Genomic DNA, 72,089 nt, shown 5'->3' on the forward strand with positions numbered 1-72,089 from the left:
TGTATCACCAGATAATTTAATGACTGGAAATGATTTTTGTAAACTTCATTGAACATTTGCATGGACACGTGATACGCTAAAATGGGATCTGTTTCCATATATATTTTTTCAAAGGAAATGTTCTCCATTAGGCTCTTGAAATTCATTTTATTAGTAATATTACAATTTCTATAGTAATGTGATTTCTTATTCGGCATATAACAGTTTTCCAATTCCACAATTCCTCAGATTTGCTGTGGTGACCCTGAGTGAAAACCAAAGGAGCAGTCAGAGTAAAATGATCTGAAATATCCGTAAACAATATTTCAGATTCCATAATTTAAATTATTAAATAAAATATTATCTATTAATGTAGCAGAATGTTCTGTAACTCTTGTCGGTTTGGTAATTAAGGGAAAGAAGTGTCCCCACCAAATGCAGGAAGATTATTTAAGAAATCATTCGTTGTACAATGTGTTTCCTTATTGAACAAATATATTAAAGTCGCCAAGAATTTAACAGATTTTATTTTCTCTGTTAATGAGTTCCAGAATATTTGAAAACACTGGTTGAAGTTCACAACACCTGTATTTGGTGGCCTATAAATACAACCAATGATAAGACTTTTGTTCTACTATCAGACAATATTTCTATGAAAATTGGTTCTAAATCCAATCCAATCCAATCCACTTTATTAATAAAGCACATTTAAACAGACTCGAGTCTCCAAAGTGCTGCACAGCAAAAGCATAGACAGGCAAATAGTAATAATAATAACAACAGTAAAATAGATAAGATAAAATAATACATAAATAACTAAAACCATGATAAAACAATAAATTTCAATAAAATAAAAATAAATAAGACACAAGGACCGTACAACTCATGCGGCTGAATGCAAATGTGTGAATGACAGACCTAATAAGGACTTTTGAGATCATTGCTGTGGTTGAGCTTTGAATTTGATGCAAATTTTATATGCTCCATATATGTACTGCGCTGGACTGTTATATTTTAAAATGTTCAATAAAAAGAAGGTTTAAAAAAATACATGAGCAGGGATGGGGTATCATTGAAATTTTAGATTAGACTTACCTTTACAATGCTGTGTCGTCATAAGACGCAAGCTCAGTGGTAAATTTAGTTGCACTGGATCATGCTGTAGACTGTTGTGGTCTTTGTCACACCAATAAAATTACTGATGCTCCTGATATGAGTAAATATGTAGTGATTTTGATTGTATCCCCTGCAGTGTGTTCTGATTATGATGGAAATACAGTAATGATTTGATGGTTATTAAATGAACAATTTATTGAAGTGAAATTATTTGGACATTGTTATGGTATGTATTGCAGTTTATAGTGGAGCTCTGAGATAACTGTAAATTTTTTGTAGATCCATCAACAGCCATGTATGATACAGTTAAACATGATAAGTTTTTATTATTTGTTTGCAGAGATATTACAGATAAGGGGATTCATGTGGGATCAAAATCTGGTGTTTGCATATCTAACTGGGAAGACTGGAATAGATATTATGTTAACTGATTTTATTGTATTGGTGGTGTCAGTGATCATTTGCTATTTTTTGTTGTTTTTCAGTTTAGTTGATGAATATGATCATGATTGTACTTTATGTGGGTGATGACGGGGGTGCCTATTCCACATCTCAGGAGGAATTTAATCTATTGCAGCTGCTTTGATACATATTATATTGATATTATAGATGTTTTACTTCATAATATAATATATATATGTATATATATATATATATAATATATATATATATATATATGTATATATATATATGTATATATATATATATTAATATATATAAATATGTGTTGCCCGTTTGTGTTTGTTGATGGACCATGGATCGCAGTGGGATTTCAGTACGCATGTGGTAAGAAAAAATTTCTGGTGTATGATTGCATTTGGAAACAAACTGACTCGTGTTCTGGGATCTTGTGAGATGATCTATAGTGTTTTCCTGTACAGGTGATGATGACATAAATAATTAAATATCACTAACTATATGGCTGAAATCCATATTAGAGATCATTGGCAGTTTTTACATATAATATATATATATATATATATAATATATATATATAATATATATACGAGGGCTGTCAATAAAGTTACGGTCCTTTTTATTTTTTTCAAAAACTATATGGATTTCATTATGTTTTTACGTCAGACATGCTTGAACCCTCGTGCGCATGCGTGAGTTTTTCCACGCCTGTCGGTGACGTCATTCGCCTGTGAGCACTCCTTGTGGGAGGAGTCGTCCAGCCCCTCGTCGGAATTCCTTTGTCTGAGAAGTTGCTGAGAGACTGGCGCGTTGTTTGATCAAAATTTTTTCTAAACCTGTGAGACACATCGAAGTGGACACGGTTCGAAAAATTAAGCTGGTTTTCAGTGAAAATTTTAACAGCTGATGAGAGATTTTGAGGCGATTCTGTCGCTTTAAGGACTTCCCACGGTGCGAGACGTCGCTCAGCGCTCTCAGGCAGCGTCATCAGCCTGTTCAAGCTTAAAACCTCCACATTTCAGGCTCTATTGATCCAGGACGTCGTGAGAGAACAGAGAAGTTTCAGAAGAAGTCGGTTTCAGCATTTTATCCGGATATTCCACTGTTAAAGGAGTTTTTTTAATGAAAGACGTGCGGACGGATCCGCGCGTCGGGACGCAGCCGACGCGGTGCGGCGGCACAGGAAAAACACCTCCGTGTTGATAACCATTTGTAAAATCCAGGCGGCTTTTGATGGCTTTCAGTGGAGTGAGTATATGAGAAATTGTTTAACAGGCAGGACATGTTCCAACTTGTCCTTAAGGCTTTCAACAGAGGTGTTTTTCCTGTGGCGGAGCGTCGCGTGCGGCTGCGTCCCGACGCGCGGACCCTTCCGTCGCACCGTCTTTCATTAAAAAAATCTCCTTTAACAGTGGAATATCCGGATAAATGCTGAAACCGACTCTTCTGAAACTTCTCTGTTCTCTCACGACGTCCTGGATCAATAGAGCCTGAATGTGGAGGTTTTCAGCTTGAACAGGCTGATGACAGCTGCCTGAGAGCGCTGCAGCGACGTCTCGCACCGTGAAAAGTCCTTAAGCGACAGAATCACCTCAAAATCTCTCGTCAGCCGTTAAATTTTCACTGAAAACCAGCTTAATTTTTCGAACCGTGTCCACTTCGATGTGTCTCACAGGTTTAGAAAAAAATTTTGATCAAACAACGCGCCAGTCTCTCAACAACTTCTCAGACAAAGGAATTCCGACGAGGGGCTGGACGTACTCCTCCCACAAGGCGTGCTCACAGGCGAATGACGTCACCGACAGGCGGGGAAAAACTCACGCATGCGCACGAGGGTTCACGCATGTCTGACGTAAAACATATGAATGAAATCCATATAGTTTTTGAAAAAAATAAAAAGGACCGTAACTTTATTGACAGCCCTCGTATATATATAGTTGTGCTCAAAAGTTTCCATCCCCCTGTTCTTCACACTGTGTGTTGCCCCCTTTAACATCACTGACAGCTTGGAGTCTTTTGTGGTGGTTGTGGTCGAGGCTCTCTGATGATGAAGCTGCCACTGATTATGTTTTGGACTTTATTTACATTAATTACAAAGAAATACAAACAGTATGGCACTTTATGGTAAATCTGTATGGAGTAGACAGTTCTCAAAAACTGTGCAAGAAGGAGAAGAGTGAGGAAAGCCACCAAGACACCCAGACAACCTAGGAGAACTTATAGGCTTATGTGGCTGTGATTGGAGAAAATGTGCACAGTGCAAGCTTTGCATTTTGTATCACTACACTTAGCTTCATAGTGGAGTAGAGCACAGAAGGATTTTCTTTCACCAAAACAGATCAGATCCAGCCTTGCATCTCAGATGTACCTTCTGGCAATTTGTAGCTAAACGTTCAGATCTCCTTTTTAAGAAAATCCTCCTCTATACCACTTCATCATGAAGATGGAGAACCGCTGATTACAAAATTATACTATCTGTGGGTATAGCATGTTAGGGTGCATTTCACAGGATGGTCCATCTTTGAAATTTTCTGGTTTATTTTCTTTAAAATGGTAGTTCTAGCTTCATTTTTGGGCTATCACAACAGTCTATGTTGTGATTCTTTTCAGGGCCTCTATTTAAACTGGGTGGGAGGAAATCTAAGATAGAGACAGACGACGGAAGCTAAAGAGGGAACAGAGCACCTTAGCTTATGATAAGCATGAGACAGAATGTCCGGCCAAGGCTAGAGTGAAGAAAGCATGACCCAGAACTGGTACAGTCAAACATGAAGTATCACAGAATGGGAAAGTCAGAGTAAAAGCCCTGAGAGGGTTACAGGACACGGGGATAAGGACAGAGGATGGTATAATGGCTGTTAGTCCCCCTCAATCTATGACTCTTTCTTGAAGCTTCAACAGTGTTTGGAGGTCACTTTATTGATTATGCTAAAGAATTGAAATCAGGCTCTCAGTTTAAGTTAAGTTCTGTCCATACAGACTCTGTTCTGTATGTGGGCATAAACTTAATAATGAAAACACAATTACTTTCTAAACAATACTGACATGATATGCATCTTGTTTTTATGGCTTTTGTTACAGTTTGGTGGGTTTAAGACACATAGTGACAGATGCACATTTCTGTAGGTGGACTTTTTGTAAGATTTTGTAATAAAATAGCTATGCCAATTTTTTTGTGCACTCGAGTACAAACATAATTTTCACTCATTTGTTAACACTTAATTTTGTGACTTTGACATAAATAGTGTAAAGATTTTGGGATATGGAGATATTTTGCAGAAAAGTAGAAATGTAAAAAAAAACAGAATTTCACATTTACACTGTATTTTAATGTGTACTTTCTTGGTTTTAGCCTGACTGAAACAGATATTAACTTGGATCATACTGTTTTTGAATAGGTGTTTTTCAAATCAGTTTTATTTATATAGCGCCAAATCACAACAAACAGTTGCCCCAAGGTGCTTTATATTGTAAGGCAAGGCCATACAATAATTACGTAAAAACCCCAACGGTCAAAACGACCCCCTGTGAGCAAGCACTTGGCAACAGTGGGAAGGAAAAACTCCCTTTTAACAGGAAGAAACCTCCAGCAGAACCAGGCTCAGGGAGGGGCAGTCTTCTGCTGGGACTGGTTGGGGCTGAGGGAGAGAACCAGGAAAAAGACATGCTGTGGAGGGGAGCAGAGATCAATCACTAATGATTAAATGCAGAGTGGTGCATACAGAGCAAAAAGAGAAAGAAACACTCAGTGCATCATGGGAACCCCCCAGCAGTCTAAGTCTATAGCAGCATAACTAAGGGATGGTTCAGGGTCACCTGATCCAGCCCTAACTATAAGCTTTAGCAAAAAGGAAAGTTTTAAGCCTAATCTTAAAAGTAGAGAGGGTGTCTGTCTCCCTGATCTGAATTGGGAGTGGTTCCACAGGAGAGGAGCCTGAAAGCTGAAGGCTCTGCCTCCCATTCTACTCTTACAAACCCTAGGAACTACAAGTAAACCTGCAGTCTGAGAGCGAAGCGCTCTATTGGGGTGATATGGTACTATGAGGTCCCTAGATAAGATGGGACCTGATTATTCAAACCTTATAAGTAAGAAGAAGAATTTTAAATTCTATTCTAGAATTAACAGGAAGCCAATGAAGAGAGGCCAATATGGGTGAGATATGCTGTCTCCTTCTAGTCCCCGTCCGTACTCTAGCTGGCAGCATTTTGAATTAACTGAAGGCTTTTCAGGGAACTTTTAGGACAACCTGATAATAATGAATTACAATAGTCCAGCCTAGAGGAAATAAATGCATGAATTAGTTCACTCTGAGACAAGACCTTTCTAATTTTAGAGATATTGCGTAAATGCAAAAAAGCAGTCCTACATATTTGTTTTAATATGTGCTTTGAATGGACATATCCTGATCAAAAATGACTCCAAGATTTCTCACAGTATTACTAGAGGTCAGGGTAATGCCATCCAGAGTAAGGATCTGGTTAGACACCATGTTTCTAAGATTTGTGGGGCCAAGTACAATAACTTCAGTTTTATCTGAGTTTAAAAGCAGGAAATTAGAGGTCATCCATGTCTTTATGTCTGTAAGACAATCCTGCAGTTTAGCTAATTGGTGTGTGTCCTCTGAATTCATGGATAGATAAAGCTGGGTATCATCTGCGTAACAATGAAAATTTAAGCAATGCCGTCTAATAATACTGCCTAAGGGAAGCATGTATAAAGTGAATAAAATTGGTCCTAGCACAGAACCTTGTGGAACTCCATAATTAACCTTAGTCTGTGAAGAAGATTCCCCATTTACATGAACAAATGTAATCTATTACACAAATATGATTCAAACCACCGCAGCGCAGTGCCTTTAATACCTATGGCATGCTCTAATCTCTGTAATAAAATTTTATGGTCAACAGTATCAAAAGCAGCACTGAGGTCTAACAGAACAAGCACAGAGATGAGTCCACTGTCTGAGGCCATAAGAAGATCATTTGTAACCTTCACTAATGCTGTTTCTGTACTATGATGAATTCTAAAACCGGACTGAAACTCTTCAAATAGACCATTCCTCTGCAGATGATCAGTTAGCTGTTTTACAACTGCCCTTTCAAGAATTTTTGAGAGAAAGGAAGGTTGGAGATTGGTCTATAATTAGCTAAGCTAGCTGGGTCAAGTGATGGCTTTTTAAGTAATGGTTTAATTACTGCCACCTTAAAAGCCTGTGGTACATAGCCAACTATAAAGATAGATTGATCATATTTAAGATCGAAGCATTAAATAACGGTAGGGCTTCCTTGAGCAGCCTGGTAGGAATGGGGTCTAATAGACATGTTGATGGTTTGGATGAAGTAACTAATGAAACTAACTCAGACAGAACAATCTGAGAGAAAGAGTCTAACCAAATACCGGCATCACTGAAAGCAGCCAAAGATAACGATACGTCTTTGGATGGTTATGAGTAATTTTTTCTCTAATAGTTAAAATTTTATTAGCAAAGAAAGTCATGAAGTCATTACTAGTTAAAGTTAAAGGAATACTCAGCTCAATAGAGCTCTGACTCTTGTCAGCCTGGCTACAGTGCTGAAAAGAAACCTGGGGTTGTTCTTATTTTCTTCAATTAGTGATGAGTAGTAAGATGTCTTAGCTTTACGGAGGGCTTTTTTATAGAGCGACAGACTCTTTTTTCCAGGCTAAGTGAAGATCTTCTCTAAATTAGTGAGACGCCATTTCCTCTCCAACTTACGGGTTATCTGCTTTAAGCTACGAGTTTGGTGAGTTATACCACGGAGTCAGGCACTTCTGATTTAAGGCTCTCTTTTTTCAGATGGCATTGGAGAACATAACAAGAAGGAATCATATCCTTAAACCTAGTTACAGTGCTTTCTGAAAGACTTCTACTGTAATGAAACTTATTCCCCACTGCTGGGTAGTCCATCAAAGTAAATGTAAGTGTTATTAAGAAATGATCAGACAAAAGGGGTTTTCAGGGAATACTGTTAAGTCTTCAATTTCCATACCATAAGTCAGAACAAGATCTAAGGTATGATTAAAGTGGTGGGTGGACCTCATTTACATTTTGAGCAAAGCCAATTGAGTCTAATAATAGATTAAATGCAGTGTTGAGGCTGTCATTCTCAGCATCTGTGTGGATGTTAAAATCGCCCACTATAATTATCTTATCTGAGCTAAGCACTAAGTCAGACAAAAGGTCTGAAAATTCACAGAGAAACTCACAGTAACGACCAGGTGGACGATAGATACAAATAAAACTGGTTTTTGGGACTTCCAATTTGGATGGACAGACTAAGAGTCAAGCTTTCAATGAATTAAAGCTCTGTCTGGGTTTTTGATTAATTAATAAGCTGGAGTGGAAGATTGCTGCTAATCCTCCGCCTTGGCCCGTGCTACAAGCATTCTGACAGTTAGTGTGACTCGGGGGTGTTGACTCATTTAAACTACATATTCATCCTGCTGTAACCAGGTTCTGTAAGGCAGAATAAATCAATATGTTGATCAATTATTATATCATTTACTAACAGGGACTTAGAAGAGAGAGACCTAATGTTTAATAAACCACATTTAACTGTTTTAGTCTGTGGTGCAGTTGAAGGTGCTGTATTATTTTTTCTTTTTGAATTTTATGCTTAAATAGATTTTTGCTGGTTATTGGTGGTCTGGGAGCAGGCACCGTCTCTACGGGGATGGGGTAATGAGGGGATGGCAGGGGGAGAGAAGCTGCAGAGAGGTGTGTAAGACTACAACTCTGCTTCCTGGTCCCAACCCTGGATAGTCACGGTTTGGAGGGTTTAATAAAATTGGCCAGATTTCTAGAAATGAGAGCTGCTCCATCCAAAGTGTGATGGATGCCGTCTCTCCTAACAAGACCAGGTTTTCCCCAGAAGCTTTGCCAATTATCTATGAAGCCCACCTCATTTTTCGGACACCACTCAGACAGGCCAGCAATTCAAGGAGAACATGCGGCCTAAACATGTCACTCCCGGTCCGATTGGGGAGGGGCCCAGAGAAACTACAGAGTCCGACATGTTTTTGCAAAGTTACACACTGATTCAATGTTAATTTTAGTGACCTCCGACTGGCGTAACGGGTGTCATTACTGCCGACGTGAATTACAATCTTACCAAATTTACGCTTAGCCTTAGCCAGCAGTTTCAAATTTCCTTCGATGTCGCCTGCTCTGGCCCCGGAAGACAATTGACCTATGGTTGCTGGTGTCGCTAACTTCACATTTCTCAAACAGAGTCGCCAATAACCAGAGTTTGTTCCTCGGCGGGTGTGTCGCCGAGTGGGGAAAAAACGGTTAGAAATGTGAACGGGTTGGTGGTGTACAGGGCTTCTGTTTAGGACTACATTCCTCCTCACAGTCACCAGTCGGCCTGATTTCCCGGCTGCTCGGGATCTGCTGGAGGGGAACTACCGGCGGCTAAGCTACCTTGGTCCGCACTGACTACAGGGGCCTGGCTAGCTGTAGGATTTTCCAAGGTGCGGAGCCGAGTCTCCAATTCGCCCAGCCTGGCCTCCAAAGCTACGAATAAGCTACACTTATTACAAGTACCATTACTGGTAAAGGAGGCCGATGAACAACTAAACATTTCACACCCAGAGCAGAAAAGTGCAGGAGAGACAGGAGAAGCCGCCATGCTAAACCGGCTAAGAGCTAGTAGCTGCGCTAAGCTAGCGGATTCCTAAAAACACACAAAGTGAATATCAAGTAGAATATGATGATCCACGGTATCAAATGCATCTAACAGCACCAGAACCATAGTGGTGTCTGAATCCATTGCAAGCAGAAGATCATTCACCACTTAGTGAGAGCCGTCTCTGTGGAATGATATTTTCTAAAAGCAGACTGCAGTGGCTCAAAGAGATTATTCTCAGTAAGATAGTCTACGAGCTGCCGTGACACCACTTTTTCCAGAATTTTAGAGCAAAATGATAGATTTGATATTGGTCAATAGTTTTTCAATACACTAGGGTCAAGATTAGGTTTCTTAAGTAATGGTTTAATCACTGCAGATTTGAAACATTTAGGAACAGATCCAGAAGTTAAAGAAAGATTAATAATTTCCAGCACAGTCGGCCCAAGAGTGGACCACAGGTCCTTAAACAGTTTTATTGGTATAGGATCAAATAAACAGGTTGTGCTTTTTGTTGACATTACAAGTTTTGTCAGCACACCCATTTCAATTTTCAATTTCAATTTTTTCAATCTCAACTTATTTCATTAATATTGCACCAAATCACAACAAAGTTGCCTCAGGGCACTTCACACAAATAAGGTCTAACCTTAACAACCCCCAGAGCAAGAACACAGGTGACAGTGGTAAGAAAAAACCCCCTCTGATGATTTGAGGAAGAAACCTCAAGCAGACCAGACTCAAAGGGGTGACCCTCTGCTTGGGCCATGATACAGACACAATTGACAATACAGGAAATTATAGGAGATTCTGGGAGTCCATGCTGGTGCACAATATGGGAGGCCTGCAGAAGAAAAACACCCACTTCCACCTCTGGATGGAGCTGCACCTCAAACAGAGAGAAAACAGAATCAGGCAGCAGAAGACAAGAAATACAGTATAATTTGTCAGCGTTAAACAACAAGAAAAACAGAGAAATACTAAGGTGATCACCAGCCACTAAAAGACCCAGACTTTAGGTAAAGTTGAGGCCGTGGCATGCTCCGTTTACTAATAAAATGAATTAAAAGAGTAAAAAGCGTAGTAACATACTGTACCAGTATGCTAGCCATATGAAAGGGAAAATAAGTGCATCTTAAGTCTGGACTTGAAAGTCTCCACAAAATCTGACTGTTTTATTGATGCAGGGAGATCATTCCACAGAACAGGGGCACGATAAGAGAAAGCTCTGTGACCCACAGACTCCTTATTCACCCTAGGGACACCAGTGAGATAATATTAAATTCTGTAAATCTAGGTAATACTCAGTAGTGGCGCCCACCTCAATAAAACCTCATCTTCCTGCTGCCTGTGTTACATTTTTAGAGTTATCGTAAAACAATGGCGACTACTGTCAGGAAAATAGGATTCTTCACTTTCATATTTCCAAAAATAGACCTGAATCGTGTGTTAAAGGCGTCATATGTCAGCGTTCACCTCGTTGTGTTCAAAGAGAATCGTTTGTGTTTGTGTTGTGGAAAAATAGCGCTAAGAAATTGATAAGCTGTGTGTCGTTGCATGGAGGTTTTTGTACTGATGACACATAGCATCAGACTCCGCTAACCCTTCCTGCTTTTGAAAAAACAAGCAAACACATCTCTTCAATTTATTTTATTTTTTTTGAGCCGTTAAAGAGATAACTAATGAAATGGCAATTCTCATGTAAAGAAGTTCTCATTGATTTTTAAATGGCTCCTGCGTCATTTTTTCTTTTTTTGGCAAAATATCAGTGTTGTGGCTTTATTTATGATTTTATTTATTGTATGCCTTCCTGGACAAAAGATCATTTATAAGACCTTAGTTTTCATGCACATATGGAACAGAGAAGAACTTTTAATACAAGATTACAGTAGGGCTAGACCCTGTAGACGGCAATCAATACGGCTACAGAAAGCAATGCTAACCCCAACCATATATTATTAGTATAATATTATGGATTCAGTGCTGATGAGAGCACTGCCCATTATATATATGCAGTCATTAAAAAATACTTAAATAACCGTATCTTGTATCAATTAGTTTTGGTCCAGCATAAGGGCCCCTTCACACAGAGAACCATGAGACTTTGTTTGGAAAAACGGCCAGATCAAGGCATTTTTTGATTGATTGAATTGCACATGTACGGAAATCAGTGCAAATCACAGCGGAACAGCTCGTATGAGCGAACCACGAAAACACTGAGCCGACGGGCAGGCGTTAACAAACCTGCTGCGACAGTTATATGCGCGTGACTGTGTCATGCACGAGGGTGCACGAAACCGTCGCTGCGGGAACACAGTGTGAGGGGTTGGTAAGGTTAGAGTTTACTTGTGTGAAGCGCCTTGAGGCAATTTTGTTGTGATTTGGCGCTATATAAATGAAAATAAATTGAAATTGAAATAGCAGGGTATAGTGGCTGGGTTAAGGCATGCTGGGATATGTTTAACCTAATGTCTTCTATTTTCTTCTCAAAGTATTCCAATAAATCTTCTGCTGTAAAAGGAGAGCGACTTACAGGTGGTTGTCCATAAATAAGTGTTGCCACTGCATCAAACAGGAATTTTGAATTTTGCTTGTTTTGTTGATCAAATCAGATTCTAATCCAGTTACATACAAATCTGATTGTTAATCGTGTGAGATTTCAGACCATAAAATATGCTGTGGATGGTGGAAAAATATATGATCATTTCACATTTAATGTATCAGTCCGCGTCCTGACTGCGCACGCTGTACCACAGATGTACAGTGAGGAAAATACGTATTTGAACACCCTGTGATTCTGCAAGTTCTCCCACTTAGAAATCATGGAGGGGTCTGAAATTTTCATCTTAGGTGTATGTCCACTGTGAGAGACATAATCTAAAAAAAAAATCCAGAAATCACAATGTATGATTGTTTTAATAATTTATTTGTATGTTACTGCTGCAAATAAGTATTTGAACACCTGTGAAAATCAATGTAATATTTGGTACAGTAGCCTTTGTTTACAATTACAGAGGTCAAATGTTTCCTGTAGTTTTTCACCAGGTTTGCACACACTGCAGCAGGGATTTTGGTCCACTCCTCCATACAGATCTTCTCTAGATCAGCCAGGTTACTGGGCTGTCACTGAGAAACATGGAGTTTGAGTTCCCTCCAAAGATTTTCTATTGGGTTTAGGTCTGCAGACTGGCCAGGCCACTCCAGGACTTTGATATGCTTCTTACGGAGCCCCTCCTTGGTTATCCTGGCTGTGTGCTTTGGGTCACTGTCATGTTGGAAGACCCATCCACGACCCATCTTCAATACTCTGAGGAAATCAAATCAAATCAATTTTATTTATATAGCGCCAAATCACAACAAACAGCTGCCCCAAGGCGCTTTATATTGTAAGGCAAAAGCCATACACTAATTACAGAAAAACCCCAACGGTCAAAACGACCCCCTGTGAGCAAGCACTTGGCGACAGTGGGAAGGAAAATCTCCCTTTTAACAGGGAAGGAGGTTGTTCCCCATAATCTCGCAATGCATGGCCCCGGTCATCCTCTCCTTAATACAGTGCAGTCGTCCTGTCCCATGTGCATAAAAACACCCCCAAAGCATGATGCTTCCACCCCATGCTTCACAGTAGGGACGGTGTTTTTTACTCAGCATTGTTCTTCCTCCAAACACGGCGAGTGGAATTAAGACCAAATTGTTCTATTTTGGTCTCATCTGACCACAACTTTCTCCCTGACTCCTCTGGATCATCCAGATGGTCCTGGGCAAACTTTAGACGGGCCTGGATGTGTGCTGATTTAAGCAGGGGAACCTTCCGTGCCATGCATGATTTTAACCCCTGACGTCTTAAGGCTTGGTTACACATAGACGGTTTTGTCGGCGAGTAGTACGTAGACCGAAGTTCGCAGTAGTTCCGGCTGTTTCGCGGTGGAAAGGGGCGGAGCGTGCGCAGCGGGGCTCCTCCTCACTCTTTCCCCAAAAAACTCTGTCATAATTGTGTTTAGAAGCCAGTCACCATTTACTTATTAGACATCTGTGTAGTTAATTAATAAAATATTCTCTACAGACGATTCGCTCGCGCGCACGTAAAAAAGAGAGAAAGAAATAAAGAAACTCCGCTCCCTGCTGCTGCTGTTTGCAGCAGGGCTCCTCCTCGCTCTCTCCCCAAAAAAACTCTGTCATAATTGTGTTTAGAAGCCAGTCACCATTTACTTTATTATACAGCTGTGCAGCTAATAAGCAAAATAATCTCCAGGACGATTCGCGTGCGCATGCACGTAAAATAAAAAGAACCTCCGCTCCACGCTGCTGTGGTGCTGCTGCTCGCTCCAAAAACTCTGTCATGATTGTAAATAAAGGACAAAAGAGACATAAGTCCTGCTCACAGGCTGCTACCAGATACAGGACATGTTCACATCTTCAAACTCCAGACATCTCCACCTCACTACATATTCAGTCCCTGATTGGTCATCGTGACGAGAACTGCGGCACTACAGGAAGCGGCAGGATGAAACGGCGATTAAAAAGTATCAAATGCCGTTGTTCGCGTTGTCGTCACGGGAGGTCTCTGGGAGTGCTCCCGGAATTATTCGATATGTTGAATAATTTCTTCGACGATTCCCGGTAAAGCCGGAACTAAGCCACGCCCCCTAGTGCCGGCGTAACAACGGCGTGTGATCCTTAAGACGGCCAAAAACTCTTCCGGGACGCTTCCAGGAGCTCTTACCATCTGTGTGTAAACGGGCTTTAGTGTATTACCCACAGTAACCTTGGAAACAGTGGTGCCAGCTCTCTTCAGGTCACTGACCAGCAACTCCTGTGCAGTTCTAGGCTGATCCTCACCTTTCTTAGGAACATTGATACACCACGAGGTGGGATCTTGCATGGAGCCCCAGTCTGAGGGAGATTGACAGTCATGTTTAGCTTCTTCCATTTTCTAATAATTGCTCCAACAGTTGATCTTCTTTCACCAAGCTGCTTGGCAGTTGCCCCGTAGCCCTTTCCAGCCTTGTGGAGGTCTACAATTTTGTCTCTGGTGTCTTTGGACAGCTCTTTGGTCTTAGATATTTTAGTAGTTGGAGTCTTACCGATTGTGTGGGGTGGACAGGTGTCTTTATGCAGCTAACGACCTCAAATCGGTGCTTCTAATTTGGAATAATAAGTGGAGTGGAGGTGGACTTTTTAGAGGTGGACTAACAGGTCTTTGAGGGCCAGAATTTTTGCTGACTGGCAGGTGTTGAAATACTTTATTTGCAGCAGTAACATACAAATAAATATTAAAAAAATCATACATTGTGATTTCTGGATTAGTATTATTATTTTTTTTTTAGATTATTTCTCTCACAGTGGACATGCACCTAAGATGAAAATTTCAGACTCCTCCATGATTTCTAAGTGGGAGAACTTGCAAAATCGCAGGGTGTTCAAATACTTTTTTCCTCACTGTATATAGTTACATAGTGTCACCTGAGAGTGACAGAAATTAGTGTAGGGAGGACAATGTGGATTTAATGGATTTAACTGGATTGATTTTACTGTGGATTTAACTCAATGCACAATGAGAGAAATCTGTGGATTCTGCTCACAGAATTTCCAGTTTGGCATGAAGACGCTGTTACAATGGGAAGCTTTGACGAACCAACCACACCCTCTCACAATGATTCGCTGACCGAATTACTTACAGAACAATAAACCCTACATGTGGAATTGGATTAGAATGGAAACAACCCCCTTGTGTCTGATGATTTGCGTACATTAATGCTGGATTACAGTCACAAACAGTCATTTTAAAACTCAATTTGTGACCATAAAATCCAGCATTAACATCCGCAAATCATCAGACACAACAGGGTTATTCCCTAAGTAATGGGTCCGCTTTGTAGCCAGTAGTGCATGCTTATTATACAATTACAGACTTTTGATTTCGGTGTGAACCCCATCCTGACCACGTCTGCATAATCATGGGTACACCTCATCAAAAGTCTATAACTGCTTTATTATACGGTAAACAAGAAAACTGGGAGTTTGTCAAACATACTAAAACTGAAAAATCAATCTCAAGCTTCAACTCTTTATTATTCCTGTCATACTGCACCAACTGACATCCCATCGATCGACTGGAGAAGTCTGTTAAGTCCGTGACGAAGGGTCATCAGAATTGTTTTCTTATAAAGTTTGCCTTTCGCCTGTCTAGCTTCCGCGTAAAATTGGCCGAGTACTCCGTCAAGCATCCATCTGTCATAAGTTTCAAAGTTGCGCGCATGTCCCTTTTCAGTGACGTACTTGTGAAACAGGTTGGCTGCGTTGTATTGCGTTATCTGATTGGTCGTTATCGATAGAAGGCGTCGCTCGATTAGCTAGTGCTACGCTGCACGCGAGGTATACTCATTTCGCACTGCGGTCTATTTGGCTCCACCAGCAGTCACCTTGGCATGTGGTACAGCTCAGAAAGTGGTGAATGGGCCAATCAGAAGTTGGCAAAATCCCATACCATATAATAAAGTCTAGAAAACCATTGTGCCACTTCTAGTTTTTGAACTAAACCATTTTTTTTTTTTGCTAGACCTCTTGCCTTATGCTTGAGAGCAAGTAAGTAATCACTGAACCAAGGTGACTGTGCCCCGAGGCAGATGGTTTTAAAATAGGTGGAGCGATCATGCCAAATGTGGTTGTGAGTGCTGAGTTTAAGCTGTCCACAAGAGTGTCGACTGAATGGTCATTTTCCAAAAGTGACGCTAAGATATCAGACAGTCTGGCTCCAAGTTCAGTTGTAGTTGAAGAGTCAATGTGTTGCAACTGTAGCGCATGCACGTGCACAAAAACAAGGACGGATTCAAACATAATTCACCAAGTCAAACATTGTTCAGAAGGAAATGCAGCCACTTACAATAACACTGAGTTTCCTGCCTTACACAGGGACATGTGTCACACCTCTGTTGATCAAACCCGTTCATACGTTCATGTCCTCTATGGTTACACCTCCTGTTGAGTACAAGCCGGGTGAACAGTATTTCCGATGTGAGCCTGAAAGCTGATTTTGCTGTTTTTTTACTTTTCTGTGAATAAAGCACACGCCATGCATGTTTGAATGGAGAACTCATCTCCTTTTCTTGCTTCCAACTCAGTTTCTACACTGGTCACCTCTACGTCTGTTTGTATGCAGTGTCACTGAAGTTCCCAGAGTTGTGGGAGTCGTCCTTTGCTGCCTGGTTTGCCCAAACTGAGGCGCAGTTCAGCGCGGATGATAGAAAATATTATTCCGTTGTCTCAGCCCACAGCGGCTCCACGCCAATGAAGCTGGACACACTCCTGCAAAGCCCCCCCCCCCCTCGCTGAGAACAAGCACACAGCCCTCAAGGATCACCTCCTCAAAACTTTTGAACTGTCCGATGCTGAAAGGGCCAGCAGGCTTTGTCCCTGCACGAGCTGAGGGACAGCAAACACATCGAGCTCATGGACAGAATGCTGCAGCTCCTGGGAGGACACCGGCCAGGGTTTTCTCACCCACCTATTCCTTCATCAACTCCCTCCCCAGGTGCATGCAGCACTGGCCAACACCACAATCACAGACTGCTGTGAGCTGGTGGCTGACAAATTCTTCTTGGCCGGCCAGCACCACGGCATGACGGCAGCCACACTCGCCCCAGCACATGCAGCTGCAGCGGCCCCACAACACACACCAGCACTGCCCATAGAGGAAGCAGCACTCAATGCAGATGCACCTCTCCCACCCCAACAGTGCTCAGAAACTGGATTTTGTTTTCTACCATGCAACGTTCGGAGCCAAAGATGCTACCATTCACAATGCACCTTCAAGCAGGAGGGAAACGACAGGGCCAGCGCTCGGTCATAGCCCTGAGTGCTGGCCACACCGACAGGCTGCTGTTCATCCAGTATGCCATCTCCAGCCAACAGTTCCTGTGTGACACTGGCACGCAACGGAGCATCCTGCCCGTGTCCAACTCAACATCTTGGCAGACAGAGTGGGCCTGCCACTCTCAGCCGCCAACAGCACTTCCATATGCACATATGGCACCCGGCACGTTGACTTCTGTTTTGGAGGAGAGACTTTTTACTGGGACTTTCTCACAGCTAAGGCCACCATCCCTCTCCTGGGTCCGGACTTTCTCTGCACATACAGACTGCTGGTGAACGTCAGAAATCGACGTCTGATCAAAGCCACCGCCTTTTCCTCTTACAGCTGCCCCATCGGCAGTGTGGGCTCCATCAGGTTGTCCAGTGTATGGTCGCAGGCCGGCGTTTTCCACCTCCTGCACGGCGAATTCCTCGTACTCACGCAACCCAGCTTGTCCACCCTTGCTGCCAAGCATGGAGTGGCACACCACATCACCACCACAGGCCCGCCGGAGTACGCCCGTGCAAGACGCCTCGACTCAGCCAAATTCAGCATCGCCAATCCGGAGTTCCACAGCATAGAATGCCTCGGCATCATCCGCCACTCTGACAGCCTGTGGGTGTCGCTCCTCCACATGGCGTCCAAGCCTGGCAGCAGGTGGCACCCATGCGGTGATTACTGCCACCTGAACAATGCTGTGAAACCAGATCACTACCCTATGTCCCCCATCCAGGACTTTCAGCACATGCGGCAGGCACGGTCATCTTCTCCAGGGTGGATCTCGTCCACAGAGACTACCAGGTGCTAGTCCACCCATTAGACATACCCAAAATGGTGGTGATCACACCATTCAGACTGTTTGAGTTCCTGAGAATGCCTTTCGGACTAAGAAATTGCTGCCCAGTCTTTCCAGCACCTCATGGACATTGTGCTACGTGACCTGTCATTCCTGTTTGTCTGTCTGGATGGCATCCTGGTGGTCAGTTCCTCCCAAACAGAGCACTTGTCCCACCTGTGAAAACTTTTCGACCGCCTCAGCCGGCACGGTCTGATAATTAATCCCGCAAAGGGACAGTTTGGACTCACCACATTGACTTTCTGGGGCACAGAGTTATGAAAGACAGCGTTGTGCACCTTTCGTCTAAGGTGGAGGCGGTGCTGAACATCTCGCGACCACCCACGGTGCAAGCCCTGCAAGAGTTCTTGGGAAGGGTAAACTTTTACCACCGCTTCATCCCCAAAGCTGCTGCAGTCATGCATCCCTTATACGAGGCTCCAAAGGGGAAAGCTCCCAAACACACAACATGGCATCAGAGACATGGCATTCTCTGATGCCAAACAGCCCTGGCTTCTGCGATGATGCTGGCACACCCATCACCTGACGCCCCCATATCCATCACCGTGGACGGATCAGCCTAGGTGGTACACGAACAGTGGGTAAATGGGTCGAGGCAGCTACTCGCTTTTTCTTCAGTTACGCCCAAACAAGCGCAAATACAGCACCTCTGACCGGGAGCTGCTCACCCTGCACCTCACAATCTGACACTTCTGTACGTCGCCGGAAAGACGAACTCCGTCATGGACTGCCTCTCCTGAGCTCCCATGCACGCCATTCACCTCAACCTGGACTACATCCGCATGGCTGCAGATCAAACTGCCGACCCGGAGCTACAAGCACTCAGATCAGCGACTACTAAATTACAGCTCACAGATATCACATACAGTGAGGGTGGCCACAGCCAGTTATCCCAACCACATGGAAGCGGCGCATCTTTGACGCTGTGGACAGCCTTTTCCACCCCGGAAGGAAAACATCACAACTGCTGCTGGCAGCAAAGTTTGTCTGGCTTGGGCTCAAAAAGGACATCAGGATCTGGGCGACCTTTTGTGGTGCCTGCCATCGCTCCAACATTCACAGGCACAGACCCACTTTCCGGTAACAGAACGGCGGTTCGACCATGTTAATGCAGAGCTTAGGAGAGGTGATGGTCTAGTGGTTAAGTGTGGGGCTTGAGACCAGAGGATCTTCGGTTCAATTCCCAGTCTGACTGGAAAAATCACTAAGGGCACTTGGACAAGGTCCTTAATCCCCTAGTTGCTCCTGGTGTGTAGTGAGTACCTTGTACGGCAGCACCCTCACATCGGGGTGAATGTGAGTGTGTGATGCAGATGGAAAAGCACTATATAAATGCAGTCCATTTACCTCATGGGACCCTTTCCACCCTCCTTAGGATTTACACACATCCTCACCATGGTGAACAGGACCACCCGGTGGCCGGAGGCGGTACCGCTGATGTCCGCATCAACGGCCCTCTCTTCAGACAGAGGTTCAAAGTTCATGTCAGAGCTATGGAATGCGATCGCTGACAGCTGAGGGGTGAAGCTCCACTGGTCTGCAGCGTATCACCCCCAGGAATGTGCAAGAAGGAATGTGCAAGTGCTTCCATTGTTCCATGAAAGCCATTCTCCTTGTGGGATTAACAGACAGTGGATGGCTCGACAGGCTTCCATTGGTCATGGTGGTCCTGTGGACCACCTCCAAGGAGAACCTCCAGTCCTCCTCGGCAGAGATGGTTTGTGGTCAACCATTACGGGTCCACGGCCCCCTGGTCAGCGACCTGCCACAAAAGTGACCTTCGGGACAAACTTCAACTTTTTGCACCAGTGCCAGCTACACAGCACGGCACTCTGTTTTCCTACATGCCCCCATTCCTGAAATCAGCGGATTATGTTTTTATTCGTTAGGAGGCGCACAGAGGACCACTACAGCCCCCTTACAATGGCCCCTTTTGTGCCCTGAAAACAGGGTGACAAACCTTCGTGGTCGACAGGAGTAAATTTTTTTGTTAAAATTCACAGCAGTTGCACTTAAAAACTAACATAATTGTTAGACAGTAACAACACAATAAGAGAACAACTACAACCTTGTATTAATTAGAAGAGCATTGTTCAAGCCAGGAGTCTGTCTGGGAGAAAGTTGCCAGGTCAGTGTTTTCAATTTTCCTGGGAGTAGTTGACCTGGCCTGATGTGGTCTGGGCATTTACCTGGGTTTTTCTGGCAGTAACTGACCTGGTCTGATGTGGTCTGGTTGTTTAACTGGGTTTTCCTGACAGTAGTGGATCTGCTCTCGTGTGGTCCGTGTCATGATTGGGTCTGTGTGGTTTATTGTGTGGTCCTTTGTCTTGGATATGCTGTTTTTTTCACTGGGGTTTGGTGGTGGTACCGCTCCTGTCTTGTGTTATGTGTTTAGTTTTGGGTGTGCCCCTCCTGCCCTCATTTCCTACTTGCCACGCGTCATTCTGGATCTTTCCTCACACACATGCGGTGCATTTTCTCCTAATTTCATCCCCTTTATTAGTCACACCTTCACTCACTTGTGAGATTGTTGAGCCTTGTGCCACTTTCAAGTGTTTGTCCTCAGTCCTGTTTTTTGCTTAACCATGTATCAACCTGTCTGCCTGTTTTTCTGGATTTTGTCTCTGCCTCATGCTTCAGCTACTGTTGCTTATTTTGGAATGCATTTTTGTGTACCGACCCATGCCTGAATTAAACTCTGTTAAGCTGAATCTCAAATCCAGCATTTGTGTCCAACCTTCTGGTTATGTTAGACCTGACAGATGGAGTGTTTTCCTGTGAGTATTTGATCTGGTCTGATGTGATCTGAGTGTTTACCTGGCAGTATTTGACCTGGTCTGATGTGGTCTAAGTGTTTACCTGGGTTTTCCTGGCAGTAGAAGACCTGGTCTGATGTGATCTGAGTGCTTACCTGGTGTTTTTGAGTTGTGTTTTTTTGCAGTTCATCATATCGTCCCTGAGTCTGTCTTGCCAATTCGTCCTCCCTGGTGGACAGAGACGCTCACACTGAGTGACTGATCATAAACTCAAGCTGCCACATTTAATGCACTTTATGTCCTGCTGATGACAAGTTTCTGTTACTTTTAATGACAAATCTCATGGTTTCATCAGCAGGTTTTTCTTCAGCTCCTTGTTAAATGAAGCCAGGTGGATTTGACCCTCAATGTTGGCCTCAGTGGGTTGATTTCTGGGGTGTGAAACTGGACTGTTCCAGTTGCTGAGCAGCAAGTAGCTGGAACTGAATCCCAGGAATAATGTGGTGAAAAGGACTCAACATGGGCAATATGTTGGATCATGATCACTAATCATAGTCATCATGTCCAAAGACTTCAGCTGACTGATGTTTCATTCTATGAGTCCATTCAGCTACGGTCAAAAGTCTGAGATGTGAAAAAAGGAAGTGAAGAGACTCATTTCCTGTGTTGAATGATCAAACCAAAGAACGCTGTCACACTTAACACGAATGAGCAGGAACCATGCCGATTCAGCCGGAATGTAAAAAAAAAAAAAAGCAAATAAATTCGAGATGCAGTTGGGAGGCACAGATATTTGGACAGCTGTGTAATTAGAATGTGCCACAAATGATTCTTGCACACTTTGTGTGCAGTCTTTGAATGCAGTTCAAACGTAACTGGAACTCAACAGGAAAACCTACAATGCTGTTAGAATGCAGTAAGAATATGAAGGATGCTGTCGAATGCCATATGGGTGTGGTCGGATTGCCACCCGAGGTCTGAAGGTCTGGAAGGCAAACACGGGGAGAGGAGGAGAGAAGCGTGCGCTGTCACCTGCCCTCTTTCTAAGACCTGCCGTTTCCCTCTACTGGACTTTGAAAGACATCCAACGTATGCACTGAAATCATGTAAAGCAGGTCCCACTGATGTCCCATCACTGTGGAGCATGTAGGCACGAGATCAGTTTATCACGGTCATCAGATCACTGCCGTGCGCAGCCGTCATTACCGGTGCATGCACCAGTCGTAACACACGGACTGTGACGTGGCTGTGACATAATCCGTGTCAAGGCCAGTTGTGGTCATATGCTCTTGTCCATCAGCCCACAACATGTACCATTTTTCATGTGTGTTACATCTGTCGTTTGCTCGCTTCCCTCCCTCTCTCACACTCACTGTCCCTCTGTGTCGAGGGGACGAAAGAGGAACAAAACAAAACTGAAGCTAATTTTGATCTCGATGCTTTAAATGAAACACATCTGGAGCCACTGTTGGAGCAGTTTGTGTGTCTGCATCTCTGCATTCCAGGACTCTGCACTGGGACGGAGCTCAGTTGCAAAGAGAAGCGCGTGATCCAACCCACTGTGGAGATCTGTGCGCACGTCGGTGGATCCACCTGCTCTGGTTCCTTGTCCAGAACAAAAGAAGGATCATCTCCCTCATCATCAGAATCCTCACTGTCTGGTTCAAACTGATGACGTGCTATGCGCTGCATCTTGCTCCAATAAAAAAAAAAAAAAACAAACTCTGGTGTGCCGTGGTCACTGCTGTATCACTGTATTACGTTACTAAGCCATATATATTGATTTATAACAGAAAACTGTCTAAAGGGGGGATAAATATGTGTAAAGATGACTGAATATATTAGAGCAGTAAATTTATCAGTCTGTATGAACGCCGCACATTGACTCCCCATGTGCGGTTATTTCAACCAAATGCAGCTGATCCACAGCATGAATTCTGCTTTCAAGAACAGCTTCTAATCATCTTTATTCATTTCAGTTCATTTCATTTATTTAGCACAATAGAAATCACAATTTGCTATATATATATATATATATATATATATATATATATATATATATATATATATATAAACAACAAAAAACAATATAAGCATACTGTGCAAGGAAGTGGTAGAAGCAAAAGAGGCTTATCAAAGACCCACTTCCATACAAAAATAAAAAAATATTGCAACAATAAACAAAAGTATTATATCAATTCACAAAGTATAAAACAGTTAAATCAATTAAAACCAGGTAATAGGTTGACATTATAAGTACTCATAGAGGAGCTTTACTTTTAATCCACTTTTATATCCGTACAACCCCTGGCAAAAATGATGGAATCACCGGCCTCGGAGGATGTTCATTCTGTTGTTTAATTTTGTAGAAAAAAAGCAGATCACAGACATGACACAAAACTAAAGTCATTTCAAATGGCAACTTTCTGGCTTTAAGAAACACTATAAGAAATCAAGAAAAAAAGATTGTGGCAGTCAGTAACGGTTACTTTTTTAGACCAAGCAGAGGGAAAAAAATATGGACTCACTCAATTCTGAGGAATAAATTATGGAATCACCCTGTAAATTTCCATCCCCAAAACTAACACCTGCATCAAATCACATCTGCTCGTTGACATTGACCCTATGTCATGAAATTGACCCTATGTGTCTTTTTGCAAGGAATGTTTTCACAGTTTTTGCTCTATGGCAAGATGCATTATCTTCTTGAAAAATGATTTCATCATCCTTAAACATCAGAAAAGTGTCCAAAATATCAACGTAAACTTGTGCATTTATTGATGATGTAATGACAGCCATCTCCCCAGTGCCTTTACCTGACATGCAGCCCCATATCATCAATGACTGTGGAAATTTACATGTTCTCTTCAGGCAGTCATCTTTATAAATCTCATTGGAACGGCACCAAACAAAAGTTCCAGCATCATCACCTTGCCCAATGCAGATTCGAGATTCATCACTGAATATGACTTTCATCCAGTCATCCACAGTCCACGATTGCTTTTCCTTAGCCCATTGTAACCTTGTTTTTTTCTGTTTAGGTGTTAATGATGGCTTTCGTTTAGCTTTTCTGTATGTAAATCCCATTTCCTTTAGGCGGTTTCTTACAGTTCGGTCACAGACGTTGACTCCAGTTTCCTCCCATTCGTTCCTCATTTGTTTTGTTGTACATTTTTTGATTTTTGAGACATATTTCTTTAAGTTTTCTGTCTTGACGCTTTGATGTCTTCCTTGGTCTACCAGTATGTTTGCCTTTAACAACCTTCCCATGTTGTTTGTATTTGGTCCAGAGTTTAGACACAGCTGACTGTGAACAACCAACATCTTTTGCAACATTGCATGATGATTTACCCTCTTTTAAGAGTTTGATAATCCTCTCCTTTGTTTCAACTGACATCTCTTGTGTTGGAGCCATGATTCATGTCAGTCCACTTGGTGCAACAGCTCTCCAAGGTGTGATCACTCCTTTTTAGATGCAGACTAACAAGCAGATGTGATTTGATGCAGGTGTTAGTTTTGGGGATGGAAATTTGCAGGGTGATTCCATAATTTATTCCTCAGAATTGAGTGAGTCCATATTTTTTTCCTCTGCTTGGTCTAAAAAAGTAACCGTTACTGACTGCCACAATCTTTTTTTCTTGATTTCTTACAGTGTTTCTTAAAGCCAGAAAGTTGCCATTTGAAATGACTTTAGTTTTGTGTCATGTCTGTGATCTGCTTTTTTTCTACAAAATTAAACAACTGAATGAACATCCTCCGAGGCCGGTGATTCCATAATTTTTGCCAGGGGTTGTATAAAGTGATGGGTGGATTTAGAAGATGTAGCATATCATTCCACTGTATCATTTTAACACCATGATATCTGATGTGATGCTGACAATGAGTTGTTCTATGGAAAAATAAATGCAACTATGAGGTCTGCCTTGTCGGATAATTATGAATTTGATGGTTGTGCACAAAATAATATTTGATGAAAAAAGACCAGTATATGAAGAGCTCTGAACACAAATGTACAGGTCAGGAAAATATTTATATGAGAGATATTTAAGAGCTACAGGCATCCATTTCAAAATGAGCAAATATTTGCACAAAAACAATAAAGTTTATCGGTTTGAACATTAAATATCTTGTCTTTGTGGTGTATTCAATTGAATATAGGTTGAAGAGGATTTGCAAATCTTTCTACAATTCTAGTTTCTAACTCCACAAAAACAAGGCAGAAAGGCTTGAAAAAAATTAGGGTGCAACATAGTCAAATGTTCTATCAAACAACAAAGTTTGGTGATGATCGGATCCGGATTCCGGATCTGGTGATCCAGAATATGCAAAAATATAGGGAAAATAGAAAATGTGTCAGTGTGAGGTGACAAATGAAGCTAGAGATGCACAACTAACACCAAATTGTAGCTAAATCTGTACTGATTCAGTAAGGTGTCATCAGATTTAATGTAGCTTCAAATGTTATGGAGCTAGATCCAGAAGAAAACCGCCATTACTGAAAAATCGTTTTTATACAATAACTTTTGAACTAATAAAGACATAAAAGTGATTCCAACTTCTAGTGGCATGTTTTCATCATCAAGGATGTCAAATATAAAGGAAAGAAAAGTGTATGTATCATAGTTTTGGTTGTAACACTGAATTGTTGAATAGATCACTGTGCCAAGGAGGGAATCTCTTTAGGGTCAGTGACCCTATGGCCTTGTTTGGAGAAGTGTTTCATAAATTCATATATTTGCAGTTTAGTTGAATAATAAATAGAATTTTGTCTCTTATTTGTTTTTGTCTATAAGCACATGCAATATCAATATCAGTGCTCAGATGACAGTAGCTTCTGGGAAAGGTGCAAGTTGCAATAAACTGTGATGCCAAGCGCTAAGGATACATGCTATCCAGTCACAGCAGATGAAACTTTTTTTACTACTGAGCAAACATCATTGTTAGACTTTTTTAGGTTCAATGATTCCACGGCGTGTAGATGTTATGGCGTCAGTGACCCCATGGCCTTGGCGGAGGTTTGCACTCTGAGTGTTTCTAGTTTACTGTATCAAACGCTTTAGAAAGGTCTAAAAACACACCAATTCCAAATTCATTGTGGTCTAAAGCTGTATGAATTCTATCCATCAGTTCAATTAGGGCCATATATGTTGAATGATTTTTCCGAAATCCATATTGGTAGTTATATAAAATTCAGTTCTTAAGCAAATGATCATTTAGTCTTTTATAAACAAGTTTATCCAAGATCTTTGAAAAACATGGCAAAACTGAAATAGGACGATCATTTGAAAAAGATGCTGGATCACCTTTTTAAACAAAGGTATGATTTTAGCAATCTTTCACAAACTCAAAATTTCAAAATTTCACAAACCTCATTGGAATTTGTGGGTTGAAATTCAATCACAGAAGGAAATGAACCTTTGATGTAATCAACCAGCTTTATATTTATGGAGTCAATTTTCTTTGCTTGCAAGTTATTAAACTTGCAAGCTGCAAGTTTAATAATAAGCTTGCAATTATCACTGAAGTATTTCTTCTTTGCAGCCCTAAGAAGAGTAGTGTATTTATTTTTATAGAATTTATAGATTGATAAATTTAAAGGTGAAGGAGATGATAAATATTTTTTATACAACTTATTTTTTCTGAACAGGGATTTTTATAGTCCTCTAGAAAACCATGGGCTTTGCTTTATGGATGTATCACCAGATAATTTAATGACTGGAAATGATTTTTTGTAAACTTCATTGAACATTTGCATGGACACGTGATACGCTAAAATGGGATCTGTTTCCATATATATTTTTTCAAAGGAAATGTTCTCCATTAGGCTCTTGAAATTCATTTTATTAGTAATATTACAATTTCTATAGTAAGTGGTTGATTTCTTATTCGGCATATAACAGTTTTCCAATTCCACAATTCCTCAGATTTGCTGTGGTGACCCTGAGTGAAAACCAAAGGAGCAGTCAGAGTAAAATGATCTGAAATATCCGTAAACAATATTTCAGATTCCATAATTTAAATTATTAAATAAAATATTATCTATTAATGTAGCAGAATGTTCTGTAACTCTTGTCGGTTTGGTAATTAAGGGAAAGAAGTGTCCCCACCAAATGCAGGAAGATTATTTAAGAAATCATTCGTTGTACAATGTGTTTCCTTATTGAACAAATATATATTAAAGTCGCCAAGAATTTAACAGATTTTATTTTCTCTGTTAATGAGTTCCAGAATATTTGAAAAACACTGGTTGAAGTTCACAACACCTGTATTTGGTGGCCTATAAATACAACCAATGATAAGACTTTTTGTTCTACTATCAGACAATATTTCTATGAAAATTGGTTCTAAATCCAATCCAATCCAATCCACTTTATTAATAAAGCACATTTAAACAGACTCGAGTCTCCAAAGTGCTGCACAGCAAAAGCATAGACAGGCAAAATAGTAATAATAATAACAACAGTAAAATAGATAAGATAAAATAATACATAAATAACTAAAACCATGATAAAACAATAAATTTCAATAAAATAAAAATAAAATAAGACACAAGGACCGTACAACTCATGCGGTGTTAAAAGCCAAAGAATAAAAGTGGGCCTTAAGACGGGACTTAAAACACTCCACAGTGGGAGCAGATCGGACGTGTAGGGGCAGAGCGTTCCAGAGTCTGGGACCGACCACGGTGAAGGCTCTGTCCCCTCGAGTTTTAAGTCTTGTCCTAGGCGCCATGAGCTGGGACTGGCCCTCGGACCTCAGAGCTTGTGCTGGAGTGTAAACCTGGAGGCAGCTGATGATATATTGCGGGGCCAGTCCATTCAGAGCTTTAAAAACAAACAAAAGTATCTTAAAAGGAGGAGAGAGCATATCTCACCCATATTGGCCTCTCTTCATTGGCTTCCTGTTAATTCTAGAATAGAATTTAAAATTCTTCTTCTTACTTATAAGGTTTTGAATAATCAGGTCCCATCTTATCTTAGGGACCTCATAGTACCATATCACCCCAATAGAGCGCTTCGCTCTCAGACTGCAGGCTTACTTGTAGTTCCTAGGGTTTGTAAGAGTAGAATGGGAGGCAGAGCCTTCAGCTTTCAGGCTCCTCTCCTGTGGAACCAGCTCCCAATTCAGATCAGGGAGATAGACACCCTCTCTACTTTTAAGATTAGGCTTAAAACTTTCCTTTTTGCTAAAGCTTATAGTTAGGGCTGGATCAGGTGACCCTGAACCATCCCTTTGTTATGCTGCTATAGACGTAGACTGCTGGGGGGTTCCCATGATGCACTGAGTGTTTCTTTCTCTTTTTGCTCTGTATGCACCACTCTGCATTTAATCATTAGTGATTGATCTCTGCTCCCCTCCACAGCATGTCTTTTTCCTGGTTCTCTCCCTCAGCTCCAACCAGTCCCAGCAGAAGACTGCCCCTCCCTGAGCCTGGTTCTGCTGGAGGTTTCTTCCTGTTAAAAGGGAGTTTTTCCTTCCCACTGTAGCCAAGTGCTTGCTCACAGGGGGTCGTTTTGACCGTTGGGGTTTTTACGTAATTATTGTATGGCCTTGCCTTGCAATATAGAGCGCCTTGGGGCAACTGTTTGTTGTGATTTGGTGCTATATAAATAAAATTGAAAATTGGAATTGAAAATCAATTCTGAAACGTACAGGGAGCCAGTGCAGAGAAGCCAAAATTGGGGTAATGTGCTCACACTTTCTGGCCCCTGTTAAAAGTCGAGCCGCTGAATTCTGGACTAACTGCAGTTGGGAAAGTGCATTATGGCTAATTCTGGAATAAAGTGCATAAATCTGATTCACTTATACAGTACTAAATCTGATTTACTTACACAGTACTAAATCTGATTCACTTACAGTACTAAATCTGATTCACTTACAGTACTAAATCTGATTCACTTATACAGTACTAAATCTGATTCACTTACACAGTACTAAATCTGATTCACTTACACAGTACTAAATCTGATTTACTTATACAGTACTAAATCTGATTCACTTACACAGTACTAAATCTGATTCACTTACACAGTACTAAATCTGATTTACTTATACAGTACTAAATCTGATTCACTTATACAGTACTAAATCTGATTAACTTATACAGCACTAAATCTGATTTACTTATACAGTACTAAATCTGATTCACTTACACAGTGCTAAATCTGATTCACTTACACAGTACTAAATCTGATTCACTTATACAGTACTAAATCTGATTCACTTACACAGTACTAAATCTGATTCACTTACACAGTGCTAAATCTGATTCACTTATACAGTGCTAAATCTGATTCACTTACACAGTACTAAATCTGATTCACTTATACAGCGCTAAATCTGATTCACTTATACAGCACTAAATCTGATTCACTTACACAGTGCTAAATCTGATTCACTTACACAGTGCTAAATCTGATTTACTTATACAGTACTAAATCTGATTTACTTACACAGTACTAAATCTGATTCACTTATACAGTGCTAAATCTGATTCACTTACACAGTGCTAAATCTGATTTACTTATACAGTACTAAATCTGATTTACTTACACAGTACTAAATCTGATTTACTTATACAGTACTAAATCTGATTCACTTACACAGTACTAAATCTGATTCACTTATACAGTACTAAATCTGATTCACTTACACAGTACTAAATCTGATTCACTTACACAGTACTAAATCTGATTCACTTATACAGCACTAAATCTGATTCACTTACACAGTACTAAATCTGATTTACTTACACAGTACTAAATCTGATTCACTTATACAGTACTAAATCTGATTCACTTACACAGTACTAAATCTGATTCACTTATACAGCACTAAATCTGATTCACTTACACAGTACTAAATCTGATTCACTTACACAGTACTAAATCTGATTCACTTACACAGTGCTAAATCTGATTTACTTATACAGTACTAAATCTGATTCACTTACACAGTACTAAATCTGATTTACTTACACAGTACTAAATCTGATTCACTTATACAGTACTAAATCTGATTCACTTACACAGTACTAAATCTGATTCACTTACACAGTACTAAATCTGATTCACTTACACAGTACTAAATCTGATTCACTTACACAGTACTAAATCTGATTTACTTACACAGTACTAAATCTGATTCACTTATACAGTACTAAATCTGATTCACTTACACAGTACTAAATCTGATTCACTTATACAGCACTAAATCTGATTCACTTACACAGTACTAAATCTGATTCACTTACACAGTACTAAATCTGATTCACTTACACAGTACTAAATCTGATTCACTTACACAGTGCTAAATCTGATTCACTTACACAGTGCTAAATCTGATTTACTTATACAGTACTAAATCTGATTTACTTACACAGTACTAAATCTGATTTACTTATACAGTACTAAATCTGATTCACTTACACAGTACTAAATCTGATTCACTTATACAGTACTAAATCTGATTCACTTACACAGTACTAAATCTGATTCACTTACACAGTACTAAATCTGATTCACTTATACAGCACTAAATCTGATTCACTTACACAGTACTAAATCTGATTTACTTACACAGTACTAAATCTGATTCACTTATACAGTACTAAATCTGATTCACTTACACAGTACTAAATCTGATTCACTTACACAGTACTAAATCTGATTCACTTACACAGTACTAAATCTGATTTACTTACACAGTACTAAATCTGATTCACTTATACAGTACTAAATCTGATTCACTTACACAGTACTAAATCTGATTCACTTATACAGCACTAAATCTGATTCACTTACACAGTACTAAATCTGATTCACTTACACAGTACTAAATCTGATTCACTTACACAGTACTAAATCTGATTCACTACACAGTGCTAAATCTGATTCACTTACACAGTGCTAAATCTGATTTACTTATACAGTACTAAATCTGATTTACTTACACAGTACTAAATCTGATTTACTTATACAGTACTAAATCTGATTCACTTACACAGTACTAAATCTGATTCACTTATACAGTACTAAATCTGATTCACTTACACAGTACTAAATCTGATTCACTTACACAGTACTAAATCTGATTCACTTATACAGCACTAAATCTGATTCACTTACACAGTACTAAATCTGATTTACTTACACAGTACTAAATCTGATTCACTTATACAGTACTAAATCTGATTCACTTACACAGTACTAAATCTGATTCACTTATACAGCACTAAATCTGATTCACTTACACAGTACTAAATCTGATTCACTTACACAGTACTAAATCTGATTCACTTATACAGTACTAAATCTGATTCACTTACACAGTACTAAATCTGATTCACTTATACAGTACTAAATCTGATTCACTTACACAGTACTAAATCTGATTCACTTATACAGCGCTAAATCTGATTCACTTATACAGTACTAAATCTGATTCACTTACACAGTACTAAATCTGATTCACTTATACAGTACTAAATCTGATTCACTTACACAGTACTAAATCTGATTCACTTATACAGTGCTAAATCTGATTCACTTAAACAGTACTAAATCTGATTCACTTAAACAGTACTAAATCTGATTCACTTAAACAGTACTAAATCTGATTCACTTAAACAGTACTAAATCTGATTCACTTACACAGTACTAAATCTGATTCAGTTGAATTCATAAGATCAAATTGGACTTTGAAATCTAGATTTTTATGTACAAATATTGAGAGAAAGTGAGTAGAGGTATAAAGTGGCAGTTCATACAAGCCAGTGTCTTTGCACTGCTCAGTCAGCCATAAGGGCGATTACAGAAAACTCATGATTCAAAGAGGATATAAAATGTGTCAACTTCTCATAATTTTTTGGAAGACTGCGAATATTTAAATGTAATACTGAAAATGTTTTATAAGTATTAGGATAAGATTGTGGAAGGTGTTTGAATTTGAGTTTGTCATAATTAATCACATGCATTGGGGTTATTTACATTAGAGAAAAAGTACATATCTGGATCAGCTTGTAATCTATGAGTAACATCATCTTGATCAAGTTCAAAAGGGTTGAATAACAAGGTCTCGTTTACAGCGAAGCCATCGCAGTCATCAAGAAGAAGTCTTTCAAACCCTTCATCATTCAGTGAAGAGAATGGGAACATTAAGCAACAACTTTGACAGAACCACATACAATCTGTTTTCTTAGTTCTGTCAGAAAAGTGCGCACATTTAAGATGAAATACAGTTTTACTAAGAGAACAACCAATAAGCTGCAAACCTAATTGCTTCTGACATTTTGTGCATTTGTTATCACTATTCATGGAGTTGATGAACAATGAGTCCAAAACCATGTTGGGATGCTAAAGTAAAAAAAAAAAAAAAAATAATAAATACATGTCAAACCTGTGTTGGTCGGTGGGTGATAAGTTTGTCAAATCTTAAATATGCAGTATCACCTCGTTGTCTTGCCTCTTTCATTGCTGGAATCAGCTCTTTGCCTTTTTGTCTCACAGATTCAGAGAAATCTTCATTAATGTAAATACTTGATCCCTTTACAAGCTTTGCCTTTTCCATCACAGCCAGACGATCCTTATCAATCAATCAATCAATCAATCAATTTTTTTTATATAGCGCCAAATCACAACAAACAGTTGCCCCAGGGTGCTTTATATTGTAAGGCAAGGCCATACAATAATTATGTAAAAACCCCAACGGTCAAAACGACCCCCTGTGAGCAAGCACTTGGCTACAGTGGGAAGGAAAAACTCCCTTTTAACAGGAAGAAACCTCCAGCAGAACCAGGCTCAGGGAGGGGCAGTCTTCTGCTGGGACTGGTTGGGGCTGAGGGAGAGAACCAGGAAAAAGACATGCTGTGGAGGGGAGCAGAGATCGATCACTAATGATTAAATGCAGAGTGGTGCATACAGAGCAAAAAGAGAAAGAAACACTCAGTGCATCATGGGAACCCCCCAGCAGTCTAAGTCTATAGCAGCATAACTAAGGGATGGTTCAGGGTCACCTGATCCAGCCCTAACTATAAGCTTTAGCAAAAAGGAAAGTTTTAAGCCTAATCTTAAAAGTAGAGAGGGTGTCTGTCTCCCTGATCTGAATTGGGAGCTGGTTCCACAGGAGAGGAGCCTGAAAGCTGAAGGCTCTGCCTCCCATTCTACTCTTACAAACCCTAGGAACTACAAGTAAGCCTGCAGTCTGAGAGCGAAGCGCTCTATTGGGGTGATATGGTACTATGAGGTCCCTAAGATAAGATGGGACCTGATTATTCAAAACCTTATAAGTAAGAAGAAGAGTTTTAAATTCTATTCTAGAATTAACAGGAAGCCAATGAAGAGAGGCCAATATGGGTGAGCTATGCTCTCTCCTTCTAGTTCCTGTCAGTACTCTAGCTGCAGCATTTTGAATTAACTGAAGGCTTTTCAGGGAACTTTTAGGACAACCTGATAATAATGAATTACAATAGTCCAGCCTAGAGGAAATAAATGCATGAATTAGTTTTTCAGCATCACTCTGAGACAAGACCTTTCTGATTTTAGAGATATTGCATAAATGCAAAAAAGCAGTCCTACATATTTGTTTAATATGCGCTTTGAATGACATATCCTGATCAAAAATGACTCCAAGATTTCTCACAGTATTACTAGAGGTCAGGGTAATGCCATCCAGAGTAAGGATCTGGTTAGACACCATGTTTCTAAGATTTGTGGGGCCAAGTACAATAACTTCAGTTTTATCTGAGTTTAAAAGCAGGAAATTAGAGGTCATCCATGTCTTTATGTCTGTAAGACAGTCCTGCAGTTTAGCTAATTGGTGTGTGTCCTCTGGCTTCATGGATAGATAAAGCTGGGTATCATCTGCGTAACAATGAAAATTTAAGAAATGCTGTCTAATAATACTGCCTAAGGGAAGCATGTATAAAGTGAATAAAATTGGTCCTAGCACAGAACCTTGTGGAACTCCATAATTAACCTTAGTCTGTGAAGAAGATTCCCCATTTACATGAACAAATTGTAATCTATTAGACAAATATGATTCAAACCACTGCAGCGCAGTGCCTTTAATACCTATGGCATGCTCTAATCTCTGTAATAAAATTTTATGGTCAACAGTATCAAAAGCAGCACTGAGGTCTAACAGAACAAGCACAGAGATGAGTCCACTGTCTGAGGGCATAAGAAGATCATTTGTAACCTTCACTAATGCTGTTTCTGTACTATGATGAATTCTAAAACCTGACTGAAACTCTTCAAATAGACCATTCCTCTGCAGATGATCAGTTAGCTGTTTTACAACTACCCTTTCAAGAATTTTTGAGAGAAAAGGAAGGTTGGAGATTGGCCTATAATTAGCTAAGATAGCTGGGTCAAGTGATGGCTTTTTAAGTAATGGTTTAATTACTGCCACCTTAAAAGCCTGTGGTACATAGCCAACTAATAAAGATAGATTGATCATATTTAAGATCGAAGCATTAAATAATGGTAGGGCTTCCTTGAGCAGCCTGGTAGGAATGGGGTCTAATAGACATGTTGATGGTTTGGATGAAGTAACTAATGAAAATAACTCAGACAGAACAATCTGAGAGAAAGAGTCTAACCAAATACCGGCATCACTGAAAGCAGCCAAAGATAACGATACGTCTTTGGGATGGTTATGAGTAATTTTTTCTCTAATAGTTAAAATTTTGTTAGCAAAGAAAGTCATGAAGTCATTACTAGTTAAAGTTAATGGAATACTCAGCTCAAGAGAGCTCTGACTCTTTGTCAGCCTGGCTACAGTGCTGAAAAGAAACCTGGGGTTGTTCTTATTTTCTTCAATTAGTGATGAGTAGAAAGATGTCCTAGCTTTACGGAGGGCTTTTTTTTTCTAGAGCAACAGACTCTTTTTCCAGGCTAAATGAAGATCTTCTAAATTAGTGAGACGCGATTTCCTCTCCAACTTACGGGTTATCTGCTTTAAGCTACGAGTTTGTGAGTTATACCACGGAGTCAGGCACTTCTGATTTAAAGATCTCTTTTTCAGAGGATCTACAGCATCCAAAGTTGTCTTCAATGAGGATGTAAAACTATTGACGAGATACTCTATCTCCCTTACAGAGTTTAGGTAGCTACTCTGCACTGTGTTGGTATATGGCATTAGAGAACATAAAGAAGGAATCATATCCTTAAACCTAGTTACAGCGCTTTCTGAAAGACTTCTAGTGTAATGAAACTTATTCCCCACTGCTGGGTAGTCCATCAGGGTAAATGTAAATGTTATTAAGAAATGATCAGACAGAAGGGAGTTTTCAGGGAATACTGTTAAGTCTTCTATTTCCATACCATAAGTCAGAACAAGATCTAAGATATGATTAAAGTGGTGGGTGGACTAATTTACATTTTGAGCAAAGCCAATAGAGTCTATTAATAGATTAAATGCAGTGTTGAGGCTGTCATTCTCAGCATCTGTGTGGATGTTAAAATCGCCCACTATAATTATCTTATCTGAGCTAAGCACTAAGTCAGACAAAAGGTCTGAAAATTCACAGAGAAACTCACAGTAACGACCAGGTGGACGATAGATAATAACAAATAAAACTGGGTTTTGGGACTTCCAATTTGGATGGACAAGACTAAGAGTCAAGCTTTCAAATGAATTAAAGCTCTGTCTGGGTTTTTGATTAATTAATAAGCTGGAGTGGAAGATTGCTGCTAATCCTCCGCCTCGGCCCGTGCTACGAGCGTTCTGGCAGTTAGTGTGACTGGGGGTGTTGACTCATTTAAACTAACATATTCATCCTGCTGTAACCAGGTTTCTGTAAGGCAGAATAAATCAATATGTTGATCAATTATTATATCATTTACCAACAGGGACTTAGAAGAGAGAGACCTAATGTTTAATAGACCACATTTAACTGTTTTAGTCTGAGGTGCAGTTGAAGGTGCTATATTATTTTTTCTTTTTGAATTTTTATGCTTAAATAGATTTTTACTGGTTGTTGGTGGTCTGGGAGCAGGCACCGTCTCTACGGGGATGGGGTAATGAGGGGATGGCAGGGGGAGAGAAGCTGCAGAGAGGTGTGTAAGACTACAACTCTGCTTCCTGGTCCCAACCCTGGATAGTCACGGTTTGGAGGATTTAAGAAAATTGGCCAGATTTCTAGAAATGAGAGCTGCTCCATCCAAAGTGGGATGGATGCCGTCTCTCCTAACAAGACCAGGTTTTCCCCAGAAGCTTTGCCAATTATCTATGAAGCCCACCTCATTTTTTGGACACCACTCAGACAGCCAGCAATTCAAGGAGAACATGCGGCTAAACATGTCACTCCCGGTCCGATTGGGGAGGGGCCCAGAGAAAACTACTACTTATGCCTCAGAAACTTCACCACTGTTGGTCTGGGTTTATCACCTTCTCCTGGTTTATTTCCACTGCGATGCACATGCTCCATTTCAATATGCCTTGGGTCCAGCTTAAGTTTTTCAGAGATGATCTTCCTTATCTTGTCCCCAGAATCAGACCATTTCTCATGCTCAGGCTCCTGAATTCCATCAAACACCAAACACTTGTTTGTCTGAATTATCTACTTGTTGCCACATGTACAGAAGGGCTGGATTGTCATTCCTACACTCATATTGTTATATTTAATAAAAAATAAGCGCACGCAGAAGCTGCTGCTGTGTTCAAGTACTGTCAGAAATTACACAACTTTCTTGTTGTTTCAAATTCAGCAGTTGCTTGTAGCAGGGGCGTGGTTTTCATTTTATTTTTGGCGAAATAATTCATTGTATCCACACAAAAGATTAATTCTGGCCTGCATAAGGTGCCTGAGCCCAGTGAAGCTGACCCCTCACCCAGATAAAAAAAATCCATGTCATTATTTACCTTTCTGTAATTCCACAACCTGTCCCAAAGCCTCACCACCTCCTCCCTGTCATCACTCAGTCTACTAAGCATACATTCATAGGATGGTGCAGTTGCAGTCACTGCACACACACATTCTTTCACCTGTGGAATTTGATACCTTCCAATCAGTGGCGGAGGCCCATAGGGGGCGCTAGGGCGCTGCCCTCCTAGATGTGGAGGGGGAAAGTCATTTATATATATATATATATATATATATATATATATATATATATATATTTAAAAAGCATTATCAATGTCAGTTTTACTTAATAGTATGTGCCTATATGTAATATGAATGATTAAAACAACACTTCCTCCAACTGACTCTCCTTCAACAGTGCATTTCCACCGACAGAAGCAGAAAACGTATCATTCCTCGTCTTGGGCGCTCATTCAAAGCACCCTTGAAGTGCAGCGAAATAACCAATTGTATGTAGTTGCTAGGGAAAATTAATAAATATTTGGCAAATCAGCATTGCCAAAATTAATGGCTTTGGGGCGCCGGAATTTTAGCCCTTGTTACAAAAATGCGGGAACGTTAGATTACAGTCAGTGATATACGTGACGCTGCAGCTGCTGCTGTCAGTCAGGAAGAGATGATGGTGACGACGACGTTTGGGTTATATTTATTTATTTTTATTTTGTCTCCGTGTGTTTTGCTGGAGTAAGTTGAAGAACTCTTCGGAGGCTTACAACGGGACAAAACTAATCAAATCAATGACACCAAAGTTTCACGGGGATCCTTTTGGAGGCGCATGGAGGTGCGCACATCAGATCTTTCTCGTGGTTTAATGACAATTGCACATCCCGGTTGGAGGAGAGATGTTTGTCTGACTCATTATAAACCGTGTCAGGCTTCATTCACACTGTCAGCGCGCACACGTCTGCGCTCTTTACTGCGGGGTGGAAAGAAGCGCATCCACCTCTGTCAGCTGCGGACTGACTCCTCTGGATTCAGCTCAGTTGACAAGCTGCTCGGATTTATTCCCCAATGTTGCTCCTGGTGTGGAAACGAGGATGAAAATTTAAGATAAAACGAATGAGTGATGTTTTTTTTGTTTGTTTTAGGGGGTCAAAGCCGTGATCTTTATTGGGACAGCAGACCAGTTATAATGGCAATAGGGGAGGCCAGGGCTGTTTGTAACAGTGTTCAAAGCTGCAGCCATGCTGGTATTTTGATTTCACTTTACACGTTATGAGGATCAGTCCACAGAAGTGAAATATTCTTTGGAGTATTCCACACTCTAAAACAAATTATTTGCTCAGTTTAAAAACAAATCAAAACAAAACAAAAACCTAAAATAGCAATTTGCATGTTTTTTAAAGAAATTCTAACTCAGCCACTGAGTTCACACAAGACACTTATAGTCAGACAAACCCAAGTTTAGCAACGGATTTAATGAAGTGGTTTTGTAAACTTCATTTGCTTTGTCCTCTACACTGTTAATTAATTTTAACCAATTTAATTTAAAGGTTTTGGTGTTATTAGTTAAGTTATTTAAGTTTTTCAAGCTTCTTTAGTTTGCCTCCATTCCACTCAGTAATGTTCATGCAAAATATTACCTTAATTTTCTCTCTCTCACTCTCTCACATGAACACTTTCTCTCTCTTTCTCTCTAGCTCTCTCTCTTCTCTCTCACACACACACAAACATTCTCTCTCTCTCTCTCTCTCTCTCTCTGAAGGTGGTGTGAACATTGTCGTATGTACATAATGTTCTTTTCTCAATTGAAGAATTTTTCCACGTTTTTAAAGAGTGTAAATTTGCTGATATTTTCTATTTTGTTAAGGTCGGTGTCACTGTGAACCCCAGGATCTGTTTGTCTGTAGATAATGTCAGTTCAGTACAGTTTGGTGTACTATGTGTGTAATTGGTGTCAAATGGTGAAATGTTCTTTGCTCAAGAACTTGAGTGTTGTATTTGATACTGTTCCTTTCCAAAGTAGAAATGGGGCCTAATATAGCTGTAAATGGTTAACTTTATCTGTAAAACTGCTGATTTTGAGAAGGACATGAAATGATTATTGTGGAATTGTAGTAATTTTCTGACTGTTCACTTGAATGACTGTACTGGACAAGGCAAGGGAATCTATTGGCACAGCAGCCCCACCAAGACTCTTTTTCACCAGCCGCCACTGCTTCCAATGTCTTAAGATCAACTCGTCAAGCTGTTGTTGTACCCACTGAAATTACGGAAAGGTTACCTTTGGTTATACTGGGTAAGTGGGACCTGTTCCCCAGCAAACAGAGCTCTGGACTTGAGGGAATCTCTGCTCCAAGTCAGTCACTTAAAATATTATGAACCTGAGTCCAGAAGGGTCTAATCAAGACACATTCACACACACACACACACACACACACACACACACACCACACACACACACACACACACACACACACACACACACACACACACACACACACACACACACACACACACACACACACACACACACACACACACACACACAGTGGAGGAAGGCACCAGTTTCCTTCTTGTATTTCCAACACAAATCATCACCCAAGAGTTTGATCCTGTACAGACTGGATGGTGTGTAATAGTATCTGTGTAATACATTATATTTTGTGAGTTTACCCCTCGCCCCTCTCACATATTTACTGCCCATCTGTCACTGTTAATCTCTCCACCAGGGTCCCTCTTCCAAATCATCTTTAACTGATCACAGTCAGGACTGAGAGAAGAATTAGCACTTTTATAACATCGTGAGGCTTTTCGTTTACCAAGTGGAAGTTTCATATAATCAATTATCATATTATCAGTAATGTTACATGACTGAGGTAATGCAACTCCTCATTTGCAAGAATTTCCAAAAGTTATCTTTTCCACCAGATCAAATTTCTGCAACAGCTTCTCATGACAAAAACACCCATCTTCAATAGATCAGGGGTGGCCAAGTTCGGTCCTCGAGAGCTACCTTCCTGACACTCTTAGTTGTCTCCCTGCTCCAACACACCTGAATCCAATGAAAGGCTCATTAAAAGTCTGCTAACAAGTCTTTCATTGGATTCAGATGTGTTGGAGCAGGGAGACAACTAAGAGTATCAGCAAGGTAGCTCTCAAGGACCGAACTTGAGCACCCCTGAACTAGATCTTTAATGGTGCTCAGACCCTTAGCGTGCCATTGTTTCCAATACACAGGCTTCTTCCCAAGACAGACATCCAGATTTTTCACCACGTTAGTTTTAGTTTTTCCCACTTATCAAGGTTTGTTTTTATCTTTTGAAGTAAAGGGTTAAAGTTTAGTGCCACTATTTCATCTGTATCCTCATAGAGACACTTCATTCCCTGTCGCACCCACCTAAAATTAAACTTTTCCACCATAGATGAAGAACATGATTTGGAGAGAGGCACTGCCTCAGATTTGCTCCAGTTAATGGAGTAGCCCGAAAATTTTGAAAATATTTGAATGGTGTCCATCAGGGGTGGTAGAGAAGTCAAAGGTTCAGATATTACTGCTAAAATGTCATCAGTGTATAGTAATAATTGATGTTCAGTGTCTCCTCCCCTTTATTCCAGTGTGTGCTCTAACAGACACTGATAGAATCTCTAAAAAGATGATGAGCAATAATGGGCTCAGTGAGCATCCCTGTCTAGTTCCCCGGGTCAGATTAAATAAAGGGGAAATGATTCCATTTGTCATCACTGCCGCCTTGACTTCTTCATGCAGCATTTTATCCATTTAATGAAGTTGGAGTTGAAACCAAAATGAGACAGTGTGGAGAGCAGAATTCCAGCCTATCAAAGTCCTTCTGAGCGTCTAAGGAGATAGCAGTTATAGTAGTATTTTGAGATTGGCTCAGCCACATTAAGTGTAACAGGAGTCCAACATTATCAGTTGAAGTTCTATTTTTCATGAAACCAACCTGACTGGGATGAATGATGCTCGGTAAAACCAATTGTAAACGTGTCGCTAAGATTTTTGTAAGGATCTTACAATCAAGACTGAGCAGACTGATAGGCCTGAAATTGGACAGATCTGCTGCATCTTTACCTGTTTTGGGAATTAGTGAGATTACCGCTTCGTTAAAAGTTGGAGCTACACAACCCCCATCAAATATCTCTTGATACACCGTTTGTAAAACTAGAACAACAAAATCTGCAAAGGTTTTATAATAGTCCACTGGGAGTCCGTCATAACTTCCCATTTTTCATTTCTTATTTCGTCCATGGTTATCGGTGATTCCAGACCAGCTGCTTCCTGCAGTGGGAGCTTAGGTACATCTACAGCAGTGTTCAGAATAATAGTAGTGCTATGTGACTAAAAAGGTTAATCCAGGTTTTGAGTATATTTCTTATTGTTACATGGGAACAAGTACCAGTAGATTCAGTAGATTCTCACAAATCCAACAAGACCAAGCATTCATGATATGCACACTCTTAAGGCTATGAAATTGGGCTATTAGTAAAAAAAAAAAGTAGAAAAGGGGGTGTTCACAATAATAGTAGCATCTGCTGTTGACGCTACAAACTCAAAACTATTATGTTCAAACTGCTTTTTTATCAATCCTGTGAATCACTAAACTAGTATTTAGTTGTATAACCACAGTTTTTCATGATTTCTTCACATCTGCGAGGCATTAATTTTGTTGGTTTGGAACCAAGATTTTGCTGGTTTACTAGTGTGCTTGGGGTCATTGTCTTGTTGAAACACCCATTTCAAGGGCATGTCCTCTTCACCATAAGACAACATGACCTCTTCAAGTATTTTGACATATCCAAACTGATCCATGATACCTGGTATGTGATATATAGGCCCAACACCATAGTAGGAGAAACATGCCCACATCATGATGCTTGCACCACCATGCTTCACTGTCTTCACTGTGAACTGTGGCTTGAATTCAGAGTTTGGGGGTCGCCTCACAAACTGTCTGTGGCCCTTGGACCCAAAAAGAACAATTTTACTCTCATCAGTCCACAAAATATTCCTCCATTTCTCTTAGGCCAGTTGATGTGTTCTTTGGCAAATTGTAACCTCTTCTGCACGTCTTTTATTTAACAGAGGGACTTTGCGGGGGATTCTTGCAAATAAATTAGCTTCACACAGGCGTCTAACTGTCACAGCACTTACAGGTAACGCCAGACTGTCTTTGATCATCCTGGAGCTGATCAATGGGTGAGCCTTTGCCATTCTGGTTATTCTTCTATCCATTTTGATGGTTGTTTTCCGTTTTCTTCCACGTGTCTCTGGTTTTTTGTCCATTTTAAAGCATTGGAGATCATTGTAGATGAACAGCCTATAATTTTTTGCACCTGCGTATAAGTTTTCCCCTCTCCAATCAACTTTTTAATCAAACTACACTGTTCTTCTGAACAATGTCTTGACGTCCCATTTTCCTCAGGCTTTCAAAGAGAAAAGCATGTTCAACAGGTGCTGGCTTCATCCTTAAATAGGGGACACCTGATTCACACCTGTTTGTTCCACAAAATTGACGAACTCACTGAATGAATGCCACACTACTATTATTGTGAACACCCCCTTTTCTACTTTTTTTACTAATAGCCCAATTTCATAGCCTTAAGAGTGTGCATATCATGAATGCTTGGTCTTGTTGGATTTGTGAGAATCTACTGAATCTACTGGTACCTTGTTTCCCATGTAACAATAAGAAATATACTCAAAACCTGGATTAATCTTTTTAGTCACATAGCACTACTATTATTCTGAACACTACTGTATATTAAGAAGAATCTGTTCCATACCTTCTTGTGAGGCACCAGGAGATATGAAGGATGTGTATAACTTCTCATAATACTGTTGGAATATTCTATTTATAGCTTTAGTATCAAACAATTGTGCATGCCCCTGTTTTATAACCGGTATGGTATTAGCAAAAATTTTTTCCTTCACCTGTCTGGCTAATAATTTCCCCATTTTTTTTCCCCGCCTTCATAAAGGTTTAAGTTCTATAAAGAGCATATTCTGCTTTTTTATTACAGATATCATGTAAAGAGTATTTAAGCTTGAAATTTCCTGTTAGAGAAATGTTTTGACAGGTATACGTCCTTAGCTTTTATCTCCTTCTCCAAATCTTTAATCCTGCTAATGTTCTCTCTTTTCTTTTTAGTAGCTTGTGCTATAAAGTTTCCTCTCATATATGCCTTTGCGGCTTCCCACACACTAGTTATTTCTTCAGTACTGCCAAAGTTAATTTCAAAAAAGGTTTTTAAATCTTCTTCCATGGTCTTTTTAAAAGTTGAGTCCAACATCAGGCCAATATTCAGTCTCCATCTGCCTCTGCTTTCAGTTTTTGGATTGGCCTTAATGAACAATTCGACTGGTGTGCGGTCTGTAAGGAAGACTGCCTTTATGCCACAGTCAGCCATGTTATCTCCCAGGGAAGTACTTATCAGAAAAAAATCTATTCTGGAGTAAGTTTTGTGGCAGTGGGAGAAGAAAGTAAATCCTTCACTTTTGGATTTGTCAGCCTCCATATATCTACTAGTCCTACATCTCTACTCAACATGTGTAGGGCTTCTCTCTCCTTGGTCATGATGGGGGTCTGAATGTAGTCCTATCCAGTACTGGGTCCATAACATCATTAAAATCCCCAGCGAGGACAATTTCCCCCTCTGCATCTCTTAATATTTTATTCACCCTCTGAAAAAAGTTGGGATCTTTATTAGGTGCATATATGTTAGATAATAGCAGAGGCACTCCCTCAACCACTGCTTCCACGCACACAATCTGTATCCTTAATTTGTTTTAAACAGTGGTGGGCACAGATGACCAAAAAATTTACTTTGATAACAGATAATCAGATAACTGAAAAGTTATCTTTGATAAAGATAAAACAATAAACCACCCAATAATGTATCGGCAGTTACAGATAACCGATAAATTCCAGTATTGTCTCCGGTACACTTGCAACTACTAACAAGCTGATTTTTAGTTTTAACACCACGATTACTTCTGGAAGCATCAAAGATGACAACAGACCCAAACAATGAGTCAGCACTTCTGTCTTTGAACGTCCTGCCCCCTGCTGGAAGTTCAAGTTTACTACATGGCTTCCAGCACAGAGACGCAGATGAGAGGAGCCACAAAGCTCAACTCTCTATTCAATCACAATGCTGCCGTCAGGCCGAGGTCTTGGAAAATAAAGCAGTGCTGAGATATGGGTTGGTGTATAAATAAAATGAATACTGATAGAATAACTCCTTTAATGTCAATTCTGTCATTTGTGCAAAGTTAAAATATAACATATATATTTTAATGTTGAATAATGTACTAATTCTGAAGTTCTGTAACAAACACAGACAGATGGCATTCTGGGTAAAATGTGCCTCTGCTAACACTGATTGGTTGACTCATTCATTTTATGTAAACCAACATGTTAATGTGAGGTGTGTCGTGTGTTGGTGTTTACAGATAAATGTGCTTGTGTAAAATATGCCTTTTTTTATTTGTAAAAAAAAAAAAAGCCAAGTTGTAATTAGATAACCGTCTGATATAACCGGTGTCAAAATAAATAGAACCCTGCCATGATCTACTGGTGCCAGTGCGTGTTTTCGCCCTTTTTCAGCTGATTTTTCATTTGTGCGAGAAATTTTTGGATCACACCGAGTTTCAGGTTAATCGCGCGTCCTACATCGTTTAGTATACATGGAGTAACAAGCTGCGTTTAACATCTCACGACCACCTCCTGATCTGCGATCATATGGTCAGATGAAAATCAAACCTGTTTGATATTCTGGTCGGAGCGTCATGAGGATATCCTGCTGCTGAAGAGCTACAAGCATCCAACCACTCGCACTGTGCCTGTGCAAACACAGCAGACCTGTCTTGCAATGTTTTTTTTTGTTGTTTTTTTTTTTTACTTTCATGTCTCCCATTGAAAGTTTTTGTAAATGAAGTTTGAAAAAAAAAAAAGCTTCTGTTTACGTTTTGCTTCTGGAAACACGAGTCCGATGTGTGGTTTTTGAACGTACAATGTGTGTGAGAACATAAATCGTGTGCTCTGAACTTTTACACCGTGCGGTTCTGTGGTACAGTTTGAGCTGGAACCGAGTACAGTGATTGAAAATATTAGCCCAGCTTCAGTGCCAATACTGCCATGAACACTACTGGCCAGTAGATGACAGTAGAGACCTTGAAAACTTGCGAAAACAAAATTCCAGATAATCTGTGTCTGCTGCTACTCTGCTATGTTTAAGATGCGTGGAATTTAATAAACGCAAACACAATAACGTCTATAAACACAGAATATATTCACAAGAGTTTTAGGCACTAGAGTTTAATGCTGTTGTCCGTGGAGCCTGATCAGAGTGTTTCAAATGCATTCTCATGTCGTGAACGTACTGAGATTACACTATCATACCCATAATGCACCTGGACACAGCATGTCCACACTAAAACCTTAAAAATTAGTGCATTACTTTAAAACTAAAACATCTGATATTTTCACTTTATAAAATTTCAGACATGACGTTAATTTAAATAACTTGTCCAACATTAGTTTGGTTAAAATTTGAACCATAAGTTAAAATGTATGCCTCTGGATGAGAAATGAGGTTTTTTTTGGGGACCAGTTCTCCTTTGTCTGCAGAGGATAGAGCGGTTTCTTCTAGAAGCAGCTCTCCTCTGTTTGCAGAGGGTAGAACTACACATCTGCTACGAAACATTTAACAGGTAGGTGCTCAACTGATTTTAAATTTTATAAATGTTTGTAGCTGTTCAGCTTTGTTTACCCCATAAATGGTCTAAAATGTATCGGAAGATAATTAGTCCGATAATGGTTTTCAAAGTTATGTGAAAAGATAATCCGATAATGACAACATTATCTTCGATAATTATCGGATTATCGGAACTTTGCCCACCACTGGTTTTAACAAAATGAAACTTACATTCTTGTGGACCAGGATCAGAACACCGTTACGCTTGCTTGAGAATGTCAACATTTCAATCAATCAAAGCACCTTACAGCACCGACTGGTGTCCAAAGTGCTTAACATTAAAAAGACAAATTTACAACAATAAAACACATATAAAATAAAAATTTAAAACAACACATAAAAAAAGAAAATAAAAATAACAGAACATGTCACCTCCCCACTAAGTGTTAAAAGCCAGTTTAAATAAATAAGTCTTTAACTTAGATTTAAAAAGTGCTCGGTCAGGAATAGTACGTAACTCAAGAGGTAGCTTGTTCCACAGTCTGGGTTCAGCTACCGCGAAAGCATGATCACCCCAGCGTTTATATCTTGATCTTGGAACATCTAAGTAAAGCTGGCCAGACGTCCTTAATGTCCTACTGTAGGTGCGCAAAGTTAAAATTTCAGACAAGTAGGGAGGTGCAAGGCCATAAATAGCTTTAAAAACAAACATTAAAATTTTAAAATCAATTCTAAAACGAACTGGAAGCCAGTGGAGTGAGTACAGGACGGGCGTAATATGCTCACGACTAAAAGAGTTTGTTAAAAGACGAGCAGCAGCATTCTGCACCAACTGGAGACGTGCAAGAGACGTGTTGTGGAATCTACGTCCCACTTCCCATCTCTCTGCCTCCAGACGTTACATGTGGGTTTCCTGGATCATCACCATGTCTGCCTGATTGTTCTTCAAGAATGATCATATCCTCCTCCTTTTAACAGGACGACTGCATCCATTTATATTCCAAGAAATACACTTAACTGATCTACTAGTCATGTTTGCTTTTTCATTCTAAAATAAAATAAAATAATAATAATAATAATGTCAATAGTAATTAAAAAGTTAAAGGAGGAAGATAAATATTCTGTGCTTTTAATGTCTGTCTGCAACCATTTGTAATGAAAATGTTACCACTTTTTGTCTCCTTATAATAAGCACTTATGACACACTGTACCTGTGTGTTCTGAACATGTAGAACAACACTCCAGTGTAACAGTGCAAAGTGCAAAAGGTGTCCGGCTGCTAGAACTCAGCCGGGGTCCGAGTGCTGAATGCTCCTCGCTGTTGAAAAAAACAAAAGAAAAAGAAAGGGCTGACACACGTAAGGTCCGTGGGATTAACGCCGCTCCCATGGAAACCTCTGTGTGTCAGTAGAGAAGCTTGAATCTTCGACTGGACTGGGTTGCTTGACGCGAGGACGTTTCGCTTCAAATCGCAGAAGCTTCCTCAGCTAAAATTCTTGCTCTGGTAGTCTGACTTCTGTCTTGTCTCTTGTAGAGAAGAATAAAATGTTATCATGTTGTCATTTTATTCTTCTCTACAAGAGACAAGACAGAAGTCAGACCACCAGAGCAAGAATTTTAGCTGAGGAAGCTTCTGCGATTTGAAGCGAAATGTCCTCGCGTCAAGAAACCCAGTCCAGTCAAAGATTCAAGCTTCTCTACTATGGAAACCACCTGGACAACTGAGAGCCTACACAGAAACTCTGTGTGTCAGGAAAAGCCTCTGAATGGCCTGCACAGGGGTCGCTTCAGTTCAGTACAAAACGCACAGTCTTGTATCGGGTAATGCGCATCTCACCTCAGTACATTCCTCTTAGTCCACGTCTCCTCCCGATCACTGCTCATTAATGACTTTCTCTGCAGCTCCGACAGTACTGCAGCTCACGTTTTTTCCTCTCCAGTTAGTTAAAGTGCAGCGTTGCGGGAAAAGCCAGTGTGTATCTAATGTCAAGCTTGTGTAATTTGCGCTTCACCGGTGTGAACGCTTTCCTCTTCTGCGCCAGCTCTCTGGACATGTCCGGAAACACAGAAAGGTGACATTTTTCCCTGATGAATCCTCGCTTTGCCTTGGCTGCATTAATCACTGCGTCCCTCACAGACTGCCTCAAACAGCGGATCAGCACCGGTCTTGGAGATTGATCTACATTTAGCATTGGTGCCACTTGCCTGTGCACCCTCTCCGTCTCCATCTCCCCACCAGTTTCAACACCAAGTCCCTCCACCAGGATCTTTTGGACACAGTATATGAAGCAGTGTTCCATTAGTGCCAAAGGCTTCCTTTAGTCCCACCAACCTCACATTATTTCGTCTACTTTGGTTTTCGAGGGCCTGCACTCGTTTCCACAGTTCCATCTGTTTGTCCTGCTCCCTTTGTCCTTCAGCAGCTGCTCCTCGGCCTCACCCGGCCTCTCCTGCATGGCCGTCACCATATTATTCAGCTCCACCGTTGTTTGTTTAATTGAGGAAACGTCAGTTGCAACGTTCTGCAGCGTGTCGTTCATCTTTAACATTTCCGCAAATAGCTTTTCCAAACTATCCATCGTATTAATAGGTGAAAGCATCAGCACCGCCGTGGTCAGCTTCGGGTGCCGGGCTTTTCCGGGTAGACAAGTGAGTAGGACGGCGGAAGTGATCAGTGCGCCACAGCTAAATGAGCTGCTAGCTGATGCGCTAACTGCACGTCGGATGCTTCACTGCATCATGGAATTTCGCTGAGTTTCTGCTTAAAATGGCCTCATTTCTGCTTCAAAGTGACTTTAGAATGATTTTTACTTTATCGTCTGATGGTTAATAATCACATTAATCCATTTGATGGCTTTGAGTGAAGAGACTCCGTCTCAGACGTGCTGCTGTGGTCCGAAATGACACATGTGGGGGAGGTGATGGTCTAGTGGTTAAGGTGTTGGGCTTGAGACCAGAAGATCCTCGGTTCATTAGTTACTTCATCCAAACCATCAACATGTTTATTAGACCCCATTCCTACCAGGCTGCTCAAGGAAGCCCTACCAGTATTTAATGCTTCGATCTTAAATATGATCAATCTATCTTTGTTAGTTGGCTATGTACCACAGGCTTTTAAGGTGGCAGTAATTAAACCATTACTTAAAAAGCCATCACTTGACCCAGCTATCTTAGCTAATTATAGGCCAATCTCCAACCTTCCTTTTCTCTCAAAAATTCTTGAAAGGGTAGTTGTAAAACAGCTAACTGATCATCTGCAGAGGAATGGTCTATTTGAAGAGTTTCAGTCAGGTTTTAGAATTCATCATAGTACAGAAACAGCATTAGTGAAGGTTACAAATGATCTTCTTATGGCCTCGGACAGTGGACTCATCTCTGTGCTTGTTCTGTTAGACCTCAGTGCTGCTTTTGATACTGTTGACCATAAAATTTTATTACAGAGATTAGAGCATGCCATAGGTATTAAAGGCACTGCGCTGCGGTGGTTTGAATCATATTTGTCTAATAGATTACAATTTGTTCATGTAAATGGGGAATCTTCTTCACAGTCTAAAGTTAATTATGGAGTTCCACAAGGTTCTGTGCTAGGACCAATTTTATTCACTTTATACATGCTTCCCTTAGGCAGTATTATTAGACAGCATTGCTTAAATTTTCATTGTTACGCAGATGATACCCAGCTTTATCTATCCATGAAGCCAGAGGACACACACCAATTAGCTAAACTGCAGGATTGTCTTACAGACATAAAGACATGGATGACCTCTAATTTCCTGCTTTTAAACTCAGATAAAACTGAAGTTATTGTACTTGGCCCCACAAATCTTAGAAACATGGTGTCTAACCAGATCCTTACTCTGGATGGCATTACCCTGACCTCTAGTAATACTGTGAGAAATCTTGGAGTCATTTTTGATCAGGATATGTCATTCAAAGCGCATATTAAACAAATATGTAGGACTGCTTTTTTGCATTTACGCAATATCTCTAAAATTAGAAAGGTCTTGTCTCAGAGTGAACTAATTCATGCATTTATTTCCTCTAGGCTGGACTATTGTAATTCATTATTATCAGGTTGTCCTAAAAGTTCCCTAAAAAGCCTTCAGTTAATTCAAAATGCTGCAGCTAGAGTACTAACGGGGACTAGAAGGAGAGAGCATATCTCCCCATATTGGCCTCTCTTCATTGGCTTCCTGTTAATTCTAGAATAGAATTTAAAATTCTTCTTCTTACTTATAAGGTTTTGAATAATCAGGTCCCATCTTATCTTAGGGACCTCGTAGTACCATATCAGCCCAATAGAGCGCTTCGCTCTCAGACTGCAGGCTTACTTGTAGTTCCTAGGGTTTGTAAGAGTAGAATGGGAGGCAGAGCCTTCAGCTTTCAGGCTCCTCTCCTGTGGAACCAGCTCCCAATTCAGATCAGGGAGACAGACACCCTCTCTACTTTTAAGATTAGGCTTAAAACTTTCCTTTTTGCTAAAGCTTATAGTTAGGGCTGGATCAGGTGACCCTGAACCATCCCTTAGTTATGCTGCTATAGACGTAGACTGCTGGGGGGTTCCCATGATGCACTGTTTCTTTCTCTTTTTGCTCTGTATGCACCACTCTGCATTTAATCATTAGTGATCGATCTCTGCTCCCCTCCACAGCATGTCTTTTTCCTGGTTCTCTCCCTCAGCCCCAACCAGTCCCAGCAGAAGACTGCCCCTCCCTGAGCCTGGTTCTGCTGGAGGTTTCTTCCTGTTAAAAGGGAGTTTTTCCTTCCCACTGTCGCCAAGTGCTTGCTCACAGGGGGTCGTTTTGACCGTTGGGGTTTTTCATAATTATTGTATGGCCTTGCCTTACAATATAAAGCGCCTTGGGGCAACTGTTAGTTGTGATTTGGCGCTATATAAAAAAATTGATTGATTGATTGATTGACTGAACGGATCGACGATATCTCGGCAATGAGGTGGAGATGACGTCCAAGGTTTATGGAGTGAGATGATGAAGCATGAATGGGTGACAGCTGTCAAGAGATAATGAGTGACAGCTGTCGCCCCCGGGTGTGTCCGTGGCGGCAGCGCCCTCTCATGCCTGAAGCCCGCACCAGAGGGCGCCCTGCCTGAAGCCCGCACTTCAGGCAGGGCGCCCTCTGGTGGTGGGCCAGCAGTACCTCCTCTTCTGGCGGCCCACACAACAACTCCTTTGTCATGTTAATGATTAACTGTTATCCAAGACAGTTTTATTTTATTTTTTTAGATTTTCTGAGAGTGGCAGTTTCCACTCCTATGTCATGTTAATGATTAACTGTTATCCAAGACAGTTTTAGGTTTTTGGTTTTTTTTTTTTAGATTTTGTGGCAGCGTCCACTCCTTTGTCACGTTAATGATTAATTGTTATCCAAGACAGTTTTAGTTTTTTTTTTTATTTTGTGACAGTTTCCACTCCTTTGTCATGTTAATGATTAATTGCTATCCAAGACAGTTTTATTTTATTTTTTAGATTTTGAGGCAGAAACACATCGTTTGCGGACGATGTGGTTCTGTTGCCTTCGTCAAATCAGGACCTTCAGCGTGCACTGGGGTGGTTTGCAGCCGAGCGTAAAGTGTCCGGGATGAAAATCAGCACCTCCAAATCCGGGGCTATGGTTCTCGACTGAAAAAAGGTGCTTTGCCCTTTTCAGGTCGGTGGAGTGTCCTTGCCTCAAGTGGAGGAGTTTAAGTACACTCAACAAAAATATAAACGCAACACTTTTGGTTTTGCTCCCATTTTGTATGAGATGAACTCAAAGATCTAAAACTTTTTCCACATACACAATATCACCATTTCCCTCAAATATTGTTCACAAACCAGTCTAAATCTGTGACAGTGAGCACTTCTCCTTTGCTGAGATAATCCATCCCACCTCACAGGTGTGCCATATCAAGATGCTGATTAGACACCATGATTAGTGCACAGGTGTGCCTTAGACTGCCCACAATAAAAGGCCACTCTGAAAGGTGCAGTTTTATCACACAGCACAATGCCACAGATGTCGCAAGATTTGAGGGAGCGTGCAATTGGCATGCTGACAGCAGGAATGTCAACCAGAGCTGTTGCTCGTGTATTGAATATTCATTTCTCTACCATAAGCTGTCTCCAAAGGCGTTTCAGAGAATTTAGCAGTACATCCAACCAGCCTCACAACCGCAGACCACGTGTAACCACAGCAGCCCAGGACCTCCACATCCAGCATGTTCACCTCCAAGATCGTCTGAGACCAGCCACTCGGACAGCTGCTGAAACAATCGGTTTGCATAACCAAAGAATTTCTGCACAAACTGTCAGAAACCGTCTCAGGGAAGCTCATCTGCATGCTCGTCGTCCTCATCGGGGTCTCGACCTGACTCCAGTTCGTCGTCGTAACCGACTTGAGTGGGTAAATGCTCACATTCGCTGGCATTTGGCACGTTGGAGAGGTGTTCTCTTCACGGATGAATCCCGGTTCACACTGTCCAGGGCAGATGGCAGACAGCGTGTGTGGCGTCGTGTGGGTGAGCGGTTTTCTGATGTCAATGTTGTAGATCGAGTGGCCCATGGTGGTGGTGGGGTTATGGTATGAGCAGGCGTCTGTTATGGACGAAGAACACAGGTGCATTTTATTGATGGCATTTTGAATGCACAGAGATACCGTGACGAGATCCTGAGGCCCATTGTTGTGCCATACATCCAAGAACATCACCTCATGTTGCAGCAGGATAATGCACGGCCCCATGTTGCAAGGATCTGTACACAATTCTTGGAAGCTGAAAATGTCCCAGTTCTTGCATGGCCGGCATACTCACCGGACATGTCAGCCATTGAGCATGTTTGGGATGCTCTGGACCGGCGTATACGACAGCGTGTACCAGTTCCTGCCAATATCCAGCAACTTCACACAGCCATTGAAGAGGAGTGGACCAACATTCCACAGGCCACAATTGACAACCTGATCAACTCTATGCGAAGGAGATGTGTTGCACTGCATGAGGCAAATGGTGGTCACACAAGATACTAACTGGTATCCCCCCAATAAAACAAAACTGCACCTTTCAGAGTGGCTTTTTATTGTGGGCAGTCTAAGGCACACCTGTGCACTAATCATGGTGTCTAATCAGCATCTTGATATGGCACACCTGTGAGGTGGGATGGATTATCTCAGCAAAGGAGAAGTGCTCACTATCACAGATTTAGACTGGTTTGTGAACAATATTTGAGGGAAATGGTGATATTGTGTATGTGAAAAATTTTTTAGATCTTTGAGTTCATCTCATACAAAATGGGAGCAAAACCAAAAGTGTTGCGTTTATATTTTTTTTGAGTGTATCTTGGAGTCTTGTTCACGAGTGAGGGACGGATGGAGCGTGAGATCGATAGACGAATCGGTGCAGCATCTGCAGTGATGCGGTCGCTGTATCAGACCGTCGTGGTGAAGAGAGAGCTGAGTAGGGGGGCAAAGCTCTCGATTTACCGATCGATCTACGTTCCGATCATCACCTATGGTCATGAGATTTGGCTCATGACCGAAAGAACGAGATCGCGAGTACAAGTGGCCGAGATGAGTTTCCTCCGCAGGGTGGCTGGGCGCTCCCTTAGAGATAGGGTGAGGAGCTCGGCCACTCGGGAGGAGCTCGGAGTCGAGCCGCTGCTCCTCCACGTCGAAAGGAGTCAGTTGAGGTGGCTCGGGAATCTTTTCCGGATGCCCCCTGGACGCCTCGCTGGAGAGATGTTCCGGGCACGTTTCCACTCCTTGTTATGTTAATGATTGTTATCCAAAACAGTTTTAGGTTTTTTTTTTTATTTTGTGGCAGTTTCCACTCCTTTGTCATGTTAATGATTAATTGTTATCCAAGACAGTTTTAGGTTTTTTTTTTAGATTTTGTGGCAGTTTCCACTCCTTTGTCATGTTACTGATTAATTGTTATCCCAGACAGTTTTAGGTTTTTGGGTTTTTTTTAGATTTTGTGGCAGTTTCCACTCCTTTGTCATGTTAATGATTAATTGTTATCCAAGACAATTTTAGTTTTTTTTTTTTAGATTTTGTGGCAGTTTCCACTCCTTTGTAATGTTAATGATTAATTGTTATCCAATACAGTTTTAGGTTTTTGTTTTGTGTTTTAGATTTTGTGGCAATTTCCACTCCTTTGTCATGTTAATGATTAATTGTTATCCAAGACAGTTTTATGTTTTTGGTTTATTTTTAGATTTTGTGGCAGTTTCCACTCCTTTGTCATGTTAATGATTAATTGTTATCCAAGACAGTTTTAGGTTTTGTTTTGTTTTTTTAGATTTTGTGGCAATTTCCACTCCTTTATCATGTTAATGATTAATTGTTATCCAAGACAGTTTTATTTTATTTTTTTAGATTTTCTGAGAGTGGCAGTTTCCACTCCTTTGTCATGTTAATGATTAATTGTTATCCAAGACAGTTTAGGGTTTTTTTTTTAGATTTTGTGGCAGTTTCCACTCCTTTGTCATGTTACTGATTAATTGTTATCCAAGACAGTTTTAGGTTTTTTTTTTTTTTTTTTAGATTTTGTGGCAGTTTCCACTCCTTTGTCATGTTAATGATTAATTGTTATCAAAGACAATTTTAGTTTTTTTTTTTTAGATTTTGTGGCAGTTTCCACTCCTTTGTAATGTTAATGATTAATTGTTATCCAATACAGTTTTAGGTTTTTGTTTTGTGTTTTAGATTTTGTGGCAATTTCCACTCCTTTGTCATGTTAATGATTAATTGTTATCCAAGACAGTTTTATGTTTTTGGTTTATTTTTAGATTTTGTGGCAGTTTCCACTCCTTTGTCATGTTAATGATTAACTGTTATCCAAGACAGTTTTAGGTTTTTGTTTTGTTTTTTAGATTTTGTGGCAATTTCCACTCCTTTATCATGTTAATGATTAATTGTTATCCAAGACAGTTTTATTTTATTTTTTTAGATTTTCTGAGAGTGGCAGTTTCCACTCCTTTGTCATGTTAATGATTAATTGTTATCCAAGACAGTTTTAGGTTTTTTTTTTTTTAGATTTTGTGGCAGTTTCCACTCCTTTGTCATGTTACTGATTAATTGTTATCCAAGACAGTTTTAGGTTTTTTTTTTTTTTTTTAGATTTTGTGGCAGTTTCCACTCCTTTGTCATGTTAATGATTAATTGTTATCAAAGACAATTTTAGTTTTTTTTTTTTTAGATTTTGTGGCAGTTTCCACTCCTTTGTAATGTTAATGATTAATTGTTATCCAATACAGTTTTAGGTTTTTGTTTTGTGTTTTAGATTTTGTGGCAATTTCCACTCCTTTGTCATGTTAATGATTAATTGTTATCCAAGACAGTTTTATGTTTTTGGTTTATTTTTAGATTTTGTGGCAGTTTCCACTCCTTTGTCATGTTAATGATTAACTGTTATCCAAGACAGTTTTAGGTTTTTGTTTTGTTTTTTAGATTTTGTGGCAATTTCCACTCCTTTATCATGTTAATGATTAATTGTTATCCAAGACAGTTTTATTTTATTTTTTTAGATTTTCTGAGAGTGGCAGTTTCCACTCCTTTGTGATGTTAATGATTGTTATCCAAGACAGTTTTAGGTTTTTGTTTTGTTTTTTAGATTTTGTGGCAATTTCCACTCCTTTGTCATGTTAATGATTAACTGTTATCCAAGACAGTTTTAGTTTTTTTTTTATTTTTTATTTTTAGATTTTGTGGCAATTTCCACTCCTTTGTCATGTTAATGATTAATTGTTATCCAAGACAGTTTTATTTTATTTTTTTAGATTTTGTGGCAGTTTCCACTCCTTTGTAATGTTAATGATTAATTGTTATCCAATACAGTTTTAGGCTTTTGGTTTTTTTTTTAGATTTTGTGGCAGTTTCCACTCCTTTGTCATGTTAATGATTAATTGTTATCCAAGACAATTTTAGTTTTTTTTTTAGATTTTGTGGCAGTTTCCACTCCTTTGTAATGTTAATGATTAATTGTTATCCAATACAGTTTTAGGTTTTTGTTTTGTGTTTTAGATTTTGTGGCAATTTCCACTCCTTTATCATGTTAATGATTAATTGTTATCCAAGACAGTTTTATTTATTTTATTTTTTAGATTTTCTGAGAGTGGCAGTTTCCACTCCTTTGTCATGTTAATGATTGTTATCCAAGACAGTTTTAGGTTTTTGTTTTGTTTTTTAGATTTTGTGGCAATTTCCACTCCTTTGTCATGTTAATGATTAATTGTTATCCAAGACAGTTTTAGGTTTTTGTTTTGTTTTTTAGATTTTGTGGCAATTTCCACTCCTTTGTCATGTTAATGATTAATTGTTATCCAAGACAGTTTTATTTTATTTTTTTAGATTTTCTGAGAGTGGCAGTTTCCACTCCTTTGTCATGTTAATGATTGTTATCCAAGACAGTTTTAGGTTTTTGTTTGTTTTTTAGATTTTGTGGCAATTTCCACTCCTTTGTCATGTTAATGATTAAATGTTATCCAAGACAGTTTTAGGTTTTTTTTATTTTTAGATTTTGTGGCAATTTCCACTCCTTTTGTTGGGAAAGTGTAGGAACACGGACCCACAACAGGGGGCGCAAATGAACAGACAATGGAGTAAGTCAAAATAACAAGCTTTACTGTTGTGAATGTGCACAACGAATACAACCAATCACAGCAATGGACAACAGTCAATTCACAAAAGTGTCGTGTGGGCAGGCTCGAAGATAGGAGACGCCTCTCCAAGGTAAGACCGGAACCACACGGCTTCCTCCGCCACAGGACCCCGGGAATACTGGAGCCGCCAAGTCCCGAACTCCCAGGTGGCCACTGCCTCCGCGTGTCGGACCTGGTACTGCTGGCGAGGAACAAAGGACAGTTAGATGGGGGCGCGTTTGCACCCAGGACTCCGAACAGCAGGGAAGTTACCTCCACCTCTCGTTGGAACAGTAATCCACAAACTAAGCACAAATCCAAAAAGATACACTCCGTAGCTTTGATACGTTACCTCTCTGGTAGAAACGATATCTCGGCGATGAGGTGGAGATGCCGTCCTGCTGATATACCCCAGTGATAATTGCCGTCAGCTGTCTCAGGTGATGGGTGACAGCTGTTACCGAGGCTGCTCCTGTGGGGCGGCGGCGCCCTCTGGTGCCTGGAGCCCGCACTCCAGGCAGGGCGCCCTCTGGTGGTGGTGGGCCAGCAGTACCTCCTCTTCAGCGGCCCACACAACACCTTTGTCATGTTAATGATTAATTGTTATCCAAGACAATTTTAGTTTTTTTTTTAGATTTTGTGGCAGTTTCCACTCCTTTGTAATGTTAATGATTAATTGTTATCCAATACAGTTTTAGGTTTTTGTTTTGTGTTTTAGATTTTGTGGCAATTTCCACTCCTTTATCATGTTAATGATTAATTGTTATCCAAGACAGTTTTATTTTATTTTTTTAGATTTTCTGAGAGTGGCAGTTTCCACTCCTTTGTCATGTTAATGATTGTTATCCAAGACAGTTTTAGGTTTTTGTTTTGTTTTTTAGATTTTGTGGCAATTTCCACTCCTTTGTCATGTTAATGATTAACTGTTATCCAAGACAGTTTTAGGTTTTTGTTTTGTTTTTTAGATTTTGTGGCAATTTCCACTCCTTTATCATGTTAATGATTAATTGTTATCCAAGACAGTTTTATTTTATTTTTTTAGATTTTCTGAGAGTGGCAGTTTCCACTCCTTTGTCATGTTAATGATTGTTATCCAAGACAGTTTTAGGTTTTTGTTTTGTTTTTTAGATTTTGTGGCAATTTCCACTCCTTTGTCATGTTAATGATTAAATGTTATCCAAGACAGTTTTAGGTTTTTTTTTATTTTTAGATTTTGTGGCAATTTCCACTCCTTTTGTTGGGAAAGTGTAGGAACACGGACCCACAACAGGGGGCGCAAATGAACAGACAATGGAGTAAGTCAAAATAACAAGCTTTACTGTTGTGAATGTGCACAACGAATACAACCAATCACAGCAATGGACAACAGTCAATTCACAAAAGTGTCGTGTGGGCAGGCTCGAAGATAGGAGACGCCTCTCCAAGGTAAGACCGGAACCACACGGCTTCCTCCGCCACAGGACCCCGGGAATACTGGAGCCGCCAAGTCCCGAACTCCCAGGTGGCCACTGCCTCCGCGTGTCGGACCTGGTACTGCTGGCGAGGAACAAAGGACAGTTAGATGGGGGCGCGTTTGCACCCAGGACTCCGAACAGCAGGGAAGTTACCTCCACCTCTCGTTGGAACAGTAATCCACAAACTAAGCACAAATCCAAAAAGATACACTCCGTAGCTTTGATACGTTAGCTCTCTGGTAGAAACGATATCTCGGCGATGAGGTGGAGATGCCGTCCTGCTGATATACCCCAGTGATAATTGCCGTCAGCTGTCTCAGGTGATGGGTGACAGCTGTTACCGAGGCTGCTCCTGTGGGGCGGCGGCGCCCTCTGGTGCCTGGAGCCCGCACTCCAGGCAGGGCGCCCTCTGGTGGTGGTGGGCCAGCAGTACCTCCTCTTCAGCGGCCCACACAACAGGACCCCCCCCCTCAACGGGCGCCTCCTGGCGCCCGACCGGGCTTGTCCGGGTGGCGACGGTAGAAGTCGGCCAGGAGGGCCGGGTCCAGGATGAAGCTCCTCTTCACCCAGGAGCGTTCTTCGGGACCATACGCCTCCCAGTCCACCAGATATTGAAAGCCCCGGCCCATCCGACGGACGTCCAACAACTGGCGCACTGTCCAAGCCGGCTCGCCATCGATGATCCGGGCAGGAGGTGGTGCCGGACCGGGTGTACAGAGGGGCGAGGTGTGATGGGGCTTGAGCTTCGACACATGAAATACAGGATGGATCCGCAGTGAGGCTGGAAGCTGAAGCCTCACTGCGGCGGGATTGATGACCTTGAGGATTTTAAACGGTCCTATGTACCTGTCCTGTAGTTTAGGGGAGGCCACTTGTAGTGGGATGTCCTTTGTGGACAACCACACTTCCTGCCCGGGGCGATACGTAGGGGCCGGGGTCCGCCGCCGGTCTGCATGGGTCTTCGCCCTCATCCGGGCCTTCAACAAAGCAGAATGGGCGGCACGCCACACCCGACGGCACTTCCGCAGGTGGGCCTGGACCGAGGGCACACCGACCTCTCCCTCAACCACCGGGAACAACGGGGGCTGATACCCCAAACACACCTCAAAGGGGGAGAGGCCGGTGGCTGATGACACTTGACTGTTGTGGGCGTACTCGATCCAGGCCAGATGAGTACTCCAGGCCGCCGGGTGCGCGGCTGTCACACAACGCAGTGTTTGCTCCATTTCTTGATTGGCCCGCTCTGCTTGCCCGTTGGTCTGGGGGTGATACCCGGACGAGAGACTGACCGTGGCCCCCAGTTCCCGGCAAAAGCTCCTCCAGACATGCGAGGAGAACTGGGGACCGCGATCGGAGACGATGCCTGATGGTATCCCATGCAGGCGGACGACGTGGTGGACCAGGAGGTCCGCTGTCTCCTGGGCCGTTGGGAGCTTCGAGAGGGCCACGAAGTGGGCCGCCTTGGAGAATCAGTCCACTATCGTGAGGATCACGGTGTTTCCCTGGGACGGCGGGAGGCCCGTGACAAAATCCAGGCCGATGTGGGACCAGGGGCGATGAGGCACGGGCAGCGGCTGTAGCAGTCCCGGAGCCTTGCGATGGTCGGCCTTGCCCCTGGCACAGGTGGTACAGGCCTGGATATAGTCCCGGACGTCGGCCTCCAGGGACGCCCACCAGAAGCGCTGCCGGACAACTGCCACGGTTCTTCGCACCCCTGGATGACAGGAGAGCTTAGAGCCGTGACAGAAGTCCAGGACTGCAGCCCTTGCCTCTGGTGGGACGTAAAGTCTGTTCTTTGGTCCAGTCCCGGGGTCCGGGCTTCGTGCCAGGGCCTCCCGGACGGTTCTCTCAACGTCCCAGGTGAGGGTGGCCACGATAGTGGACTCCGGGATGATGGGTTCCGGTGGATCCGACAACTCCGCTTTGACCTCGTCTTCGTGTACCCGGGACAAGGCATCCGACTTCTGGTTCTTGGTCCCGGGCCGGTAGGTGATGCGGAAGTCAAAACGGCCGAAGAACAGTGACCAGCGGGCTTGCCTGGGATTCAGCCGCTTGGCGGTCCTGATATACTCCAGGTTCCGGTGGTCAGTGAAAACCGTGAATGGCACGGACGTTCCCTCCAACAGGTGTCTCCACTCTTCAAGAGCCTCTTTCACCGCAAGGAGTTCTCGGTTGCCGACGTCATAGTTCCGTTCAGCCGGGGTCAACCTGCGGGCAAAATAGGCACACGGATGAAGGACCTTATCGGTCTTCCCACTCTGGGACAGCACAGCTCCTATCCCTGAGTCCGAGGCGTCCACTTCAACCACTAACTGGCGACTAGGATCGGGCTGCACCAGAACGGGTGCAGACGAGAAGCGCCGTTTCAACTCCTTGAACGCGGCCTCGCAATGATCCGACCAGGTGAAGGGGACTTTTGGTGAGGTCAGGGCTGTCAGGGGGCTAACAACCTGACTGTAGCCCTTAATGAACCTCCTGTAGAAATTCGCAAAGCCGAGGAACTGTTGCAGCTTCCTACGGCTCGTGGGTTGGGGCCAGTCTCTCACCGCTGCAACCTTGGCCGGATCAGGTGCGACGGAGTTGGGGGAGATGATGAACCCCAGGAAGGACAAAGAGGTGCGGTGAAACTCACACTTCTCGCCCTTAACAAACAGCCGGTTCTCCAATAACCGCTGCAGGACCTGACGTACATGCCGGACATGAGTCTCAGGATCCGGAGAAAAGATGAGTATATCGTCTAGATATACGAAGACGAACCGGTGCAGGAAGTCCCGCAATACGTCGTTAACCAAGGCTTGGAACGTCGCGGGGGCGTTTGTGAGGCCGAACGGCATGACCAGGTACTCAAAGTGACCTAAGGGGGTGTTGAATGCCGTCTTCCACTCGTCTCCCTTCCGGATCCGAACCAGATGATACGCGTTTCTAAGATCAAGCTTGGTAAAAATCTTGGCTCCATGCAGGGGCGTGAACACCGAATCCAACAGGGGTAACAGGTATCGGTTGCGAACCGTGATTTCGTTCACCCCCCTATAATCGATGCATGGACGAAGTCCGCCATCTTTTTTACCCACAAAAAAGAAACCTGCGCCCATCGGGGAGGTGGAATTTCGGATCAACCCGGCAGCTAACGAGTCCCGGATGTAGGTCTCCATTGATTCGCGCTCAGGCCGTGAGAGGTTGTACAGTCTACTGGACGGGAACCCACTGCCTGGAACCAAATCGATGGCACAATCGTACGGACGGTGGGGGGGGAGTGTGAGCGCCAGATCCTTGCTGAACACGTCGACAAGGTTGTGGTACTCCACCGGCACCGTCCCCAGATTGGGCGGGACTCTGACCTCCTCCTTAGCTTGGGAGCCGGGAGGAACCGAGGAACCTAGACACACCCGATGGCAGGTCTCGCTCCACTGAACCACTACCCCGGACGGCCAATCAATCCGGGGATTGTGCTTCAACATCCAGGGAAAGCCTAAAACCACACGGGAAGTGGCCTGAGTCACAAAAAACTCGATCACCTCCCGGTGGTTTCCTGACACCACCAGCGTTACAGGTGGTGTCTTATGTGTGATCGGAGGGAGCAGGGAGCCATCTAGCGCTCGAACCTGCACAGGCGAGGTAAGCGCCACCAGAGGGAGCCCTATCTCCCTGGCCCATCTGCAGTCCAACAGATTCCCCTCAGAGCCCGTGTCCACCAGTGCTGGGGCCTTCAGGGTTAAATCCTCATACAGGATCGTGACTGGGAGTCGTGTAGCAATGTGGGTGTGTCCCACGTGAATGTCTCGGCCCACCCCTAGCCCAGTCTCTAGGGGCGGGCGTTGGTGTTGTAACCGCTCGGGGCAGTCTCTCACATGGTGCTCTAGTGCACCACAAACAAAACAAGCTCCATGGGCCCGTCTCCTCTGTGCAGCTGGTGCCCTAAACGTTGCCCTACTCGTGTCCATAGCTTCGTCAGTAGGGGGAGCTGTGGCCCCACGGAGCGCAGGGGCCGTGGAGCGTGGGGAAGGCGGAGCGCGGTCGGAACCGGAAGGGAGAGGGACGGTGCGTGCCCGGCCACGCCCTTCGTCTCGTTCCCGCCGACGTTCTTCTAACCGGTTGTCCAACCGTATGACAAGATCGATAAGCCCGTCTAAATCCCGCGGTTCGTCCTTAGCCACCAGGTGCTCCTTGAGAACCAAAGACAGTCCGTTTACAAAGGCGGCGCGGAGGGCAGCGTTATTCCAGCCGGATCTCGCAGCCGCGATGCGGAAGTCGACTGCATAAATAATTATTGTATGGCCTTGCCTTGCAATGTGGAGCGCCTTGGGGCAACTGTTTGTTGTGATTTGGCGCTATACAAGAAAAAAGTTGATTGATTGATTGATTGATAAACAGCTGCGCTCCGGCGCCCCTGTCTCATTGACAGTAGCACGGTTGAAGCGGTCTCGCCCCTATTAGGGTGATCGAACACGGTTCTGAGCCCCCTCACAAACCCATCGTATGTCAGAAGGAGCCGTGAATTCTGCTCCCAGAGCGCTGTAGCCCAAGCGCGTGCCTCACCGCGAAGCAGGTTTATGACATAAGCTACTTTACTAGCATCGGTCGCGTACATAACGGGACGCTGTACGAAGACGAGCGAACACTGCATCAGAAAATCCGCGCACGTCTCCGCACAGCCTCCGTACGGCTCTGGAGGGCTTATGTATGCTTCCGGGGAAGGAGGGAGAGGTCGTTGAACAACCAGTGGAACGTCAACGTTACGCACAGGATCTACGGGAGGGAGAGCCGCAGCGGCGCCCGGAGGGCGCGCTTCCACCTGCGCGGCGAGAGCCTCCACCCTGCGGTTCAGGAGGACGTTCTGCTCGGTCATGAAATCCAACCGAGTCGTGAAAGCGGTGAGGATCCGCTGCAACTCACCGATTACCCCTCCCGCAGACGCCTGCGCGTCCTGTTCTTCCATTGGCCGTTCAACAGCCGGTTGATGCCCCTCGGGATCCATGACGCTGGCCGAGATATCCTGTTGGGAAAGTGTAGGAACACGGACCCACAACAGGGGGCGCAAATGAACGGACAATGGAGTAAGTCAAAATAACAAGCTTTACTGTTGTGAATGTGCACAACGAATACAACCAATCACAGCAATGGACAACAGTCAATTCACAAAAGTGTCGTGTGGGCAGGCTCGAAGATAGGAGACGCCTCTCCAAGGTAAGACCGGAACCACACGGCTTCCTCCGCCACAGGACCCCGGGAATACTGGAGCCGCCAAGTCCCGAACTCCCAGGTGGCCACTGCCTCCGCGTGTCGGACCTGGTACTGCTGGCGAGGAACAAAGGACAGTTAGATGGGGGCGCGTTTGCACCCAGGACTCCGAACAGCAGGGAAGTTACCTCCACCTCTCGTTGGAACAGTAATCCACAAACTAAGCACAAATCCAAAAAGATACACTCCGTAGCTTTGATACGTTACCTCTCTGGTAGAAACGATATCTCGGCGATGAGGTGGAGATGCCGTCCTGCTGATATACCCCAGTGATAATTGCCGTCAGCTGTCTCAGGTGATGGGTGACAGCTGTTACCGAGGCTGCTCCTGTGGGGCGGCGGCGCCCTCTGGTGCCTGGAGCCCGCACTCCAGGCAGGGCGCCCTCTGGTGGTGGTGGGCCAGCAGTACCTCCTCTTCAGCGGCCCACACAACACCTTTGTCATGTTAATGATTAATTGTTATCCAAGACAGTTTTATTTTATTTTTTTAGATTTTGTGGCAGTTTCCACTCCTTTGTAATGTTAATGATTAATTGTTATCCAATACAGTTTTAGGTTTTTGTTTTGTGTTTTAGATTTTGTGGCAATTTCCACTCCTTTGTCATGTTAATGATTAATTGTTATCCAAGACAGTTTTATTTTATTTTATTAGATTTTCTGAGAGTGGCAGTTTCCACTACTTTGTCATGTTAATGATTAATTGTTATCCAAGACAGTTTTATTTTATTTTTTTAGATTTTCTGAGAGTGGCAGTTTCCACTCTTTTGTCATGTTAATGATTGTTATCCAAGACAGTTTTAGTTTTTTTTTTTTTTTTTTAGATTTTGTGGCAGTTTCCACTCCTTTGTCATGTTAATGATTAATTGTTATCCAAGACAGTTTTATTTTATTTTATTAGATTTTCTGAGAGTGGCAGTTTCCACTACTTTGTCATGTTAATGATTAATTGTTATCCAAGACAGTTTTATTTTATTTTTTAGATTTTCTGAGAGTGGCAGTTTCCACTCTTTTGTCATGTTAATGATTGTTATCCAAGACAGTTTTAGTTTTTTTTTTTGATTTTGTGGCAGTTTCCACTCCTTTGTCATGTTAATGATTAATTGTTATCCAAAACAGTTTTAGGTTTTTTTTTGTTTTGTTTTGTTTTTTAGATTTTGTGGCAGTTTCCACTCCTTTGTCATGTTAATGATTAATTGCATCCAAGACAGTTTTTTTTTATTAGATTTTCTGAGAGTGGCAGTTTCCACTCCTTTGTCATGTTAATGATTAATTGTTATCCAAGACAGTTTTATTTTATTTTATTAGATTTTCTGAGAGTGGCAGTTTCCACTACTTTGTCATGTTAATGATTAATTGTTATCCAAGACAGTTTTATTTTATTTTTTTAGATTTTCTGAGAGTGGCAGTTTCCACTCTTTTGTCATGTTAATGATTGTTATCCAAGACAGTTTTAGTTTTTTTTTTTTGATTTTGTGGCAGTTTCCACTCCTTTGTCATGTTAATGATTAATTGTTATCCAAAACAGTTTTAGGTTTTTTTTGTTTTGTTTTGTTTTTTAGATTTTGTGGCAGTTTCCACTCCTTTGTCATGTTAATGATTAATTGCATCCAAGACAGTTTTTTTTTATTAGATTTTCTGAGAGTGGCAGTTTCCACTCCTTTGTCATGTTAATGATTAATTGTTATCCAAGACAGTTTTATTTTATTTTTTTAGATTTTGTGAGAGTGGCAGTTTCCACTCCTTTGTCAAGTTAATGATTAATTGTTATCCAAGACAGTTTTATTTTATTTTTTTAGATTTTGTGGCAGAACTACATCGTTCGTCAAATCAGAACCTTCAGCGTGCACTGGGGTGGTTTGTAGCCGAGTGTGAAGTGTCCGGGATGAAAATCAGCACCTCCAAATCCGAGGCCATGGTTCTCGACTGGAAAAAGGTGCTTTGCCCTCTTCAGGTCGGTGGAGTGTCCCTGCCTCAAGTGGAGGAGTTTCAGTACCTTGGGGTCTTGTTCACGAGTGAGGGACGGATGGAGCGTGAGATCGATAGACGAATCGGTGCAGCATCTGCAGTGATGTGGTCGCTGTATCGGACCGTCGTGGTGAAGAGAGAGCTGAGTAGGGGGGCAAAGCTCTCGATTTACCGACCGATCTACGTTCCGATCCTCACCTATGGTCATGAGATTTGGCTCATGACCGAAAGAACGAGATCGCGAGTACAAGTGGCCGAGATGAGTTTCCTCCGCAGGGTGGCTGGGCGCTCCCTTAGAGATAGGGTGAGGAGCTCGGAGTCGAGCTGCTGCTCCTCCACGTTGAAAGGAGTCAGTTGAGGTGGCTCGGGCATCTTTTCCGGATGCCCCCTGGACGCCTCGCTGGAGAGATGTTCCGGGCACGTCCCACTGGGAGGAGGCCCCGGGGAAGACCCAAGACACGCTGGAGGGACTTCATCTCTCGGCTGGCTTGGGAACGCCTTGGGGTTCCCCCGGAGGAGCTGGGGGAGGTGTGTGTGGATTGGGAGGTCTGGGCGGCTTTGCTTGAGCTGATGCCCCCGCGACCCGACTCCAGATAAAGCGGAAGAAAATGGATGGATGGATGGATAGATTTTGTGGCAGTTTCCACTCCTTTGTCATGTTAATGATTAATTGTTATCCAAAACAGTTTTAGGTTTGTTTTTTTTTTATTTTGTGGCAGTTTCCACTCCTTTGTCATGTTAATGATTAATTGTTATCCAAGACAGTTTTAGGTTTTTTTTTTTAGATTTTGTGGCAGTTTCCACTCCTTTGTCATGTTACTGATTAATTGTTATCCAAGACAGTTTTAGGTTTTTGGTTTTTTTTTAGATTTTGTGGCAGTTTCCACTCCTTTGTCATGTTAATGATTAATTGTTATCCAAGACAATTTTAGTTGTTTTTTTTTTTAGATTTTGTGGCAGTTTCCACTCCTTTGTAATGTTAATGATTAATTGTTATCCAATACAGTTTTAGGTTTTTGTTTTGTGTTTTAGATTTTGTGGCAATTTCCACTCCTTTGTCATGTTAATGATTAATTGTTATCCAAGACAGTTTTATGTTTTTGGTTTATTTTTAGATTTTGTGGCAGTTTCCACTCCTTTGTCATGTTAATGATTAACTGTTATCCAAGACAGTTTTAGGTTTTTGTTTTGTTTTTTAGATTTTGTGGCAATTTCCACTCCTTTATCATGTTAATGATTAATTGTTATCCAAGACAGATTTATTTTATTTTTTTAGATTTTCTGAGAGTGGCAGTTTCCACTCCTTTGTCATGTTAATGATTGTTATCCAAGACAGTTTTAGGTTTTTGTTTTGTTTTTAGATTTTGTGGCAATTTCCACTCCTTTGTCATGTTAATGATTAACTGTTATCCAAGACAGTTTTAGGTTTTTTTTTTTATTTTTAGATTTTGTGGCAATTTCCACTCCTTTGTCATGTTAATGATTAATTGTTATCCAAGACAGTTTTATTTTATTTTTTTAGATTTTGTGGCAGTTTCCACTCCGTTGTAATGTTAATGATTAATTGTTATCCAATACAGTTTTAGGTTTTTGGTTTTTTTTTAGATTTTGTGGCAGTTTCCACTACTTTGTCATGTTAATGATTAATTGTTATCCAAGACAGTTTTATTTTATTTTTTTAGATTTTCTGAGAGTGGCAGTTTCCACTCTTTTGTCATGTTAATGATTGTTATCCAAGACAGTTTTAGTTTTTTTTTTTTTTTTTAGATTTTGTGGCAGTTTCCACTCCTTTGTCATGTTAATGATTAATTGTTATCCAAGACAGTTTTATTTTATTTTATTAGATTTTCTGAGAGTGGCAGTTTCCACTACTTTGTCATGTTAATGATTAATTGTTATCCAAGACAGTTTTATTTTATTTTTTTAGATTTTCTGAGAGTGGCAGTTTCCACTCCTTTGTCATGTTAATGATTGTTATCCAAGACAGTTTTAGTTTTTTTTTTTTTTTTTGTGGCAGTTTCCACTCCTTGTCATGTTAATGATTAATTGTTATCCAAACAGTTTTAGGTTTTTTTTTGTTTTGTTTTGTTTTTTAGATTTTGTGGCAGTTTCCACTCCTTTGTCATGTTAATGATTAATTGCATCCAAGACAGTTTTTTTTATTAGATTTTCTGAGAGTGGCAGTTTACACTCCTTTGTCATGTTAATGATTAATTGTTATCCAAGACAGTTTTATTTATTTTATTAGATTTTCTGAGAGTGGCAGTTTCCACTACTTTGTCATGTTAATGATTAATTGTTATCCAAGACAGTTTTATTTTATTTTTTTAGATTTTCTGAGAGTGGCAGTTTCCACTCCTTTGTCATGTTAATGATTGTTATCCAAGACAGTTTTAGTTTTTTTTTTTTTTTAGATTTTGTGGCAGTTTCCACTCCTTTGTCATGTTAATGATTAATTGTTATCCAAGACAGTTTTAGTTTTATTTTTTTTAGATTTTAGATGGCAGTTTCCACTACTTTGTCATGTTAATGATTAATTGTTATCCAAGACAGTTTATTTTATTTTTTTAGATTTTCTGAGAGTGGCAGTTTCCACTCTTTGTCATGTTAGATAATTGTTATCCAAGACAGTTTTATTTTATTTTTTTTAGATTTTCTGAGAGTGGCAGTTTCCACTCCTTTGTCATGTTAATGATTAATTGTTATCCAAGACAGTTTTAGTTTTTTTGTTTTTTTTTTAGATTTTTGTGGCAGTTTCCACTCCTTGTCATGTTAATGATTAATTGTATCCAAGACAGTTTTTTTTTTTATTAGATTTTCTGAGAGTGGCAGTTTCCACTCCTTTGTCATGTTAATGATTAATTGTTATCCAAGACAGTTTTATTTTATTTTTTTAGATTTTCTGAGAGTGGCAGTTCCACTCCTTTGTCATGTTAATGATTAATTGTTATCCAAGACAGTTTTAGTTTTTTTTTTTTTTTAGATTTTGTGGCAGTTTTCCACTCCTTTGTCATGTTAATGATTAATTGTTATCCAAGACAGTTTAGTTTTTATTTTTTTTTAGATTTCTGAGTGGCAGTTTCCACTCCTTTGTCATGTTAATGATTAATTGTTATCCAAGACAGTTTTATTTTATTTTATTAGATTTTCTGAGAGTGGCAGTTTCCACTACTTTGTCATGTTAATGATTAATTGTTATCCAAGACAGTTTTATTTATTTTTTTAGATTTTCTGAGAGTGGCAGTTTCCACTCCTTTGTCATGTTAATGATTAATTGTTATCCAAGACAGTTTTAGGTTTTTGTTTTTTTTTAGATTTTGTGGCAGTTTCCACTCCTTTGTCATGTTAATGATTAATTGTTATCCAAGACAGTTTTAGGTTTTTGTTTGTTTTTTTTTAGATTTTGTGGCAGTTTCCACTCCTTTGTCATGTTAATGATTAATTGTTATCCAAGACAGTTTTATTTTATTTTTTAGATTTTCTGAGAGTGGCAGTTTCCACTCCTTTGTCATGTTAATGATTAATTGTTATCCAAGACAGTTTTATTTTATTTTTTTTAGATTTTCTGAGAGTGGCAGTTTCCACTCCTTTGTCATGTTAATGATTAATTGTTATCCAAGACAGTTTTAGGTGTTTTTTTTTTTAGATTTTGTGGCAGTTTCCACTCCTTTGTCATGTTAATGATTAATTGTTATCCAAAACAGTTTTAGGTTTGTTTGTTTTTTTAGATTTTGTGGCAGTTTCCATTCCTTTGTCATATTAATGATCAATTGTTATCCAAGACAGTTTTATTTTATTTTTTTAGATTTTCTGAGAGTGGCAGTTTCCACTACTTTGTCATGTTAATGATTAATTGTTATCCAAGACAGTTTAGTTTTTTTTTTTTTTTTTAGATTTTTTGGCAGTTTCCACTGCTTTGTCATGTTAATGATTAATTGTTATCCAAGACAGTTTTAGTTTATTTTTTTTTAGATTTTCTGAGAGTGGCAGTTTCCACTCCTATGTCATGTTAATGATTAATTGTTATCCAAGACAGTTTTAGGTTTTTGTTTTGTTTTTTTTTAGATTTTGTGGCAGTTTCCACTCCTTTGTCATGTTAATGATTAATTGTTATCCAAGACAGTTTTACGTTTTTGTTTTTTTTTTAGATTTTGTGGCAGTTTCCACTCCTTTGTCATGTTAATGATTAATTGTTATCCAAGACAGTGTTAGGTTTTTGTTTTTTTTAGATTTTGTGGCAGTTTCCACTCCTTTGTCATGTTAATGATTAATTGTTATCCAAGACAGTTTTATTTTATTTTTTTAGATTTCTAGAGTGGCAGTTTCCACTCCTTTGTCATGTTAATGATTGTTATCCAAGACAGTTTTAGGTTTTTGTTTTTTTTTTTTAGATTTTGTGGCAGTTTCCACTCCTTTGTCATGTTAATGATTAATTGTTATCCAAGACAGTTTTAGTTTTTTTTTTTTTTTTTAGATTTTGTGGCAGTTTCCACTCCTTTGTCATGTTAATGATTAATTGTTATCCAAGACAGTTTTATTTTATTTTTTTAGATTTTCTGAGAGTGGCAGTTTCCACTCCTTTGTCATGTTAATGATTAATTGTTATCCAAGACAGTTTTATTTTATTTTTTTAGATTTTCTGAGAGTGGCAGTTTCCACTCCTTTGTCATGTTAATGATTAATTGTTATCCAAGACAGTTTTAGGTTTTTTTTTGTTTTTTTAGATTTTGTGGCAGTTTCCACTCCTTTGTCATGTTAATGATTAATTGTTATCCAAGACAGTTTTAGGTTTTTTGGTTTTTTTTTTAGATTTTGTGGCAGTTTCCACTCCTTTGTCATGTTAATGATTAATTGTTATCCAAGACAGTTTTATTTTATTTTATTAGATTTTCTGAGAGTGGCAGTTTCCACTACTTTGTCATGTTAATGATTAATTGTTATCCAAGACAGTTTTAGGTTTGTTTTTTGTTTTTTTTTTAGATTTTGTGGCAGTTTCCACTCCTTTGTCATGTTAATGATTAATTGTTATCCAAGACAGTTTAGGTTTTATTTTTTTTAGATTTTTGAGTGGCAGTTTCCACTCCTTTGTCATGTTAATGATTAATTGTTATCCAAGACAGTTTTAGTTTTTTTTTTTTTTTTTTAGATTTTGTGGCAGTTTCCACTCCTTTGTCATGTTAATGATTAATTGTTATCCAAGACAGTTTTAGGTTTTTGTTTTTTTTTTTAGATTTTGTGGCAGTTTCCACTCCTTGTCATGTTAATGATTAATTGTTATCCAAGACAGTTTTAGTTTTTTTTTTTGTGTTTTTTTTAGATTTGTGGCAGTTTCCACTCCTTTGTCATGTTAATGATTAATTGTTATCCAAGACAGTTTTATTTTATTTTTTTAGATTTTCTGAGAGTGGCAGTTTCCACTCCTTTGTCATGTTAATGATTAATTGTTATCCAAGACAGTTTTAGTTTTTTTTTTTTAGATTTTCTGAGAGTGGCAGTTTCCACTCCTTTGTCATGTTAATGATTAATTGTTATCCAAGACAGTTTTAGGTTTTTTTTTTTTTAGATTTTGTGGCAGTTTCCACTCCTTTGTCATGTTAATGATTAATTGTTATCCAAGACAGTTTTAGGTTTTTGTTTTTTTTTAGATTTTGTGGCAGTTTCCACTCCTTTGTCATGTTAATGATTAATTGTTATCCAAGACAGTTTTATTTTATTTTTTTAGATTTTCTGAGAGTGGCAGTTTCCACTCCTTTGTCATGTTAATGATTAATTGTTATCCAAGACAGTTTTATTTTATTTTTTTAGATTTTCTGAGAGTGGCAGTTTCCACTCCTTTGTCATGTTAATGATTAATTGTTATCCAAGACAGTTTTATTTTTTTTTTTAGATTTCTGAGAGTGGCAGTTTCCACTCCTTTGTCATGTTAATGATTAATTGTTATCCAAGGCAGTTTTAGGTTTGTTTTTTTTTTTAGATTTTGTGGCAGTTTCCACTCCTTTGTCATGTTAATGATTAATTGTTATCCAAGAGAGTTTTATTTTATTTTTTAGATTTTCTGAGAGTGGCAGTTACCACTCCTTTGTCATGTTAATGATTAATTGTTATCCAAGACAGTTTTATTTTATTTTTTTAGATTTTCTGAGAGTGGCAGTTTCCACTCCTTTGTCATGTTAATGGTTAATTGTTATCCAAGACAGTTTAGGTTTTTTTTTTTTTTTTTTTTAGATTTTGTGGCAGTTTCCACTCCTTTGTCATGTTAATGATTAATTTTTATCCAAGACAGTTTTATTTTATTTTTTTAGATTTTCTGAGAGTGGCAGTTTTCCACTCCTTTGTCATGTTAATGATTAATTGTTATCCAAGACAGTTTTAGTTTTGTTTTTTTTTTTAGATTTTGTGGCAGTTTCCACTCCTTTGTCATGTTAATGATTAATTGTTATCCAAGACAGTTTTAGGTTTTTTTTTTTTAGATTTTGTGGCAGTTTCCACTCCTTTGTCATGTTAATGATTAATTGTTATCCAAGACAGTTTTAGTTTTATTTTTTTAGATTTCTGAGAGTGGCAGTTTCCACTCCTTTGTCATGTTAATGATTAATTGTTATCCAAGACAGTTTTAGGTTTTTTTTGTTTTTTAGATTTTGTGGCAGTTTCCACTCCTTTGTCATGTTAATGATTAATTGTTATCCAAGACAGTTTTATTTTATTTTTTTAGATTTTCTGAGAGTGGCAGTTTCCACTCCTTTGTCATGTTAATGATTAATTGTTATCCAAGACAGTTTAGTTTTTTTTTGTTTTTTTTTAAGATTTTGTGGCAGTTTCCACTCCTTTGTCATGTTAATGATTAATTGTTATCCAAGACAGTTTTAGGTTGTTTTTTTTTTTTTAGATTTTGTGGCAGTTTCCACTCCTTTGTCATGTTAATGATTAATTGTTATCCAAGACAGTTTTAGGTGTTTGTTTTGTTTTTTAGATTTAATGGCAGTTTCCACTCCTTTGTCATGTTAATGATTAATTGTTATCCAAGACAGTTTTATTTTATTTTTTTAGATTTTCTGAGAGTGGCAGTTTCCACTCCTTTGTCATGTTAATGATTAATTGTTATCCAAGACAGTTTTAGGTTTTTGTTTGTTTTTTACATTTTGTGGCAGTTTCCACTCCTTTGTCATGTTAATGATTAATTGTTATCCAAGACAGTTTTAGGTTTTGTTTTGTTTTAGATTTTGTGGCAGTTTCCACTCCTTTGTCATGTTAATGATTAATTGTTATCCAAGACAGTTTATTTTATTTTTTTTAGATTTTCTGAGAGTGGAAGTTTCCACTCCTATGTCATGTTAATGATTAATTGTTATCCAAGACAGTTTTAGTTTTTTTTTGTTTTTTTAGATTTTGTGGCAGTTTCCACTCCTTTGTCATGTTAATGATTAATTGTTATCCAAGACAGTTTTATTTTATTTTTTAGATTTTCTGAGAGTGGCAGTTTCCACTCCTTTGTCATGTTAATGATTAATTGTTATCCAAGACAGTTTTAGTTTTTTTTTTAGATTTTCTGAGAGTGGCAGTTTCCACTCCTATGTCATGTTAATGATTAATTGTTATCCAAGACAGTTTTAGGTTTTTTTTGTTTTTTTTTTAGATTTTGTGGCAGTTTCCACTCCT

General features: G+C 40.6%; 1 long non-coding RNA gene across 1 annotated transcript; it reads left to right on the top strand.

Moving 5' to 3' along the window:
- The first annotated feature begins 20,775 nt into the window (after positions 1-20,775).
- LOC117505772 lies at positions 20,776-27,015 on the top strand. The gene is made up of 3 exons (XR_004559254.1): positions 20,776-20,877; positions 23,099-23,107; positions 27,006-27,015. It is a non-coding gene; the product is annotated as an uncharacterized LOC117505772 (long non-coding RNA).
- The last annotated feature ends 45,074 nt before the right edge of the window (positions 27,016-72,089 follow it).

This window comes from Thalassophryne amazonica, unplaced genomic scaffold (genome assembly GCF_902500255.1).
Source record: "Thalassophryne amazonica unplaced genomic scaffold, fThaAma1.1, whole genome shotgun sequence".
Taxonomy (NCBI): Eukaryota; Metazoa; Chordata; class Actinopteri; order Batrachoidiformes; family Batrachoididae; genus Thalassophryne; species Thalassophryne amazonica.